Raw genomic sequence first — 72089 nt, 5'->3', positions numbered from 1 at the left:
GAAGCCAAGCAAAAGCTGCTGTTTAGTTTACTCTAGAGTTCCTTGATTGGAGACTCACTTCAACTCAGAACATGGCACCCTTTTGAGTTCAACTGTACTGAACTGCTGAATGAACCTTCAATGTTTTCAACATTTTTAAAATCCTTTAACCACATACAGCAACACATACAGGTAAAGGTGCTATCAAAATAAATAAAAAAATAGTTAAGCCATCAAATTTACAATTTATGATCATTTATTTAATTAATTTAAAGCCTGATTTAGGCAGCTGCTGCTCTGTAACTCTGTGTCATGCAATGATGTGCGTAACAGTTTTAAAGTTCTCCGTCTCTGGATTATGCTTTATTATGGAATCCTCAACTCCTCAACTAAGACTGAACTCGACGCTAGACTGCCTGATGTCTTAGCTTCACATTTGGCAAATATCCAATCAGTAGACAGTCTTGTGGATAGTTTAAACTCAGTGCTCAAAACTACACTCGACATGATTGTGCCACCTGTGTTAAAACCACCATTCGAGAACAGAAATGGTGTAGTTCAAAATTAGAAGTATTCCACCTTGCGTGGCGTGATGCTATCTTAGACTATAAGCATGCATTATTGGCTACAAAGTGGACCTACTACTCTGATTTGATCAACAAAAACAAGCATAACTCAAAGTTCTTGTTCGACATGGTGGCAACACTTATTCATGGACAACCACCTGGAGTTCACTCTCCTTTTACAGCACAAGATTTCCTGGATTACTTTGAGAAGACAATAGAAGACATTAGGTTAAACATATCCCAGCATGCCTCAACCCAGCCACTACACCCTGCTATTGAGGTGGGCACCATTACTGAGGTATTACCTAGATTTACAGAATTTGATAGTCTGTCACTAGGCATGCTGATGAAACTCATAATGTTAACAAAAAGCACAACCTGTTTATTTGAACCTATACCAACAAAACTGTTTAAGGACCTGTGGCCCACTTTTGGGCCGACTGTGCTGGAAATCATTATTCTTTCTTTAACTTCTGGATCTGTTCCTAAATGTTTCAAATCTGCAGTGATTAAACCATTACTTAAGAAACCTAATCTTTACCCTAGTGTATTGAAAAACTATCAGCTGATATCAAATCTATCATTTTGCTCTAAAATTATGGAAAAAGTGTTCTCACGGCAGCTCGTGGACTGTCTTACTGAGAATAATCTCTTTGAGCCACTGCAGTCTGCTTTTAGAAAATATCATTCCACGGAGACAGCTCTCACTAAAGTGGTGAATGATCTTCTGCTTGCAGTGGATTCAGACTAGGGCTGAAACGATTAGTCGAGTAACTTCAATAATTCTATTACAAAAAATGTTCGAGGCAAATTCTGTGCCTCGAAGCTTCGTTTAATGTTGTAGTACATATGCCAGGCCTGTGTGTGGCGCTGCAACATCCACAGAAAAAAAACAGAAGAAGACTGAAGCATAACAGCTAATCAAATTAGTAACGATAGCAACCGCTTTCCAACGTGACACATAGAGTAAAATAAAGCCTTTTAAGAGAAAGATGGTCCACGCTGATCATCTGAAATAGACTTACTGTGCATTTAAAGCGAAGCAGTGTGTTTGTGAATTTTTAAAAAACACACGGTCTGCTCTACCTGGGGAGGGACTATTGACCCGGTGGCCGGCTGCTGTCTCTCTCTGCCCAGTGTGAGGGGCTCTCAGACCGCGCAAGTCACAGCTCTGTCCCCGGCTACATTGACAAACAGCGGAAATCCACTCTTTCTTCTGTGTTTCCCTCAGACTCACACTGAGTGTTTGACTTTTTAATTTTTGCTTTTTTGGGCAACACACAACACTTCACAAACACAGTAACTTAAATAAAATTATAATAAAAAAAAAAACTGACTGCGAGGCTGCATGTTCAACCTGCAGCTGAAATACATCTGCTGAATTGCAGAGAAAGAGGGATAAAAAAAAAAATCACACAGGGACCCAGTCCATCAACCTTTATTAAAAAAAAAAAAACCAAAACTTAAAAATGGTTAAATTTTACAAGTTGGAGAAAACAAAACAGAAAGCTACATCCCATCGCCATTTCAGTAAAATGCCAACACTTTGGCGCAGTGACATTGTGCCCTTGCTTAGGGAGAGCCCTGGACTATTGATGTTGTTTAAAAATGCAAAAGTACTTTTTATCCGATTACTCGAATAATCGATAGAATACTCGATTACTAAAATAATCGATAGCTGCAGCCCTAATTCAAACACCACTACGGTTCTGGTGCTGTTGAATCTCAGTGCTGCATTTGATACCGTGGATCATCATATTCTACTTGATAGACTGGAAAATCATTTTGGGATTACTGGGAGTGCCCTTGCATGGTTGACGTCATACTTGACCAGTCGTTCTCACTGTGTTTTGTACAGTAACACTACCTCTAACCTTAGTGACATGAAATTTGGGGTTCCACAAGGGTCTGTCTTAGTCCCCCTCTTTTCTCCCTTTATATAGCACCTCTTGGCCACATGCAGCATTTTGGGATTACCTTTCACTGCTATGCTGATGATACTCAGTTATACATGCCGATAACTGCTGGTAATCTCGTTCACATAAAATCCTTAGAAGATTGTCTTGCAGCAGTGAGAAGTTGGATGTCTAGAAACTTCCTACTTTTAAACTCTGATAAGACTGAAATGATGGTTCTTGGTCCAGTGAGACATCGGCATCAATTTGACCAGTTAACACTTAGCCTAGGCTTGTGTGTCATACATCACACTGACAAAGTGAGGAACCTTGGGGTTGATCCTACATTGTCCTCTGACCTCCACATTAGAAATATTACGAGGACGGCTTTCTTCCACCTGCAAAATATAGCAAAGATTCATCCCATCCTGTCTATGGCTGATGCTGAGACCCTGATCCATGCGTTTATCTCTTCTAGATTGGACTACTGCAATGTTCTATTTTCTGGCTTACTGCAGTCCAGCATTAGGGCTCTCCAATTAGTTCAAAATGCTGCAACCAGACTTTTGACATGAAGCAGAAAGTTCGACCACATTACACCCATTTTAGCATCCCTTCACTGGCTTCCTGTCCCAGTGAGATCAGATTTTAAGGTTCTGCTACTTGTCTATAAAATTGTTCACGAACTGGCACCTCCCTACCTAGCTGACCTAAATAAACCTTACGTACCGGCCTGGGCTTTGCGTTCTCAGGGTGCAGGACTACTTTGTGTCCCTAGGGTGAATAAGAAGTCTGCAGGTCATAGAGCTTTCTCTTACCGTGCCCGTGTTCTATGGAATGATCTCCCTTGCCTCAATAAAACAGTCAGATTCTGTGGAGACTTTCAAGTCCAGACTGAAGACACACTTATTTTCCCTTTCGTATGGCTAGCATATTGGCATAGTATAGTTCTGCACTTTTTACTCTTTTAATTCATTTTATTAGGAAACAGAGCGTGCCGCAGCCTCAAGTATTAAAAGCAAAAAAATGTGAATTCACAGCCTTTTGTGTCTAATTTAACAGCTGCACGTCCAGGCTTCAGATCCCAGTCTGAACACAGTTTGAAAAAAAATAAACGGTCTGTTATTGTGCATGTCCAGACTGCTCTGGGTTTTTAATGGAAATTAAAGACGGGACATTTTATCCGATGTGAGGGAAAAATTTGCTGTTCAAAATCTGTTATATATGGTGTTTATTACATGGAAAACAATACAAAACTTTGGGACTTTTTTTGTCCAGTGAATGTGAATATCTGGTTTATACAACAATTGTTTAGGTGAGTTTTACTATGGGACTGAACAATAAATTTACCTCTCAAAACTTTGATGATGAAGTCTCTTCCATCCCACACGGCTGACTTTATTTTCCCAAATTTTCCTTCTGTTTGGCTCTGACGGGAATCTGTACATCTTGAAGCCCTTGCTCTGTCTATTTGTGCATCCAAATGCACAGCAACCCATCATTTTCAGCGAATAAATAAATAAAATAGCTGGATTTACATGCAAACACATCAACAGCGAACACTATTTTGAACCCAAAATGGCACCATGAGTCACGTGACCCATAATTTTGACTTGTCATGTCACCACTCTCTCTAATCAGATATAATATTTACTCATCTCAAGTGTAACTTCTCTTTGTAGACTGAGGTCTTGGTGATATGGTGAGGCTACCACGATTGAGATACATGGTGTGAGAGGCAGCCATAGACATATTTACTAATTGTGTAATTACTAACTTGTGGAAATAATGTATGTGGATGAGGTTTCATGCTGTGACAGCAGTGATGATTTCTTTTTGCAGTTTCCCTGTTCTACTACCAGATTATGCCAGAAAAATGCACATACGAGGTTTATTAGAAAACTAACCGGCAGTTTTATTAAAAAAAACAAACTATATGGATTTGAATCACGTGTGATTACACCAGACATGCTTGAACCCTCGTGCACATGCGTGAGTTTTTTCATGCATGTCGGTGACGTCATCCGCCTGTGGGCAGGCTTTGAGTGAGCACTGGTCCAGCCCTCTCGGCTGAAATCCTTTGTCTGAGAAGCCGCTGGAGACGGCGCGCATTGCTTTATCAAAATTTTTTCAGGACCTGTGAAGGATATCCGAGTGGACACTATTCGAGAAATTCAGCTGGTTCGGCTGATGAGAGATTGTGGAGTTTCTTTCGCTTTAAGGACAGCTCACAAAGCGGATCGGCGCGGCACGGTCGGAGGTGGCGTCCGTCTGGCTGTTTCGAGCTGAAAACATCCTAATTTAAGGCTCTGTTCACCCAGGTCATCGTCAGAGAACAGAGAAGTTTCAGAAGAAGTCGGCATGAGGAGTTTATGCGGACATTCCACTGTTAAAGGAGATTTTGTAATGAAAGAACGTGCGGGCAAATTCGCCGAGTCGGTTCCGTGACGACGACGCAAATCCGTCTGCGCCGCGACAGGAGAAACACTTCCGTGTTGAAAACCATTTGTAAAATTCAGGTGGCTTTTGATGGCTTTCAACAAGTGAGTATCTGAGAAATTGTTTAACAGCTGGGCATGTTCCAACTTGTCCGTTAAGGTTTCCAATGGAGGTGTTTTTCCTGTGGCAATCCCCAGCGGTCCGGTCCGGCCCGACATGCGAATCTGCCTGCACGTTCTTTCATTACAAAATCTCCTTTAACAGTGGAATGTCCCCATAAACTCCTCATGCCGACTTCTTCTGAAACTTTTCTGTTCTCTGACGACGACCTGGGTGAACAGAGCCTGAAATGTGGAAGTTTTCAGCTCGAAACAGCGAGACGACGCTGCCTTGAAGCGCAGATCGCCGTCAGGCGCCGTGGGCCGTCCTTAAAGCGACACTTACAGACCAAAATCTCTCATCAGCCGTTAAAATTTTTACCGAAAACCAGCTGAATTTATCGAATGGTGTCCACTCAGTTGTGCCTTACAGTTTTGAAAAAATTTTGATCAAACAAAGCAGCAGTCTCTGAGCCATTCCTAAACAATGAAAAAATCGACGAGAGGGTGGGCGACTCCTCACACAGGCGAATGACGTAACCGACAGGCGAGAAAAAACTGTTGCATGCCCACGAGGGTTCAAGCATGTCTGATGTAATCACACGTGATTCAAATCCATATGGTTTTTGAAAAAAATAATAAGGTCGGATACTTTTCTAATAGACCTCGTATTCCTGAGTACAATTACAAGTTGGTAAATTCCGCACTTTGCATGGGAATGTTCTTGTGCACTAAAGTGCACACATCTGTGTGTATGCATGGTTGATAAATGAGGGCCCTGAATTGGTCCAAGTCTTGGTCTTGGTCCAAGCCACTTTGATACACTGACACATACTCAGCCCATAATGCAAAATAAAAAATTAGAAGTGGTAATGAGTACTTTAGCACCCAGTCAATATATTTGTTATAGTGACAGACGATGCAAGTTAATTTTCCTGACACTCAGTGCCAACAGACGCACATGTACACAATAGTGTGCATTTGTATTTCTGTTTAATTATGATCTAGTGCTGAAAATAATTATTAGTTGCCATCCTACATTTAAGTGTGTATTAATTACACCTGAAGTACAATTATGGCATAAAATCCTACGCTGAGCTGGTTTTAGTGAGCTCTGCTCTGTCAGAAGGTAATGACACTAAAGCTTGTGTTTATTGACTTAATCATGCTGTAATTCACATGGTTTACTTAACACATTTCCTTTTAATGTTAGTGAAACAGAAGAGCTTGCAATGCCAAGTCTCACAATTTGGCTTTCAAAACCTGCTTTCAGGTCCCTCAGTGACACAGCAGGCCACAACAACCTGGTTTTGTCTCACATGGTATTGTTTAAATGTAAATGCGTCAGCTTTAACCACACACCTTACAGTGCAACGGCCAAAGCTTCAGCGTGCTTACATGTTCGACTGGGTGTGCAAACTGTCTGAGAGTGGTGCGAGAACTCTACGTAGCTACATTCCACACAGGACAGATTGTAAAGAGGCAGATATCGTCAGCTGTGGCGTGTTTGGATTGTACGGAATGTAGGCCGAGTCTACAGGAGGCCCCATCTTGCATAGTTTCCTCAGTCAGTGACAGGGTTACCTTGGCATTCTGGACATCGGATGATTGTTTTCTCACCATGATGGACTGTCTGCTGTGTTTCATGAGGACATATCGGAATAGTGCCCCCCCCCACAGTCGTAGAACCTTCATGAAACAAAGTTATCTTTATTGGTTGGGGACCCCAACATGTGAAAGAATTGGGATAAGGTCATACGTTGTGATCCTGCCTGAAAATTGTACAATTACCCATTTTATTGGTGACCTTAAGGTGCCTGTACTCTTGAAAATGAGTAGAACCTTCATTAAACAAAGTTAGCCTATCTTTATTGGTTGAATACCCCAACATGTGAAAGAATTGGGATTAAGTCATAGATCACGATCCTGCCTGAAAAACATTTTGATATATTTTTGCCATATTGGTCACCAGTAGGTGAGGATGGACCAGAGGTCTCCCTGGGTGGTGGTTGCATTTAGCTGTTGTTAAAGACTCTACTCCCATTATCTATTCATTGTCCGCTACTGAATACACAATGAAGAAAAGCACTTGGGCTGTTAGAATTGCTGCTGTTACATAATCTGACCAGCAGATGGCGGTCCCCAAAATAAACTTGGTGTATTTTCTGCAAATGCTGAGTGATGCGACATGGTTACTGCAGGTTTCCAGTGCAGGCATTGTGTTGATAGCATGATGTACATTGGTTGGTTGCTCGAACAAACTAATCCAAGATGGAAGAACACCTTCCCTGACAGCTGTATTTTTCTGTAAAGCTGATGTTTGCCATTTTCGCTTATATCTGTTAGCGAGATATACACTTTTGTATATCAACACACATATACAGTGAGGAAAATAAGTATTTGAACACCCTGCGATTTTGCAAGTTCTCCCACTTATAATTCATGGAGGGGTCTGAAATTTTCATCTTAGGTGCATGTCCACTGTGCGAGACATAATCTAAAAAAAATCCGGAAATCACAATGTATGATTTGTTTAAATAATTTATTTGTATGTTACTGCTGCAAGTAAGTATTTGAACACTAACCAGCAAGAATTCTGGCTCACACAGACCTGTTAATTTTTCTTTAAGAAGCCCTCTTATTCTGCACCCTTTACCTGTATTAATCGCACCTGTTTAAGCTTGTTACCTGTATAAAAGACACCTGTTCACACAATCAATCACACTCCAACCTGTCCACCATAGCCAAGACTAAAGAGCTGTCTAAGGACACCAGGGACAAAACTGTAGACCTGCACAAGGCTGGGATGAAGTACAGGACAACAGGCAAGCAGCTTGGTAGAAGACAACAACTGTTGTGATTATTTATTAGAAAGTGGAAGAAACACTGTGTGTGTGGATCAGGAGGTCTGGGCGGCTTTGCTTGAGCTGCTGCCCCCGCGACCCGACTCCGGATAAAGCGGAAGAAAATGGATGGATGGATGGATGGAAGAAACGCAGGATGACTGTCAATCTCCCTCAGTCTGGGATTCCATGCAAGATCTCACTTTGTGGGGTAAGGATGATTCTGAGAAAGCTCAGAACTACACAGGAGGACCTGGTCAATGGCCTGAAGAGAGCAGGGACCACAGTCACAAAGATTACATTAGTAACACATGATGCTGTCATGGTTTAAAATCCTGCAGGGCAGCAAGGTCCCCCTGCTCAAGCCAGCACATGTCCAGGCCCGTTTGAAGTTGAAGTGACCATCTGGATGATCCAGAGGAGGCATGGGAGAAGGTCACGTGGTCAGATGAGACCAGAATAGAGCTTTTCGGAATCAACTCCACTTACCATGTTTAGAGGATGAGAGCAACCCCAAGAAAACCACCCCAACTGTGAAGCATGGGGGTGGAAACATCATACTCTGGGGGTGCTGTTCTGCAAAGGGGACAGAATGACTGCACCGTATTGAAGGGAGGATGGATGGGGTTGTATATTGTGAGATTTTGGCAAACAACCTCCTTCCCTTAGTAAGAGCATTGAAGATGGGTCATGGCTGGGTATTCCAGCATGACAATGACCCCAAACACACAGCCAGGACAACTAAGGAGGGGCTCCGTAAGAAGCAGTTCAAGGTCCTGGAGTGGCCTGACCAGTCTCCAGACCTGAACTCAATAGAAAATCTGTGGAGGGAGCTGAAACTCCAAACCTGAAAGCTCTAGAGAAGATCTGTATGGAGGAGTGGAGCAAAATCCCTGCTGCAGTGTGTGCAAACCTGGTGAAAAACTACAGGAAAAGTTTGACCTCTGTAATTGCAAACAAAGGCTACTGTACCAAATATTAACATTGATTTTCACAGGTGTTCAAATACTTATTTGCAGCAGTAACATACAAATAAATTATTAAAAAATCATACATTGTGATTTCCGGAGTTTTTTTTTTTTTTTAGATTATGTTTCTCACAGTGGACATGCACCTAAGATGAAAATTTCAGACCCCTCCATGATTTCTAAGTGGGAGAACTTGTAAAATCGCAGGCTGTTCAAATACTTATTTTCCTCACGATATGTAAATTTTTTTTTTTTTTTTTTTTTGCTCCCTAGCATCAGTATCATATCTGCACTCCAAAAATCCATATCTGTTTGGTTTTTGTATTGAGCTAAGCAAAAATGATCAAGGTCATGTCCAAATATCGCACTACAGTATAAGTCAGTATCATGACAATTCGGGATGCACCGATCCCGATACCAGTATTGGGTATCGGCTCAATCCCGTATGTATGTACTTGTAATCATAAAACTGCTCCGATACCAGACACCCGATACTCCTTTACAGCAGTGTGATGTCAACCTCTCAATACATTGTGTTTGTATTGTGGGTCTCTCTTTCTGAGGATGACATAACATACAAAAATGCTGAAAAACGTCAAACAAATTCCCTACCTCTCAATCTGGTCATGCTTTTTCCATAAATACACGTTGTCAGTTCTTCCTGCCGGAAAACCAGGGGAGAATCCAAGTGGAAAGGGGGGGGTCTGCTTCCCCCCCACACCCTGAGATTAGAGGTCCACTTTTGAAGACAATTTTTCATACTACTACTAATACTATAATATTAATTTTAACATTTAAAATGTTGAGAAAGCATTTAAATGTTAAAAAAATGTTAGAAAGAATTTAATAAATACATTTATAAACAATGTAGATTATCAGTTGTAAGTTTTACTGTTACAGTGCTGTCAACATTTAAATTTGAGGTCAAGAAAGACTTAAGATTTATGTTCAAAAAAGTGAGTTTGGCAGAACGGGTTATCATTTTCATGTTGAGGTGGGGGGGGGGTGTGTTGTCGGCAGCTGCTTAAAGTAACTTGTAATAAGTAAGTCTAATTTAGTTACTTTTAACACTGAGTAATCAGTAAAGTGAGTTACTTTTTCAGAGTAACTGTGGTAACACTGGTGCTCACAGACATAAGTAAAGTTAGTGATGGACAATTTCAGTTCTGTTCCTGCTGCAGTATATTTTGTAGTGCTGAAGTCCACAGGTTACATTTCAGTAAGATGGCTGGCAGTGTCATGTTTGTTAAGAAACACACAATTAATGTTAAGGTACAATTTGTTGTAGTCAAAAAGTGAAGTAACATGATTTAATTGAAATGTTTGTAAATAAAAACAAAGCTAATAATATTGGCAGCAGTTACAGTCAAACAGTAAGACTGAATAAAAATTTTCAAAGTCATCATAAAACTGCAATGATGTCACTAAAATTAACATTGAATCGGTGTGTAACTTTGCAAAAACAATGTCGGACTCTGTAGTTTTCTCTGGGCCCCTCCCCAATCGGACCGGGAGTGACATGTTTAGCCGCATGTTCTGCTTGAATTGCTGGCTGTCTGAGTGGTGTCCAAAAAATGAGGTGGGCTTCATAGATAATTGGCAAAGCTTCTGGGGAAAACCTGGTCTTGTTAGGAGAGACTGCATCCATCCCACTTTGGATGGAGCAGCTCTCATTTCTAGAAACCTTTACACAAAAGGCTATACCAGCACCGCAGAGAGGGCGCCAGTGGACCTCAGTCTGCAGTTCATCTCCACCTTAAAGACACTAACCACACGTTTGAGGACAAGGAAGTTAAAATATTAGCCAGAGAGAAGAAATGGTTTGAGAGAGGGGTCAAGGAGGCATTCTTTGTGAAACGTTTGAAACCTAGCCTTAACCGGGGAGTGGGTCTGAGACACGCTTTATCCCCTGTTTACAGTGGGGTACTCAGGTCAAAGCAGTTTCAGTCTTTTGTTCATGGTAATGAGTCATTCACGTCATCAGCAGAGTCGTCAAGGGAGCCATCAGGAGAGGGACAGCTGCCCTGTCATTAGGAGGGTGCTAACTAGAGCACAATAGGTGCTCATTAGAGCTATTGTTTAGTCACCAGCCTATAGCAGTCTTCCTCTCGGTAGGAGGGGTCTGGTTAGATTTAAAACTCCAACTTTTGTGACTTCTTGATTATTCTTCTCTACAAGAGACAAGACAGAAGTCAGACCACCAGAGCAAAAATTTTAGCTGAGGAAGCTTCTGCGATTTGAAGCGAAACGTCCTCGCGTCAAGCAACCCAGTCCAGTTGAAGATTCAAGCTTCTCTACTATTCCCTTAGGCAGTATTATTAGACAGCATTGCTTAAATTTTCATTGTTACGCAGATGATACCCAGCTTTATCTATCCATGAAGCCAGAGGACACACGCCAATTAGCTAAACTGCAGGATTGTCTTACAGACATAAAGACATGGATGACCTCTAATTTCCTGCTTTTAAACTCAAATAAAACTGAAGTTATTGTACTTGGCCCCACAAATCTTAGAAGCATGGTGTCTAACCAGATCCTTACTCTGAATGGCATTACCCTGACCTCTAGTAATACTGTGAGAAATCTTCGAGTCATTTTTGATCAGGATATGTCCTTCAATGCGCATATTAAGCAAATATGTAGGACTGCTTTTTTGCACTTGCGCAATATCTCTAAAATTAGAAAGGTCTTGTCTCAGAGTGATGCTGAAAAACTAATTCATGCATTTATTTCCTCTAGGCTGGACTATTGTAATTCATTATTATCAGGTTGTCCTAAAAGTTCCCTGAAAAGCCTTCAGTTAATTCAAAATGCTGCAGCTAGAGTACTGACGGGGACTAGAAGGAGAGAGCATATTTCACCCATATTGGCCTCTCTTCATTGTCTTCCTGTTAACTTTAGAATAGAATTTAAAATTCTTCTTCTTACTTATAAGGTTTTGAATAATCAGGCCCCATCTTATCTTAGGGACCTCATAGTACCATATCACCCCAATAGAGCGCTTCGCTCTCAGATTGCAGGCTTACTTGTTGTTCCTAGGGTTTTTAAGAGTAGAATGGGAGGCAGAGCCTTCAGCTTTCAGGCTCCTCTCCTGTGGAACCAGCTCCCAATTCAGCTCAGGGAGACAGACACCCTCTCTACTTTTAAGATTAGGCTTAAAACTTTCCTTTTTGCTAAAGCTTATAGTTAGGGCTGGATCAGGTGACCCTGAACCATCCCTTAGTTATGCTGCTATAGACTTAGACTACTGGGGGGTTCCCATGATGCACTGAGTGTTTCTTTCTCTTTTTGCTCTGTATGCACCACTCTGCATTTAATCATTAGTGACTGATCTCTGCTCTCTTCCACAGCATGTCTTTTTCCTGGTTCTCTCCCTCAGCCCCAACCAGTCCCAGCATAAGACTGCCCCTCCCTGAGCCTGGTTCTGCTGGAGGTTTCTTCCTGTTAAATGGGAGTTTTTCCTTCCCACTGTCGCCAAGTGCTTGCTCACAGGGGGTTGTTTTGACCGTTGGGGTTTTTCCGTAATTATTGTATGGCTTTGCCTTACAATATAAAGCGCCTTGGGGGAACTGTTTGTTGTGATTTGGCGCAATATAAATAAAATTGATTTGATTTGATATCATTAAGTATTTGTATCGATACTCGGTATCGACGAGTACCCAAATGTCAGTACTCGTACTCCGTCTGGGAAAAAGTGGTATTGGTGCTTCCCTAATGACAATAATGAACATAACACCATCACGCTCCCCTTGTACAAAATCATGACTAGAATTTCCATTGTCTTGAAGATGGCAGCCTTTTGTTTCGCACCTTAACTTACTGTTTTAATACATAGCGGTTTAGCATAACGTCTGTACACCAACAGCAACCTCAATGCATGGCGCTGTGCTGACCCTCAAATTTTCACATTTACAGAGCGTTGCCGTCATGTGGAGTTTCACACATCGGCTGTAACGCTGAACAAAAGACTGATGTTCAGACATGTCTTTAATCTGCTGTAACTCTCTGGAGTTATGGTGCAACAGAGAAATTAAACCAACACGGGCACTTGAAAAAGCAACTTCTAGTGCTGCACTCTTGACGCTGCGGCAGCTGTGCTGGCGCTCTTTGAGCACTTGCTCTCAGCACTGTGTTGGCGTCGTTATATGGCGGCATTACAACAGTAGACTTATTCAGAGTAAAAATAGGATTGGAAATGGATCAGTGTTTTTGAAGCCTGTTATTGAGGACACCACTACTCAAAAGAGTTTTATTTATTTAATTTTGGGAATGGTGATAACACTTTTGTGAAAATACAGTTGAACTTGCTCATTTGAGAAGTGATGTTCATGTGTAATTGCAAAGCAAACTACTACAATTTACTTCATCCAGGAAAACACTTTTTTAAAAACGTTTAAAACGTTTTTTTTGTCAGTGCAGAATTTACTAATCACTGACAATGACATTTGTTTTTCTGGGTGATTATACTTCATCAAAGTTTGATGGTTTCAAGCCTTTCAGCATCACTTTTCCTCTGCACTATTCTTTGGTGAAATCTGTTGCATTGTCCACATCTCGTGATCTCTCCATAACTGTGAGACTCACATTTCCCTCTGATATTCATGTCTGTGCACGACACCAGCTTTCCATGACACTTCTGCCTTCATGTGAAAGCAACTTTATAGAACAGTGAACCGTTTTATGCACGCTCACATTTGCATAGCCAAACAGAAAAAAGTAGAGCTTAAATCTTTACTTGTTAACAGTAAGAAACCTCGCATCCAGATGTTGGGGCTGTGCAATATGTTGTTTCAGCGTTATCATTGTGACAGACATATGCACAATAGTCACATCAAAGGATGTGCAATGTTGGGTAACAATTCGCCCAACGGCTTTATTATTAATTTCAATTAATTTTCATTTATATAGCGTCAAATCTCAACAAAGTTGCTTCAAGGCACTTCACACAAGTAAGGTCTAACCTTACCAACTCCCAGAGCAACAGTGGTAAGGAAAAACTCCCTCTGAGGAAGAAACCTCAATCAGACCAGACTCACAGTGGTGACCCTCTGCTTAGGCCATGCTACAGACATAAATTACAGAACAATTCACAAAACGAACATACAGGAAATGTTGCCGTGCGCAGGACGTTTTCCGAAACCACACCCATCTCTGGATGGAGCCGCACCGCAAACAGAGAGAAAAGAAAAAAAGTAGAATCAGGCATCAGAAAGACAACAAATACAGTGTAATTTGTCAGCATTAAGTAACAAGAAAAACAGAAGAATTACTAAGGTGATTTCCAGCCATTAGCCCTAAGCGTCACTAAAAGTTGAAGCCACGGCACGCTCCGTTTCCTAATAAAATTAATTAAAAGAGTAAAAAACATAGAAACATACTATGCCAGTATGCTATCCATACGAAAGGGAAAATACGTGCGTCTTAAGTCTGGACTTGAAAGTCTCTACAGAAGTTGACTGTTTTATTTATGTAGGGAGATCATTCCCTGTGCCAAGGTCACATTACGGGATTATTATTTGATTTGTTAAAAAACAATAATCTAAGAAAGGTCTGTCTGACATAATGAAATTTAAGACAATTTCATGATTCTTGCATTAACAGAGGATTCCTCCCTCCCAAAAGATTAAGCAACAGGCAGAGGCTGCCTGTCAAGTCAACCTGTGCCTATTAGTACTGGAAATGTGGCCTTATGTTTAGCATTTTCATTGTGATATAACAGAATGGAAGAAACTTCTTTCCTTTGGCGTTGTATTTGACTGTGAAAGAAGCTCTTCCATGTGAACAGAAGAGCTCAACTTAGCTCTGTCGTTTTTGGGCAGATCTGTTCTAAATCTTAGCAAAAGGGGGGAAAACAGAATTGCCTGCAAAACAAAGTCCTCATTTACATTAAAATAGTTCAGATGCAGAGAGGATGATGTTGACCAAAAACTGGTAAATTATTGATGGTTCCTTTCAGAGTCTTTCAGTTTTATTTTTTGGTTTATCTACATTCATCTTCAGCATATTTGCCTACAAAGTCACCCAAATCATCGCACCAGGGTCAGCTGAAAAGTTGTGCCTCTAATGTGTTATTTCAAATAACAAGCAAGATATCAAAATTAAATTCCTATGAGAATAGTGCTTTAATTATTGACCATCGCTACACCAATTGTTTTTTGCAAACAGTTTCAGGCATGCAGAAAATCATGTTCAACATAACACGTGCACAGTAGTTGATAAAAAATGGTGACGCACATGGATGTGTTTTTGAGTTCCTCACCACCGTGCACAAGTGGACATTCATTGACTACACATTTTAAAAACATTCTGTTGTTCGTTTAACCATAGCCTAGCCACTATCCTCATTGCCCTCCAGCTGTCCCAAAGACTCCAAATAAGAGAATTGCTGAGTTGTATGTGGGTTATTCCTTCTCTTTATTCATGAGCAGGGTTTTTCAGTTTGAGAGCTTGACTTATTAACTTCACTTGTTCTCTAAGACCGAGCACATCCCCCACATTCAGACATTCTTCTTGTTTTATGATGGTTGGCATCTAACCTAATGGGGCTTTGCTGTCACTTTCTCCTCCCGAGTTAGAATTAAGGTGCCTTGACACTTGCACGCATTTTGGCTCTGCACTCCCGCGCAGTTCATTGTGACAATACAACCCGCTGTGTTCCCAGCTGGATGCCATGCTCCGTGCCGCTGGACACTGTGTATATAAAATAATTATTTTGCAGCGGACTTCTCTCTCTCTCTCTCTCTCTCTCTCTCTCTCTCTCTCTCTCTCTCTCTCTCTCTCTCTCTCTCTCTCTCTCTCTCTCTCTCTCTCTCTCTCTCTCTCCCTCCCCTGTGCTTCATGAGGTGGAGAATACATTTGGAATAGTGTAAAAGGTAATAATTATATTGTAATAGCTTGGTAAAACAGTTGCATGTTCATTCCTTCTTTTGAGTATCTGTAAAATTATGTTTATGATAAATTTAACATCTCTTTAGTCATTCAGATGTGCTGTGGTGTGGTGTGCTGACACAGTCACTCACACTCAGTGTTTTTTAATTATTTGTGCAATGTTCATTTGAAGTTCACATAATGCGTGACAGACATTTTGAATTTTTCTAAATTTTCTTTGCACAGTTGCTTGAAGCCACGCACAGTTTACAAAGGTTTACACAAGTTTACTCTCCTGCACGGCAGATTGCATACCAGTGCACGGATCAAATTTGTGCAAATTTTGAGCCACCTTTACAATACGTCCCTTAGCTCAGTTAACGGGAGCAATTTGTCACGTGTTGACTCTGCCACCTTACAGCCGTACATGATACGGCAGGGTTTATTGACATAAGTTGCTTTGTCATATGTCGCAGAACTAGCAAACAACTAGCAAATAATGTAGTCATACAATTATGTAATAGTTTATCTGGTTTTAAATGTTTCAAGCAGAAATGAGGTGATATGGGGTTCGAGGAATATTTGTGTTTTTTCTTACAGTGTTGTGTTGATTCTGTTAAGAGTGGCTTAACATGAACACAGTAACTGCTCTGTGCCGGAAAATGTGAAAGTAAAAGCAGCTGGCAGTAAGAAATACAAAGGCCATAGTTGTAAGTACAGTAATCACAGTACAAATGCAATTTGTCACTCGCACATTAGACTGATATGTCAGCATGGCCCATCAGAGGGTCACCCCTTTGAGTCTGGTCTGCTTGAGGTTTCCTCCTCAAATCATCAGAGGGAGTGTTTCCTTACCATTGTCAAATGTGTGCTTGCCCTAGGGGTTGGTAAGGTTAGACCTTACTTATGGCAGCTTCGTTATGATTTGGTGCTATATAAATGAAATAAATTAAAATTAGATTGAAAGTGTAAAGAACAAACAAACAAAAAATAAGCAAAAAACAAACTGGACGGTACACCATCGTCTCCCGCAGACGGACGGATGCCAGGAGGAGTTGTAAATGCAGTAGTTAGTGTAGTTGTAACTACCATATAAAGCGATCACATGCTGAAATAATAAATACATTTACAGATACAGAGGGTGGGCTGGAAGTTACATGCGACGATCATTTTAGAAAAGGGAAAGTGGTACAAATGGAACACAGCTATTGATTATTTTTAGGAATGTTTCATCTGTTGATTTGATGGTTGAGAGTGACCCATTCTTCACCAAATGCGAGAGAAGTGTCATCTTTCAGTCTTTGATCTTTTCTTGTAAAGACTGAGTGTGATGAGTGTTCTATTTTGATGCTTTCTCTTGGGACAGAAGTACGTCAACAAGCAGCTTGCCGCCAAAGTACTCTTCATGAAGTAGCTTTTGATTGCCTTGCAAAACTGGTTAGGAATGTTGTTCAGGCCCATGTGTAGAGGAAAGCAGTAGGTGTTGTACTGTTATGAGTAGATTGAAATTTGGTGTTTACACTGTGTCTTGAAGTTTAACAAAATTAGCAATATTTTTCTTTAATACAAAAAAATACCATGTACATGCTTCTTTTAACATTTGTTCCTCCTTTTCAAATTTGATATTTTTTTTCTTGGCATTATCAGGTTGATGAGAATACAAAGACCCGTGTTGTAGCTGGTCACCAGAGCTAGGATTTGGAAATAAAAGAAACAGACAATAATTTGAAGCTACAAGTAACCTCAACCACACCTGCGCCTAATTTCCATCATGCATGTGAAAAGATTATTTCCAGCAACTATCCCAGACATGTCCAACAGTATTCAGGAGATGGCACTCTGATCTATGTACACACAAGCTAACCAAACTTAGCTTTTGGATTGATCTTGTGCATTAACATTTATCAAATTTTAATTCATTTATTCTCATTATTTGCCCTTTTTGGAAATGTACAAATTTATAGCATGTCAAATTGTAGGAATGAGCTCATTTATTTATCTATTCTCTTTCTGGATTTTACAGGATACATACCTAGGGTGTTCCAAAGCTGAGGAAAATAATGTGCAATAGTAGAGGTGCACCGATCGATCGGCCACCGATCATTATCGGCTGATCACGCCTTGATCGGTTTGATCGGTGATCGGCAAAATGCGCCGATCAAAAGGACCGATCACAACAGTGCACAGTTGTTTTGGGGGGTGTTTGTCAGGAAAATGATAATTTCTCTACATTGATTACAGACCCTGCAGCGGGTCCGTGATCAACTTTTCTGCAGCTCAGCTTTGCTCTGAACCTTGAACCAATCGAAGCAGTGGTTCGCAGATTGAAGCAGTGCTTCGATCTGTTGCTTTGTTTATACTTTCTTTCTTTCGCTTAATTTTCCCCCGCTAAAACCCTAAAGAGCATACATCTGTGAGTATTATTTACCTTTTCTATGTTAAACCGACCTGTTATGGTCTTCTGAAACAGTTGATAGATGTATTTTATAACTTAAAAATGGGAGCGATGCTAACGCGTTAGCATGTCTATGGCTTTTTCAATGTTAAAAGTTAGCATTACGCATTTGAAGCTGTCATCATGTTCGGGTGCATTTGTTTTCAAATTGTAATATTTCTTAAATTTATTTTTGTTTATATATTAATAATCTAATGCTTATTATATACAATTTTAGAGAAAGAGACAAAAACAACCTGAATAGAAACACAACAGAAAATATCTAATAGCAACTAACAATGAACATACATAAATAAATAAATACATACATACAGAAATAAATAAGTGTTTCCTGTGAACACCTAGTGTCTCTTACACCTCCATTTCATCCCTGTCTTATTTAAGTTTAATGACAGTTTGTTTCGGTTAAACCATATTTTCAATGTGTTAATTTCTTCAGTGATTTCCTCCAGAACTATCTGCCAAACTAGAAAACTGCTGCATCCTAGTAAGAGCAGACTACTACTGGAATGAATTTGAATAAAGAAAGTTGTTTTGTTTTTTTTCACCTAAATGGATGCTGAACTCACTCCAGTTTATTGTCTGGAATAGTCCCAGATTGCATTTCAGAATGCCTCTAGAATTCTTCTAGAATTGAAACCTTTTCGTGTGGGTGGTGTTGGGGGAGTAATTTTGGGTTTCAGCTTTTTTTGTTTTTCACCACTTTCATCCCTGAATATGTCAATCGTGAGTCATGTTTGTGCGGATTAAAGTTACTAACTGGGACTCCTGTCTTGTTGTAAGAAAGAAACGAGAATCGTCCTCCGTTCTGTTCACACAGCTCCAAATGCTGCGTGGCTCTCTGATGGGTCAAGTTAGAATGATAGAGTCCAGTCTGAATTAATAACTTCAAAGTGAAACACCGTTTTGTTTATTTTTGTTTTTGCTTTCCTCTGTGACGTAATCTCTTTTTGACTTCTGATATGAGCTGGACGGACAAGGAGAGCAGTCGCCATCATCTAATGTAGTCCATGTCCGTCCAGCTCATATCAGAAGTCAAAATGAGTCAAATGGCTCTGAGAGATCTAAATAGACTGCTGTGTAATGAATGGAACCACACTGCCATCTAGTGGACATCCAGTGTGCGTGAGTGTGTATTTGTGAATCAGTAGGCATTTGTTTGTGGATCTGTGGATTTCACGAAAAGAATGTCTCAAAATTACGTCACAGAGGAAAGCGATGAATGCATGTAATTGATGATCCACAAATGCTGAAACTCAATTCACAAATACAGTTTTCAGTTTTACAAATGTAATTTTTTTTTTTTTTTTTTTTTTTTTTTTTTTTTACAAATTAAGTTTTAGATTTGGAAATACAACATTATTTGCAAAGACCAATTTACAAGTTACAAATATGAAATTTGCATTTGTGGATATCTGAACACATTTGCAAATCAATGATTATTTGTAGATCACCCTGTGTGCATTTACAAATATTAATGAGACAGTTTTAACCCCATAGAATGAGGGCTGTATTTTACATTCTCAACGTTCTGTAGGCTGTAACCTGAGCAACATGAAACATGGGAAAGAAAAGCTTGCTGGTAGAACAAAGTCAGTGTAATAAAACAAAAGTTGGCAGTTTATTCTAGTGGCTTTATTTGAATGCATGTTTTTTGTTTTCATCATTAAGTTTTAATGCAAAAATAGTCCTATACATTAGACCTATATTCTTATTTTGGGCATGATCCAAATATGTACTTGATCGGTATCGGCCGATCAAAATTTCAGTGATCGGAGATCGGTGATCGGCCTAAAAAATCCTGATCGGTGCACCTCTATGCAATAGATTTTAGACTCTTTCTGTTCACATTTCATAACTGTCACAAAAGGGGTGTTTGAGAATCATTGTTGTGTCTTTGGCAATGGGCAAGTAAAGCCTTGGTCCCACCAAATAATGAGGCCATGAATAATGAGCCACATATGGATTTGTCAGTGATTATTCAAATAAGGATCCACGTATAAATCTTTCACGTATCCGATACTAGGGTGCCTCTATGTGCCTCTAAGTACCTCGCATGTGCCAGGTATCAGCCTCTAGTGAGCCACAACTGACCTGTCATTTGAGCCCCATCCAGCCTCGAATGGCTCGTGGTGCTGCATATGATCCACGTCAAGCCACATATGATCCATGTAGTGCCATGTAAAGCGATGTTGGTGCACGTATAGGCATGGGTTTGGTCCAACCCTCCACCCTTGGTCCCTTTAAAATGCAGGTTTTCAATTCACAGCATCCATTCAAGATGTTGTCACATTTTTTAAACAGTCGAAAAAAAGATGCTCCTGTACTGTCCTGCTGGTGTGCGCATCCATGTGTCAGGCTGCAGTTCACCTGTGTTCCAGAGTCATTCAATGCAGCAGTTCTGTGTGTTTACCCAGCTCTCTGTGACCAAAAAAAAAAAAAGAGACACACCACAATGAGGTGGCCTCCTTAATTATATACACCCACAATGGTGTGGATCACTCCCACTCCCCTGAAAACAACAACAAAAAAACACATCCATTGACCCACTAGAACTGAACCACGGGTTCCTGGACAGTCGGCTCTGCACTTCATCTCTCTGGCTTTATTTCTTCTGTGGCTTATAGTCATTTTGAGACCGTGATCCAACTTTTAACTTTGTGTTTGTCCATTAATGTCTGCGGAATCGCTCTTTTGTGCGCTTGCGTTCTGCGTAACATGAGTGCGAGTCATTGCGTCAGTGTGCACAGAGTGCACCTCATCTGATCCATTATGACAAGATGTTAAATCTAGGGCTGACACAATTCATTGAGTAACTTCATTAATTCAATTACAAAAAAAATTCGAGGCAAATTCTGTGCCTCGAAGCGTCGTTTAACATTGTAGTACATATGCCAGGCCTGTGTGTGGCACTGTAATGTCCACAGCATGCCCATAAACCGTGTAAAGGCTAATCCATAAGCTACAGCTTTCTAACACGACACACAGAGAAAAATAAAGCCTTTTAAGAGAAAGAGGGTCCACACTGATCATCTGAAATAGATTGACTGCGCATTTAAAGCGAAGCAGTTTGTTTGTCTGTTTTTAAAAAACACACAGTCCGCTCTGTGTGGGGAGTGACTCGCCTGGCTGCTGTCTCTCTCTACCTGGTGTGAGGGGCTCTCAGCACTTCACGCACACCAGGCGGGTCACAGCTCCGTCCCTGGCCACACTGACAAACAGTTTCTGAAAGATCCTCTCAGCAAAAGCCCACTCTTTCTTCTGTGTTTTGCTGACTCTCATTGAGTGTTTAAGTTTTTAATTTTCGCTTTTTAGGGCAACACACAACGCTTCACAAACACTGTAACTTAAATTGTAATAATAATAATAAGAAGAAGAATCAAAACTGACTGCGAGGCTTGCATGTTCAACCTCCAGCTGAAATGCATCTGCTGAATTGCAGAGAAAGAGGGATTAAAAAAAATAATGCAGGACCCAGTCCACCAACCTTAAAAAAAAAAAAAGGTTAAATTTCACAAGTTGGGGAAAAAACAAAACAAAACGGAAACCACATCCCATTGCCATTTCAGCAAAATGTCAGCACTGGCTCAGCGACATTGTGCCATTGCTTAAGCCCCTTTCACACTGGCATATTCATAGAGCTGCTTATTGTGGCGTATCGTCTACGCCGAGTTGAGCAGTTCTCTGCCCACTTTTAGCAGCTCTACATTGAGTTTTTTTCCTCCCTACACAGCAGTATGTTGAGGGCTACAAGTGTAGGATGGAAGAAATGAAACATGTTTAATTTTCTTCGGCGTAGAGTGCTGGCCACAGTTTTAAGCAGGTTTGCGCAGCACAGCGTTACTGCATGCAAATCTGTGCACCATGACACTCCTGTACACAACCAAAAACTGACTGCGTGAATCCAGAGGATTCAGCTGAGAACATGAGCACACAGCCCACAGCACCTGTGTGTGTTCAGAACAGGGAAGTGAACCTCAACTCAGAAATCCAGAAACAGCAGGTCAGTCTCTCTCTCTCTCTCTCTCTCTCTCTCTCTCTCTCTCTCTCTCTCTCTCTCTCTCTCTCTCTCTGTGTCTGATCAAACCTGATTTAGTGCTGTAACTCTTTAAAATAAAAGCGCTGTCGCTGCATGTCAGTGCGCTCATCAGAAGCCCTGCTCGATCAGCTCTGATCAAATCAGCGGACCTGATCGGAGCAACCGGATGTTTAAAAGTTTAATGAGTCACAGCGCTTCATTCACAGCAGCCTTTACCACAGCCAAACTCAGCAGCATCTGGACACAATGAAAATGATTCACCAAGACAAAAAATAATAATAAAAATAATAATAATGTTAAATGACTGTTTCTGATGTGCACCACACTGTGCAGTAGAGAACAGAGCGCACTTTGACAGAGGCAGAAAATGGCAGCTTTGGCTACATACGTAGCAGTAATGAAACTGTAAAACCCTCATGATACAGTCCACTCTTTTTCAAGTGCAGTGATGTGTTCTGCACAGCCGGCAGAGTGAACTGGTTTTAAATAGCGGCAAGGGCTACACACGACTGTGTGCACACATTAAAAAGTGAACACACGCAGCTGCAAGCATATCCATGAACACGGAAAAAGGCTAAGTACGCTTACATTTTGGGCGTACTTAAATGAAACAACGCCGCAATACGCAGCTCTACAAATACACCAGTGTGAAAGGGGCTTTTAGGGAAGGCCCTGGACTATTGATGTTGTTTAAAAATGCAACAGGACTTCTTATCCGATTACTTGATTAATTGCCAGAATAATCGATAGAAAACCCGATTACTAAAATAATTGATAGCTGCAGCCCTAGTTAAATCTTTCATAAACATACTTATACAGCTGCTTATAAAGAAGGAATGAACATGCAACTGTTTTACCAAGCTATTACAACATTACAAATAATTACCCTTTAGGCTGTTCCAAATATGTTCTCCACATCAGCGCACAAGACAGAGAGAGGAAAAAAGCTCCAAATGTCCTTTGTGATTCAAGAAGCAGTTAGAGGTGTTTTCAGCATTCAAACTGATAGAAAATTATTAATCCGCTACAAAATAATTATTTTATATACAGTATCTGGCGCACAAAGCAGGTGAGATTGTAGTACGCAAGAGGGCGGCGCCAAAATATCCTATCCTGTCCTCGTAGCCGGCAAGTGCTCGGATAATGGGCTTTTAACAGCCTTGTCGTCACTACAGACATGCCTCTAAATCCTTGTTTGTCCTCGTAGTACCTCGTACACAAACTGCCCCACGCTGTTGTTGCTAAATTTTGAACTTCTTGAAATTAGTGCCACGCTCAGAGATGAGCCTCGTTAGCCGAATCTTCTGCCTCTAAGAGCCTCTCAAAGCCACTATTCTCCCAAAATAGTTGAATAACTGGACTCGTATAAAGAAAAAAATGCTATGTGGCTCATTATTCATCCTTCATTATTCAGTTTTCAGGCCTTGTTTTGATTCAGTCATTACTGGTTGTCAAAATGAGAGAAAAATGTAATGAAGCAAGAGAAGATGTTATGAGTTAGAGTGAACTGTATTCAAGACTGGGGACAATTTCAGCCTTTTTTAGATGATCTGTCATTGATAAGTGATTCCTTTCATCACATATCCCATAAAGCCAACAGAACAGGGAAAGAACACAGCACGTTGCCATTGAATGAGCAAGCATTTTTTTTATTTTTTTTATTTCCAGGATTATTAATTATATCAGTTGTAGCTTTCCTCATGGTTGTGTTTGTGTTTGTGACCTTTAGGTGCTGGAATAGTTGCCCTCACTGCCTCGTTAATAAAACATGCTGTTCGTGTAGGGGTGTTTCTGCTGAACACAGGTGATGTGGAGCTTTCAAATGACCTGGACTGAAAATCCCTCTGGGAATGGACAGTATTCAATAACAACAACCACAACAACAGTGACAGCAGTGCACATACACATGGGAACACAGCTGATGTGCTTTCCATTTTAGGGGCACACCTCACGCTTTGTGTTGCATTTTAACAGAAAAATGTCAATATCGAAACAAGGCTGTGTGATGCGCTGTGTGTTCAGATGAGTTAAGATTTTCAGGACTTCACTCTACGAATATTTCTGTTTGTCACTGTAACTAAATCTGTGACTGTTTATATGAATAGGGAACAAGGTGTATGATTCATGATTTCATGCAGATCTTTAGTGCACATTGCTGCAAAGATGGTCCGGCTTAATCAGTTCATTGCAGCAGATGAATGGATTTGGAGCTGTAATGGGGGTGACTCTCGATGTTAGATTTCATCTCCAATTCCAGACCAACCTATACATGGTAAAAGGGTGGAATGTGGGCAAGACTGGCACAACTTGAGCGTGAGGAATGACACAGGTTTGTTCCCATGTTTGATTAATGCATATTTTTTGCGGCCCTTGGTTCTTTTAACAAGTGGCCTTGTTGTGTGTCTTAAATCCAGAATCTGAATATTGCGTCAATAACCATGGCACTATCGCTGTAGCTAACATCACTAAGCTATTAAGCTAACATCACTAAGCTATTACTAACCTGTTATATAACGGCTGAGTGGACCCTTGTCATTTGATTGGTGCTTTGTATGTCATGTGACATAGATTTTCGTTCCATTTACGGTGCAATTTGGTTCTATACGTTTTGTACCATTGCACGCTGCGACCCCCGCCCACGCACGCACTAGTGGGGGTGGTATTTATCTAAACATGGCAGGGTTTGTTTTGCTGACGGACGACAATGTGAATGAGCTAATTGACGGTGCTAATTCTTCACACACACACACACACACACACACACACACACACACACACACACACACACACACACACACACACACACACACACACACACACACACACACACACACACACACACACACACACACAAAACAAATCCACTACATCGTAAGCTGTCTGGAGGCATGAAGAGCTGTTAAGAGGATAAAAGTTAGTATGAAAGTGAGGAAGTACACAAAGTCAGTGCAAGACATCACGGACTACATCGTCAGAATTATTTTTGGAGTCCTATTTAAAGTTTGTGTTGGGTTGTTGATGTCCAAGCACCAGTGATGCAGCAAAATGTAACTCCATTTTCTGTTGTTTATTATACAAATAATGAATGTTTATGAGTTCAGTGGTACGAATATGTCATGAGGTGAAAGCTGGAACATACCATTGAACGAGGCTAAGCCAAAAATCACGTCAGCTTTTCATCTGAACAGTTCTTAATGCATCCAGACGGCTTACAGTGGAGTGGTTTATTGTGTGTGTGTGTGTGTGTGTGTATGTATATGTGTGTTACAAGAATTAGCAGCATCAGTTAGCTCAATCAAATCATCATCTCTGTAGAGTCGTTGTCCCCCACATGAGCGCACAAACACGCAACCAGGTCGGCGCTTGTGCGTGCGTGTACTACCAAAAAAAGACTGTACATCCTTAGTGCAGCAAAAAAAAACCCGTTAAAAATTAGTCCAGCTTTTCATTCTTTCTTCCTGCTAACAGCCTCCAGACAGCGCAGTGGATTTGTTTTGTGTGTGAGTGCACACGCCGCGTTGTGTGTGTGTGCGCGCGCGTGCGTGCAGAGTGCAATGGTACCAAACGCATGGAACCAAATCTGCATTGTAAATGGAACCAAGGTGCACTGTAAATGCAATGCAACACAAATGGGACGAATTAATCCATGTCATGTGACATACAAAGCACCAATCATATGGCAAGGATCCACTCAGCTGTTATATAAAAATTTAATATAACACCAAATGACAAGGATCTATTTTAGCCGTTATATAAAACAAATAATGAATGTTTTTACATTCTTTCAATGGAACGAAGATTTAATTCTGTGAAAGCTGGAATGTTCCATTCAACGAGGCTTTCACCTCATGAAATATTCGTACCATTGAACTCATAAACATTCATTCAACATCAAATATTGTATATTAATTAGTGCTAACATACAAGTTAATAAACAGTAAAATACTCCTGGTGATCACCAGCTCTCCCTGCTCCACCTACTGCAGATTAAATAAGTCATGTGTGCTCAGCCTGTCAAGAGGTATGAAACACCAGATTTGGCTGATCTGCTTTTGTTGCAGCAAGTTGACATGGTAAACATGCAGGGCAGGGGATCTCCAGGAGCACTGTTGGTCACTTTTGGTGTAGAAGGTCTCTACATTATTCACCGTTAATTGTAGTACCACGTGATAGGGTGTCTGTTGGGAAAGTGTAGGAACACGGACCCACAACAGGGGGCGCAAATGAACGGACAATGGAGTAAGTCAAAATAACAACGCTTTACTGTTGTGAATGTGCACAACGAATACAACCAATTACAGAAATGGACAACAGTCAATTCACAAAAGTGTCGTGTGGGCAGGCTCGAAGATAGGAGACGCCTCTCCAAGGTAAGACCGGAACCACACGGCTTCCTCCGCCACAGGACCCCGGGAATACTGGAGCCGCCAAGTCCCGAACTCCCAGGTGGCCACTGCCTCCGCGTGTCGGACCTGGTACTGCTGGCGAGGAACAAAGAACAGTTAGATGGGGGCGCGTTTGCACCCAGAACTCCGAACGGCAGGAAAGGTACCTCCACCTCTCGTTGGAACAGTAATCCAATAAACTAGCTCAGTCAAAAAATATGTACTCTGTTTGCTTCGATATGTTACCTCTCCGGTAGAAACGATATCTCGGCGATGAGGTGGAGATGCCGTCCTGCTGATATACCCCACTGATGATTGCCGTCAGCTGTCTCAGGTGATGGGTGACAGCTGTTACCGAGGCTGCTCCTGTGAGGCGGCGGCGCCCTCTGGTGCCTGGAGCCCGCACTCCAGGCAGGGCTCCCTCTGGTGGTGGTGGGCCAGCAGTACCTCCTCTTCAGCGGCCCACACAACAGGACCCCCCCCTCAACGGGCGCCTCCTGGCGCCCGACCAGGCTTGTCCGGGTGGCGACGGTAGAAGTCGGCCAGGAGGGCCGGGTCCAGGATGAAGCTCTTCTTCACCCAGGAGCGTTCTTCGGGACCATACCCCTCCCAGTCCACCAGATATTGAAAGCCCCGGCCCATCCGTCGGACGTCCAACAACCGGCGCACTGTCCAAGCCGGCTCGCCATCGATGATCCGGGCAGGAGGTGGTGCCGGACCGGGTGTACAGAGGGGCGAGGTGTGATGGGGCTTGAGCTTCGACACATGAAATACTGGATGGATCCGCAGTGAGGCTGGAAGCTGAAGCCTCACTGCGGCGGGATTGATGACCTTGAGGATTTTAAACGGTCCTATGTACCTGTCCTGTAGTTTTGGGGAGGCCACTTGTAGCGGGATGTCCTTTGTGGACAACCACACTTCCTGCCCGGGGCGATACGTAGGGGCCGGGGTCCGCCGCCGGTCTGCATGGGTCTTCGCCCTCATCCGGGCCTTCAACAAAGCAGAACGGGCGGCACGCCACACCCGACGGCACTTCCGCAGGTGGGCCTGGACCGAGGGCACACCGACCTCTCCCTCAACCACCGGGAACAATGGGTGCTGATACCCCAAACACACCTCAAAGGGGGAGAGGCCGGTGGCTGATGACACTTGACTGTTGTGGGCGTACTCGATCCAGGCCAGATGAGTACTCCAGGCCGCCGGGTGCGCGGCTGTCACACAACGCAGTGTTTGCTCCATTTCTTGATTGGCCCGCTCTGCTTGCCCGTTGGTCTGGGGGTGATACCCGGACGAGAGACTGACCGTGGCCCCCAGTTCCCGGCAAAAGCTCCTCCAGACATGCGAGGAGAACTGGGGACCGCGATCGGAGACGATGTCTGATGGTATCCCATGCAGGCGGACGACATGGTGGACCAGGAGGTCCGCTGTCTCCTGGGCCGTTGGGAGCTTCGGGAGGGCCACGAAGTGGGCCGCCTTGGAGAATCGGTCCACTATCGTGAGGATCACGGTGTTTCTCTGGGACGGCGGGAGGCCCGTGACAAAATCCAGGCCGATGTGGGACCAGGGGCGATGAGGCACGGGCAGCGGCTGTAGCAGTCTCGGAGCCTTGCGATGGTCGGCCTTGCCCCTGGCGCAGGTGGTACAGGCCTGGATATAGTCCCGGACGTCGGCCTCCAGGGACGCCCACCAGAAGCGCTGCCGGACAACTGCCACGGTTCTTCGCACCCCTGGATGACAGGAGAGCTTAGAGCCGTGACAGAAGTCCAGGACTGCAGCCCTTGCCTCTGGTGGGACGTAAAGTCTGTTCTTTGGTCCAGTCCCGGGGTCCGGGTTTCGTGCCAGGGCCTCCCGGACGGTTCTCTCTACGTCCCAGGTGAGGGTGGCCACGATAGTGGACTCCGGGATGATGGGTTCCGGTGGATCCGACAACTCCGCTTTGACCTCGTCTTCGTGTACCCGGGACAAGGCATCCGATTTCTGGTTCTTGGTCCCGGGCCGGTAGGTGATGCGGAAGTCAAAACGGCCGAAGAACAGTGACCAGCGGGCTTGCCTGGGATTCAGCCGCTTGGCGGTCCTGATATATTCCAGGTTCCGGTGGTCAGTGAAAACCGTAAATGGCACGGACGTTCCCTCCAACAGGTGTCTCCACTCTTCAAGAGCCTCTTTCACCGCAAGGAGTTCTCGGTTGCCGACGTCATAGTTCTGTTCAGCCGGGGTCAACCTGCGGGAAAAATAGGCACACGGATGAAGGACCTTATCGGTCTTCCCACTCTGGGACAGCACAGCTCCTATCCTTGAGTCCGAGGCGTCCACTTCAACCACTAACTGGCGACTAGGATCGGGCTGCACCAGAACGGGTGCAGACGAGAAGCGCCGTTTCAACTCCTTGAACGCGGCCTCGCAACGATCCGACCAGGTGAAGGGGACTTTTGGTGAGGTCAGGGCTGTCAGTCGGGCTAACAACCTGACTGTAGCCCTTAATGAACCTCCTGTAGAAATTCGCAAAGCCGAGGAACTGTTGCAGCTTCCTACGGCTTGTGGGTTGGGGCCAGTCTCTCACCGCTGCAACCTTGGCCGGATCAGGAGCGACGGAGTTGGGGGAGATGATGAACCCCAGGAAGGACAAAGAGGTGCGGTGAAACTCACACTTCTCGCCCTTAACAAACAGCCGGTTCTCCAATAACCGCTGCAGGACCTGACGTACATGTCGGACATGGGTCTCAGGATCCGGAGAAAAGATGAGTATGTCATCTAAATATACGAAGACGAATCGGTGCAGGAAGTCCCGCAAGACATCATTAACCAATGCTTGGAACATCGCGGGAGCATTTGTAAGACCGAACGGCATGACCAGGTACTCAAAATGACCTAACGGGGTGTTAAATGCCGTCTTCCACTCGTCTCCCTTCCGGATCCGAACCAGGTGATACGCATTCCTAAGATCAAGCTTGGTGAATATCTTGGCTCCATGCAGGGGCGTGAACACCGAATCCAACAAGGGTAAGGGGTATCGGTTACGAACCGTGATTTCGTTCAGCCCCCTGTAATCGATGCATGGACGTAATCCGCCATCCTTTTTCCCCACAAAAAAGAAACCCGCACCCATCGGGGAGGTGGAATTCCGGATCAACCCGGCAGCCAAAGAGTCCCGGATGTAGGTCTCCATTGATTCGCGTTCAGGTCGTGAGAGGTTGTACAGCCTGCTGGACGGGAACTCAACGCCTGGAACCAAATCAATGGCACAATCATACGGGCGGTGCGGGGGAAGGGTGAGTGCCAGATCCTTGCTGAACACCTCCGCAAGGTCATGGTACTGCACCGGCACCGTCCCTAGATTGGGCGGGGCTCTGACCTCCTCCCTGGCCTGGGAACCGGGAGGAACCGAGGAACCTAAACATACCCGATGGCAGGTCTTGCTCCACTGAACCACTACCCCGGACGGCCAATCGATCCGGGGATTGTGTTTCAACATCCAGGGAAAACCTAAAATCACACGGGAGGTGGCCGGAGTCACAAAAAACTCGATCTCCTCCCGGTGATTCCCCGACACCACCAGAGTTACTGGTGGTGTCTTGTGAGTGATTGGCGGGAGTAGGGAGCCATCTAGCGCCCGTACCTGCACAGGCGAGGTAAGCGCCACCAGAGGGAACCCTATCTCCCTGGCCCATTTGCTGTCTAGCAAATTCCCTTCTGAGCCCGTGTCCACCAGTGCTGGGGCCTTCAGGGTTAAATCCTCATAAAGGATTGTAACTGGGAGTCGTGTGGCGATGTGGGTGTGTCCCACGTGAACGTCTCGGCCCCCCCCTAGCCCAGTTTCTAGGGGCGGGCGTTGGTGTTTAACCGCTCGGGGCAGTCTCTTACCTGATGCTCAATCGAGCCACAAACAAAACACGCTCCGCGGGCCAGCCTCCTTTGTGTGACCGGTGCCCTAAATGTTGCCCTACTCGTGTCCATAGCTTCGTCAGCAGGGGGGGCTGTGATCGCACGGAGCGCAGGGGCCGTGGAGCGTGGGGAGGGCGGAACGCGGTCGGAACCGGAAGGGAGAGGGATGACGCGTGCCTGGCCACGCCCTTCGTCTCGTTCCCGACGGCGCTCATTTAACCGATTGTCTAATCGTATGACAAGATCGATAAGCCCATCTAAATCCCGCGGTTCGTCCTTAGCCACCAGGTGCTCCTTGAGGACCAGCGACAGTCCGTTTACGAAGGCGGCGCGGAGGGCAGTGCTATTCCAGCCGGACCTCGCAGCCGCGATGCGGAAGTCGACTGCATAGGCAGCTGCGCTTCGGCGCCCCTGTCTCATTGACAGCAGCCCGGCTGAAGCGGTCTCTCCTCTATTAGGGTGATCGAACACCGTTCTGAGCTCCCTCACAAACCCATCATATGTCAGAAGGAGCCGTGAACTTTGCTCCCAGAGCGCTGTAGCCCAAGCGCGTGCCTCACCACGAAGCAGATTTATCACATAAGCTACTTTGCTAGCGTCGGTCGCGTACATGACGGGACGCTGTGCGAAGACGAGCGAACACTGCATAAGGAAATCCGCGCACGTCTCCACACAGCCTCCGTACGGCTCTGGGGGGCTTATGTATGCTTCAGGGGAAGGTGGGAGGGGTTGTTGGACAACCAGTGGAACGTCGCTGTCACGCACAGGGTCTACGGGAGGGAGAGCCGCAGCGGCGCCCGGAGGGCGCGCTTCCACCTGCGCGGCGAGAGCCTCCACCCTGCGGTTCAGGAGGGCGTTCTGCTCGGCCATCAAGTCCAACCGAGTCGTGAAAGCGGTGAGGATCCGCTGCAACTCACCGATTACCCCTCCTGCGGACGCCTGTGCGCCTTGTTCTTCCATTGGCCGTTCAACAGCCGGTTGACGCCCCTCGGGATCCATGACGATGGCCGAGATATCCTGTTGGGAAAGTGTAGGAACACGGACCCACAACAGGGGGCGCAAATGAACGGACAATGGAGTAAGTCAAAATAACAACGCTTTACTGTTGTGAATGTGCACAACGAATACAACCAATTACAGAAATGGACAACAGTCAATTCACAAAAGTGTCGTGTGGGCAGGCTCGAAGATAGGAGACGCCTCTCCAAGGTAAGACCGGAACCACACGGCTTCCTCCGCCACAGGACCCCGGGAATACTGGAGCCGCCAAGTCCCGAACTCCCAGGTGGCCACTGCCTCCGCGTGTCGGACCTGGTACTGCTGGCGAGGAACAAAGAACAGTTAGATGGGGGCGCGTTTGCACCCAGAACTCCGAACGGCAGGAAAGGTACCTCCACCTCTCGTTGGAACAGTAATCCAATAAACTAGCTCAGTCAAAAAATATGTACTCTGTTTGCTTCGATATGTTACCTCTCCGGTAGAAACGATATCTCGGCGATGAGGTGGAGATGCCGTCCTGCTGATATACCCCACTGATGATTGCCGTCAGCTGTCTCAGGTGATGGGTGACAGCTGTTACCGAGGCTGCTCCTGTGAGGCGGCGGCGCCCTCTGGTGCCTGGAGCCCGCACTCCAGGCAGGGCTCCCTCTGGTGGTGGTGGGCCAGCAGTACCTCCTCTTCAGCGGCCCACACAACAGTGTCAACTAGAAGAGTGTCACAGAATATGGCAATTTAGCACACCAGATAACTGAAACAGTCTTTCAAATGGTGATGCAAGCATCAGATTTGGTACAAATACTCCTTAGACATTACTATTTTGAAAAAGCAGATGGGCCACTTGAATTTTCAATAGGCAGCCAGGTAGGGGTCAATGAAGAATTACACAGTTATCATCACTTTAACCAAAATTGGAGCAACTTTAAATTTCCAAATTGTGTAATTTTTCATTGACCCCCTACATGGTCACTTTTTCTTTGATTTTTCTGTAAATATTCTGTCATCTAATTGTGAACTTCTGTCTGAACCTTGATAAATTTGTGGTCTTTGTTTTTGTCCTTTTTTACATCAAATGTGTATCCTCGCATATTGCTCACATCTGCTGATAGTTTGTTGTACCAAGGACAGACGCTGACAAATAATGTGTTATCCTTCCACAGCACATCTGATCTTGTGATCAAATCACTTGAAGACACTCACACAGTATGTTCGATCTCCATGTGTGTGTCAGGAAATGACTAGTCTGCAGAAAACACAACAAAACTGACAAATGGGCAAATTATTTTCATATAACAATCTCTTTAACTGTCTCCTTTAGCATGATACTGGGGTAGTCAGAATTCTCAACTGTGCATGTGATTGGGGGGAAATATTGGGTTTGAGAGTCTTTTAAATTTATTGAGTCAGTATTTCAGTATGAAATATTTCTTTGAAAGTCACATTATAGTTTTTGGAGCAGTCTACTTTGGATCAGTCTTTAAAGCGTTAGCTTTTATTCAACTTAGCTCACCTTTAATCTAAAGAAATTACTAGAAGTTATTTTGATTTATACATGTTGGCCAGATATCATAGTAGCCATGCTTTTATTTTTTTTTCCTGACCACGATCCATCATTGAACAGCTTGTATGGATCAGATTATATCTTTGTGGGGCCCAGAAGCCTTGTGTCTGCAATATCAAAAAGTCTTTGTTAGCAGGTCAAGTGTAAATAGTGCTGCTTTGCAGAAAACTGGATCACAGTTTGATCTTGCTTCTTCTGCACCCCTTCAAATGCAACATCTTTACATATTAGACATCAGTGAGCTATGATGGCAGTCGAGACATTTTTGCAAAATCAGTGTTCTGTGGAATAATTCTTGTTCATTTGTCTGGGTTGATGTCCAAATTTGAAATCTCTCTCAGCTTACAGGAAGATAATTAAGTGTTCTTATGTTGTTATCTGCCAGGTTGGACAGATACCCAGGAAAACATGCTTTGTAGGAAAGGTAGACACACATTTGAATGCCAGTGTTTCTGGGTGGTTGTTGATGCTAAATCTGTCTACTATACCCACTGTTTTGGCAGAGTCTGTGCCGTCATCTGGAATTGTATTTTTTCCATTTCTAAAACTGTAACTTGCTCATCGGTTGCTGGACGTGTGTGCTGACGATAAAAATCCTTCAGCCACTATGGTCTTGGATCTCTCTCTGTCTCTCTGTCTCGCAAACAAACAACTTCCTACCCTCTGTTAGCAGCTGTAACCAGTTGACATTTTGAAAGTGTGCATCAGCTGTCATCACATCCATTTTAAAGCAACACGCTGCCAGATGTTTTTATTGAGTGCGACTGAGTCCACAGCACTGACAGAAGTAGTGGTTTTGGAGTCCTTGTTTGGCAGATCCACTGTGGAAACACTGAGTCACTGCTGACAGCATCACAGTGCCGTCTGCCCTCCTCTTCCTTTTAGTTCTCTACTCCAGTGCCGCTTCTGTTTGTAAATAAAAACAAAAACCTGTGGAGAAGTTGACCATAGGGCAGCAAGTTTTGTCTTGCACCGCCACTGACAGCTTCATGCAGGAGTAGAACAGAAAATGCTTTTTCGTACCTCAAACCCAATCAAATCTAGGCTCAAACCTCCCATGTGCCTTCTGGCAAACTGCAGACAAAATTCATGAATTTTTTTTGAAGAAAATCCTTTTACTATCTACTCCAACATGAAGCTGTGACTGGTGATGCTACAGGCAGAAGTAGTTTCTCTGATCAGAGCCACAAAGGCCTAGAACTCCTTCAGAGTTGCTGTAGTTGTTGTAGTAGTCTGTGGTTTTCCTCACTTGTGTCCTTCTTGCTCAGTCACTCAGTTTTCCAGAAGTGTACACTCCAGAAACAGATCGGCCACATGGTACCCAGGCTTCTCACCAGCATTATAACAGCGTAACGGCCCATTACGCTGCTACATGAAAAAATTATACTGCAGTTGGTCCGTTAGGCTGTTTCCAAGGGCGTGTAATGGGAAAATGATCATTTCTGGACCCGCAGCTGGTCCAAAATCATCCGACAGAAATGATCTCTTTTTTTTTGTTTTTTGTCATCAACCTCAGTCAAACTCATTTGTAGATGTCAGTCGTGGCTCACTTTTCTGCTGATTGCAGTCGCTACCGGACTATCATCTGTTATTGCGGGCAAGAAAAGAAAATCGTCCACCGTTTCACACCTCAGTTTTTTTTCCGTTCCTCATGACGTGGATTTTCCATGGGACAGTGCACAAAGGTTCTCTGGTGTGGATCATTGGGCGTATGGGAAATGCTCTTGAGGGAAAAGTGCTCGTACAGCCACTAAATTTCTGACTCCTGCAGTGTGCCGCGCACCGAGCGCTAGGGGGAAAGTTCTCTTACAGCCGCTAAAGTTCTCCTCGCCCAGCGCTGCAGGATAGGGGAGACTGGGGCCAGCTTCCCCTGCTAGTTTTTTCAGTTTTTAATGCTCTGAAATGCTTTTGCCTGCATTTTGAATGCCAAATTGTGTGAAGTAAAGCCATAGTTTTTTTTTTTGTTTTTTTTTAACGTCTTTGTTACATCCTTACTTTAAAGCCAAAAGTAACAAGGCATCAGGCCAAAACACAGAACGGTGTAGATGTGTGTCATGGAAATCAGAACTGCTAATTTATACACAGCAGTTTATTCAAGAAAATCCTTATGTGTTTTTTTTCTTACATTAAATAACTTGTAATTAAAATAGTTTTAAGTTAAACAAAAAAAAAAGAAGATGCTTTAGAAATCTTTGATGTTTGTCTGTAAATTAAAACCATGATGACTGTTCCTTCATCTAATGTTAAAATAAGGAAAAGGTTTTATTGAGATAATAAAATAGTTGCTGTTTGAAGAGGCTTTGTTTTATTTAGAAGCATAGCAGCAGGTGTGAGTTTGCAGACATGAGAGGTGAGCTGGACTTTCAACACATTTAACCAGATGAAGGTTCTCCTCTGCAGCATCAGCTTCAAATTGGTGGCTTTTTGGAAACATTTTCCTCACATTTTGAAACACAGAAATGTTTTTCTTCTTTTCTTCTGTCTGGACATCAGATTTTTTTGGTATATTTATATAGACTAACAAAGAAGGCCCGTTATAAGCCCATAATGCAAAAGCTCTGAGGGGGGAGCCTAAGCATCCCCTGAACCTCTTTTTAAGTCCTAGTCTTAGTTTTTTTGGTCAAATGCCCTTTTTAGTTTTAGTCATATTTAGTCATTCAAGTACCATTTTTATTTAGTCATTTCTTAGTCAACTAAAAATCTGTTAATTTTAGTTGTTTTAGTCAAAAGAGAACTGAATGTATTTTAGTCTTGTTTCAGTTGAGACATTTTAGTCTTGTTTGATAAAAACACATTAGATTATTTCTGATTACTATTTTAGTTAATATAATGTTTCACACATCTTAAATGAGTGTTATAACCTGACAGAATACACTTGTTGATTTATTGAAGGTTTGTGGTGTTTTCCCCCAATATTTTAAATCTGCAAAGCATCCCATCAGATACAATTACACATTTGGTTTTCTTGTAAATCTGCAATGCTGTTGGGGCGCAGGTCTTTTGAAATTAAACATTTGTTGGATCTAGTTGTTCTATTTACATGTTCAAAATTGGCTGGAAATTTGTTAAAGCAAAGCAGAATGAAATGTTTTTATCTATTGTAAGAGCCATAACTTGAGCCAGTTTAATTTATATATGATGCACACTTAATATTTCATTACATTTTATGTCATTTGTTATATAGTAATTCCTTCGGCTGCTCCCTTGTTTTTTCAGTCGGGCTTGTCACAACAGATCCAGTGAGGATCTGCATGTTGATTTTGGCACAGGTTTTACACCGGATGCCCTTCCTGACAAAACTCAACATTATATGGAAAAAGTGGCAGTGCAACCAACACTTATCACTAGGGATGTCCTGATCCGATCACGTGATCAGAAATCGGGCCCGATCATGTGGTTTCAGATTTGATGGAAATCGGACGTTGCATCCCGAACAGGAATCCGATATAGATTTTATCCTCATTATGTTGATCAGCGCTATTTCAAGGTCATTATTGCAGATTAATGGGGCTTTCATGCGTCGGAAGCATCAGAGACGTGAGACGTGTTGCTTTTTAGAGGCGTCAGAAGCGTCGCCTTAGCTCGGCATTTGACGCGATGCTTCTGACGGGAGCGCGCATTGCCGCTTGTCGGCAGGCTGACGTGGTCAAAGTTCAACCCAATCTTTTTTTTTTTTTAAATGAACAAAAGAAAAAACACAAGTTCAACCGGACATTCTTGCACACGCGTGTGACTGAAACCGATTCCAGAGGAGAAAAGGCAACAAGAGTTGCGCAGTGAATTTGGGAAGAAGAGATGGAATTGTAACCTGGACAGAGGTGGGGGGAGTTACGCGCGCAAAGTTTCTTTCGCAGAACTGCTGTTTGTGTGTTTACGTGCTCAGCCTGACACCTCGATGGAATGACAAGAGGATGATGGACACTTTCCCACTGAAACTCTTGCTCAGTCATTCTTCCGTGCGCAACAGGACCCGGTGCTGACCAAGTCCTCAGGACGATGATCTGTCATCTGATTAACAAAAAAACAAACAAACAAATTGTCCTGTGATCGTTTGTCTGCAAAACGGAGCGAGAGATGGTGTGCGCACGAGCGACGTGCGCACTCATCACATTTAGGAACGCGTCTTAAAGAGCTTCCGTCTTCACTGCACTGCTCTGAACTTGTTGAACACTGATAAAGCATCAGAGCGGTACACTGAGGACTGTCAGGATGCAAATGTAAGTTATTGTTTTTTTTTTTCCCTTTTACTTTCCAAGTTGACTTTTGAACTTTCGGCGCTCTGAGCTGTGACGTAGCTTCGCGCTGTCCAATAGGAACGACGCGTCGGGCCAAAACACGGAAGACTAGTGGCAGAAACCACTGATCTCTACAAATGGTAAATGGACTGCATTTATATAGCGCTTTTCCATCTGCATCAGACACTCAAAGCGCTTTACAATTATGCCTCACATTCACCCCGATGTCAGGGTACTGCTATACAAGGCGCTCACTACACACTGGCAGCAATAGGGGATTAAAGACCTTGCCCAAGGGCCCTTAGTGATTTTCCAGTCAGGCTGGGATTTGAACCACAGATCAGTGCAGAAACCACGTGTCTGAAGAAAAATCCTTGGAAATATTTTTTGTTGTTGTTGTTTGTTACCTCAAAATTTCTGATTACTGTTTTAAAAAGTTTAGAACCCTTGTAATTAAAATAGCTAAATCAATAAATGGTTCTTTAGAAACCTTTCATCTATAAATTAAAACCACCTGTTATTTCAGATTAGATCATTTCTTGTTTAACATAAGGAACCTTGGACATTTATTTTTAGACAAATAAAATAACATGGAAACTTGTACATTTTTTAAGTCTAGTAGATTGTTACTTGATTGTTCAAGCTACCTCAAGTAGAAGTGCACTGTTTAAGTGATAAATGATAAAATAAGGTGATTAAAATGAAATTATTATATATTTAGCATTTGTTCATTGTTCATTCAGTTTTTTGAAGTATCGGATCGGAACTTTGTATCGGCAGATACTCAAAGTCATATGACTCGGAATCAGATCGGGGCCAAAAAAACCTGATCAGGACATCCCTACTTATCACTACAACCAAGCACACTTATCACTTGGCCACCACCCCTGCCCCAATTAATTTCATTTGTTATATATCAGTTTATGAGTTCAATGGTATGAATATTTCGCCTCGTTGAATGGTATGTTCCAGCTTTCACCGAATTAAATATTCGTACCATTGAAAGAATGTAAAAACATTCATTATTTGTTTTATATAACGGCTAAAATAGATCGTCATTTGATATTTTATTAATTTATAAACAACAGAAAAGGGACTTGCATTTTGGTGTTCCACTGTGACGTGTAGTCCAGTGATGCTGTGCACTGACTTCAGACTTCCATAAAAAAAGACTTTGTGTAGTTCCTCAGTCCAGCCAAAAACCACATCAGCGTTTCATGTAAACAGCTCTTCATGCATCCAGACGGCTTACAGCAGAGTAGATTTTGTGTGTGTGTGTGTGTGTGTGTGTGGCAACGTCAGTTAACATAATCAAGTCATCATGTCGCTCTCCCGCGCGCGCGTGCACACGCTACCGGCTTGGTCGAGCTGTGTACCTCCTCAGTGCAGCAAAAAAAAAATTCACGTCAGAAATGAGTCCAGGTTTTCTTTCTCTTCTTGCTAACAGACAGCACAGTGGATTGGTTTTGTGTGTGTGTGTGTGTGTGTGTGTGTGTGTGTGTGTGTGTGTGTGTATCTTACAAGAATTAGCAGTGTCAGTTAGCTCAAATTATGTCTCAGGAGAGTCGTGTCCCCGCTGTGCACGCACACACAGGCAACCTGGTCGGTGCTTGTGCGTGCGTGAACAACAAAAATAAGACTGTGTACGCCCTCAGTGCAGTGAAAAAAAAAAATTGTCAGAAATGAGTCCAGCTTTTGTTTTTTCTTCCTGCTAACAACCTCCAGGCAGCACAGTGGATTGGTTTTGTGTGTGCGTGCACATGCATGCACATGCATGCGCATGCATGAGCATGCGTGGGCGCGCACGTACTCGTGCGCAAACGTGTGTGCGCGTGCACGAGTATGCACACGTGTACTTGTGCGCGTGTACGAGTATGCACACGTGTACTTGTGCGCGCGATGCGTGCACGTGAGAGTGCAATGATACCAAACATATGGAACCAAATTTGCACTCTAAATGGAACCAAGCTGCACTCTGAATGTAATGCAACACAAATGAGATGAATTAATCCATGTCATGTGACATACAAAGCAACAATCCAATGACAAGAATCCACTCAGCCGTTATATAATATGCAAATAATGAATGTTTGAGTTCAATGATAAGAATATTTCATGAGATGAAAGATGGAACGTACCATTCAACTCGGTTTTGCCTCGTTGTCTGGTACGTTCCATCTTTCACTGAATTAAATAGTCATTCTATTGAAAGACTGGAAAAACATTCATTGCTTTTTTGTAATGGCGAAAATAGATCCTTGTCATTTAATAGTAACACAAAATCAAAACTGTTAGTAATCAGAAAACAGTACTAATCTGATCTCTTGTGTTTGCATGCTCTTCAGTAATCTGATAATTGGAGAAACTGGGTTTACATGATTTGAGTTCATTAGTTGTATTTCTTTGGAAGTGAGGAAAGAAGAAAGGGCAGCTCCTGAAGAAAAAGCATATACTGAAAAAACAGCATACTCTCTCACTGTCTCTCGCTCTGTCTGTCATGCTCTTGCTTTCTGCCTCTTTCTGTCTCTTTCTGTCTGTCTGTCTGTCTCTCTCTATCCTGTGGAGTGGATGTCCTCGCGTTCAAAATATGATGTCATGGTTTTAGGAAACTCTGCTCAACTTTAATTTGCCTATAAATTGCATAGATTGCCAGGAAATTTGCTTTTCAGAATTCTGAAACAACACACAGGGCTGCTTTTTAAAATACAGGGCAATTTTTCAAAATTCTTAGTTTGGACACACAACAAGTTCCTTGAACGTTGTGATCTGATGAAGGACATTACGAGGCACAACGAGACAGCAGGTTGTCCTGCTGCACCTCTGGAAATGTGAGTGACAACTGCTTTTACACATGAGCGGATGCAAAACAACAAAATAAATCGGATTAATGGTATACTTGTACCAAAGAAAGTATTGGGAACAAATCCAGGTGTGTTAGTCCAATTTCTCATTATCAGATAACGGTCATTATCGGATAAAGCATATTGGATTTTGTGGTTTACATAACCACTTAATAATCAGATAACAGCCAATAATCAGATGGAAACCGGATTTTTATGTGCATGTAAACGGGGCCATTGATGGGATGTCCCAAATATATTTAGTGACTTGTAATTTTTCAAAGTATCATCCCTCGACTGGTCTGGCTGTAAAAGTGATGATTTGTATTCACAACAATAATAATAATAATATTTGGTTTGTGTCAATATTAATGGCCTCTGAAAATTTCTAGCCTTTTTGTTAAACCCCTTGAGTTAAAGCTAAAGGTCAACACTGTAATATCATCTTCATTTTTCCACATTTTAACATGATTGTTGTAGCAACATTCCAAAAACGGTCACAGTCCAAATACTTATGAACTTCACCGTATTTAGACTTCACTGTACTTTGTAGTAATCTATGTCTACCATCAAAACTGTGCCATGCGCTGTTTGCCTGATCATGCTTTCCATAGCAGTTGTAGTTCAACGACTTTATCTTTAAGGTAGAGCCACCTGCTGGACTGAAGTAGTACAGCACACAGCTCGCACATGCAGAAATTCACTAAGGGAAACATTAAGAGTTAAAAATTTTAATATTGAGGTTAACTGAGGATTGTTCGTCTATAATTGCGGATTAATCATAAAGTTGTTAAATCCTCACTCGATGGCTTTTCCTGGCTTCAAAGGAGGCTGTCATCTTGTTTGTAGCACAGGTACATACGCATTTAGGATCTTATTTTTGGAGATTACTTAAGAAGAAAACAAACGAGAAATTATCACAAAGCAGTTTCTGTCAAAATGTAGGGTTCCTTGTACAATAAATAAAGGTAAAGCCTACAGCTGTTCATGAAACTAAGTTCTTGTTGACTAAGTTGTCTAAGTTGTTGTTGTTCTATATCTACTCAGTAATCACGAGAATATTACTTGTTGGAGAGTTGTTGGCGTTTCTTCTGATTTGATTCCTGGGAAAGCCCTGTATGAATACTTATTACTGCATGAATTTTCAGTGTATATGTTGCAGGCCCTCCCAAACTACTACTACTAATAATAATAATAATAAATAATGATAATAATACTAAAACAAAACTGCAGCTTATATTCTGCAAAATTTATACATTTTGTGGGGGATGTCTGAGGTTAGTACAGATGGAAAGTATAATTTCTGATTGTATCAAAGGTTGATGTAATAATCTTCAGTTTTGACCTGTCTTTCCATTTATTTAACAAACAATAAATAAATGCATAAATACGTGTGCTGCTGCATGCACAACTAACAAAGAGGCATTTGAGGGATGTTATTAAATAAGCTTTACAAAGTTAAAAATAAAACACTTGCTGGATTACTCCCAGAGTTTGTACTGGCAGCTTTCCTGCCTGAGCGATCTGTGCCAAAACAGTCTGCCTTCACTTTGTCAGAATTACAAAAATGAAACCAGGCAGGAACTGACAGATACACATTTCTCTTTGTTCGTGTTCTGTGCTTTTCATTCACTTTTGAAGTGTTCGACATACACTATGGACAATGATTGTGTAAGAATGTTGTAGTTTTGAGCATATGTGGGAACTTTGTACGTAGACCTTTAGCGTTTAGACTAAATTCGGTTGAGCTGGAAGTAGCAGTCGAGCAGTGTAAATGAGCAATATAGAATTAATGTGTGTGTGTGTGTGTGTGTGTGTGTGTGTGTGTGTGTGTAAGAACGACTGAAAAGCGTAGTCATAGAGAACATGCAGTACTATATGTAACGCCCTGGAGATGTTTATTGTAGAACGACTCTTGAGTAGCGGAAGTTGTGTAAGCATCACAAGATGATAAAATGTAACTGCACCTCTGTGTGTGCACATAATGACGTATCCACATTGCGTAAGAAACACAAGCCTGTAGCGGCAGCAGTGGAAATACAGTCAGTTGAACTGTGCACCAGGTTGGGTATTGGGGCCTGTGAGTCAATCCGTTACAAGCCCGAGCAGTAATTTTACTCAACTATTGGCACTTACTCACTTAATGACTCACTCATTTGTTCACTAACCTAGTAACTCACTTATTACGTCCATAGTCACCCTGTCCAGTGTTTTCCCAAGAATTTCTTTGCAGACACTCTCACATTCTCACAACCGCCCAAATTGTGAGGTGCATTGTGCAGAAAAATGTGAGGTGCTGAGAAATGTAAAAGCTAAAGTCGTCATGTACCCATTACGGCCGTCACAATGTTTGCACCCCAGTTTGTTTGTTTTATGTGAAGAGCTTGGTGTCCACAGTTTTTCATATATCGTTATGATTTTTTTTTTTTTTTTTAACAGAGGATTTATATTCTGATGGGCAAGAACTGATTCAGTTTTCAGTGTCATAGGTGAAAGGTCAAAGTCAGTAAAAATCTTGGAAAATTGGAAAAATCCCTCTTTAACATTAAACCATTCAGAAGATTCAGACGGCTTTCGATGGCTTTCAGTCGAGTGAGTATCCGAGAAATTGTGTAACAGCTGGACATGCCCCGACATGTCCTGTGAGACTTCCAAGACGGAGGTGTTTTTTTTGCTGCGCGTCCTGAGCTGCTTCGTGCCGACGTGCGAAATCCTCCGCACGTCTTTCATTACAAAATCTCCTGTAACAGTGGAATGTGCCGCAAAAGTGCTATGTCCAGCTCTGTTGCCATTTCTGTGGTAGTCACATGATGTCCCGGATCACCACAGCATTCAGTTTAGAAATGATCTGGTTGATCCAGCCTGTCGAATGGCCGCTCGGCGCGCCGCGCGCCCTCCGCCGCTGTGGGCCGTCTTTAAAAAGGTTTTAACAGTCCATAATCCGCGTGATGCCGACAGAATCTTCACCGATATCCAACTGAATTTATCAAATGGTTTCCAACTGCCTGTCTCTAACAGTTTCTGAAAAAAATTTCATGGAGCAAAGCGGCAGTCTCTCAGCAAGTTCTCAGACAAAAGAAATCCGATGGGAGGGGTAGACCAGTGCTCACTCAAAGCCTGCCCACAGGTGAATGACGCAACCGACAGGCGTGGAAAAACTCACGCATGCGCACGAAGGTTCAAGCTTGGCTGATGTAATCACACGTGATTCAAATCCATATAGTTTTTGAAAAAAATAAAAAGGTACGATACTTTTTGGATAGACCTCGTAAAATAATTATTTTGTAGCGGATTAATCATTTTCTGCCAAACCTTGGATGCTGAAAACACCTCTAATCACTTCTGGAATCACAGAGGACTGGTTCATCTGGACACTTTTTTTCCTCTCTTTCCTGTGTTTAAAGCCAGGGAAAAAATAAAGCCAGCAAGCCTTGGATGGATTTTAAGCCAGTGAGACTGAGCACAGAGGCAGCTGTCCAGGAATGGAACAGCGGCGCGCGCGCAAAAGAGCGATTTAGCAGAAATAAACGGACGAACACAAAGTTTATTGTGCGATTATGGTGTGTGTGTTTAAGCCACAGAAGAAGTAAAGCCAGCGAGGAGCACAGAGGCGGCTCTCCGGGAACCTGTGGTTCGGTTCTAGCTGGTCTGGTGCATTACAGGTGGACAGCACCCTGGCGCACAGCGCACAATCACGGGACTGTACTAGAGCATCTATTTTTGGACTGCATTTACAAAAATGTGACAGCTTTTAAATGCTGCTGTGAATCTGTGAATTGAAAACCCACACTTTAAAGGGACCAGGTGTGGGAGGGCTGGAGGTTTGGACCAAACCCATGTCTAAACATGCACCAACATGGCGCTATCATGGCACTACGTGGTTTAGTGTGGCTGATGTGAGCCATTTGAGGCTCTAATGACAGGTCGGTCGTGGCTCACTAGAGGCTACTACGTGGCACATGCGGGGTACAGAGAGACACATAGAGGCACCTTCATAGCGGATACGTGATAGATGAAAATGTGGGTCATTCTTCGAATAATCGCTGACACGCCCATGTGTGGCTCCTTCTTCATCCTTCATTATTCTGTGGGACCCAGGCTTAATCCCCGTCGGAGTGTGGGAGTGTCAGCACAAACCATTCGGAGGATGGGGGCTTCAGCTGAAACCATTTTAAAGTGGCACGTCTTAAACCGGCACGACTGTTAGGTGACGGCGAGTATTCCTTTAAGTTTACTGAGCCGGGCTGAATGGTTTGTGCTGAAACTCCTGCACTCTGCCCAGGGAGTCTGTGCCATATTCGTGCCGGCTGTCCCCAGATGTGGTCAAATCCCGCGATATCAGGGGTTCGAATGAGACTGCGCTGCCCTATTGGTGTACATGTTACATTATATCTCAATCAAAAGTGCTTCAATCACTCTCATTTTTCTGTTATGGATTTACCTACACCACCAAAATTGGATGGAGGTTCCAATTTTATGCCTTTTTGTCTGTCTTCCAGTTATCAGTCGGAAACCAAGTGCCAAAAAGTCATGACAAATTGTGCATCACAGAGATAACAATGTTCTGTGAAAATTATCTGAAAAAGAATTCAGAAACTGAAAAAAGTTGGGGAAAAAAATAAACCTGACAACACCACAAAAAAACTAAATCCATATTTGATCACATCTAATTTAGCTTATGAAAAGTCACTTCTACTGGGACTTTGACCTTGAAAACATTTTCCAAGGTAAAAATTTGTGGAATTGCAAACAAGTGTTGGCGGAGGTTTGCACTCTACGAGTGCGGTGCGCAAGTTATTTATGTATTCCTGCCACACTCCTGCAAACCTTGATCATTGGTGGTTATGAAAACAAAGAATTCACAGAAAAATACCTGTGTTTTTTAAATTCTTATCTTTTCATCTCTCCCTTTTTCCTTCCCCATTAAAGATGAATCACAATCCTTTTTGTGTCTCACTGTAGCAGGCAGTAAATGTTGAAAATATTTCCCTTTTGATGGAAAATGCCATTGCTTGCTGCTGGTAAAAATATCATGTCACAAATGCAGGTTTTAATCCGGATTCTGGAGATGATTTGGACAAATACAAATTGAGTGAGTATTCTGTTTTCCGAGGGTGCCAAGTCAGGGGAGTATGGTGGGTGATCTACAACCCCTGGCAAAAATTATGGAATCACCGGCCTCGGAGGATGTTCCTTCAGTTGTTTAATTTTGTAGAAAAAAAGCAGATCACAGACATGACACAAAACTAAAGTCATTTCAAATGGCAACTTTCTGGCTTTAAGAAACACTATAAGAAATCAAGAAAAACATATTATGGCAGTCAGTAACGGTTACTTTTTTAGACCAAGCAGAGGAAAAAAATATGGAATCACTCAATTCTGAGGAAAAAATTATGGAATCACCCTGTAAATTTTCATCCTCAAAACTAACACCTGCATCAAATCACATCTGCTCGTTGACATTGACCCTGTGCCATGACATTGACCCTACGTGTCTTCTTGCAAGGAATGTTTTCGCAGTTTTTGCTCTATGGCAAGATGCATTATCATCTTGAAAAATGATTTCATCATCCCCAAACATCCTTTCAATTGTCCAAAATATCAACGTAAACTTGTGCATTTATTGATGATGTAATGACAGCCATCTCCCCAGTGCCTTTACCTGACATGCAACCCCATATCATCAATGGCTGTGGAAATTTACATGTTCTCTTCAGGCAGTCATCTTTATAAATCTCATTGGAATGGCACCAAACAAAAGTTCCAGCGTCATCACCTTGCCCAATGCAGATTCGAGATTCATCACTGAATATGACTTTCATCCAGTCATCCACAGTCCACGATTGCTTTTCCTTAGCCCATTGTAACCTTGTTTTTTTCTGTTTAGGTGTTAATGATGGCTTTTGTTTAGCTTTTCTGTATGTAAATCCCATTTCCATTAGGCAGTTTCTTACAGTTCGGTCACAGACGTTGACTCCAGTTTCCTCCCATTCGTTCCTCATTTGTTTTGTTGTGCATTTTTCGATTTTTGAGACATATTGCGTTAAGTTTTCTGTCTTGACGCTTTGATGTCTTCCTTGGTCTACCATTATGTTTGCCTTTAACAACCTTCTCATGTTGTTTGTATTTGGTCCAGAGTTTAGACACAGCTGACTGTGAACAACCAACATCTTTTGCAGCATTGCATGATGATTTACTCTCTTTTAAGAGTTTGATAATCCTCTCCTTTGTTTCAATTGACATAACTCGTGTTGGAGCCATGATTCATGTCAGTCCAATTGGTGCAACAGCTCTCCAAGGTGTGTTCACTCCTTTTTAGATGCAGACTAATGAGCAGATCTGATATGATGCAGGTGTTAGTTTTGGGGATGAAAATTTACAGGGTGATTCCATAATTTTTTCCTCAGAATTGAGTGATTCCATATTTTTTTCCTCTGCTTGGTCTAAAAAAGTAACCATTACTGACTGCCACAATCTTTTTTCTTGATTTCTTATAGTGTTTCTTAAAGCCAGAAAGTTGCCATTTGAAATGACTTTAGTTTTGTGTCATGTCTGTGATCTGCTTTGTTTCTACAAAATTAAACAACTGAATGAACATCCTCCGAGACTGGTGATTCCATAATTTTTGCCAGGGGTTGTACCAGTTCGAATCCACACTCGTGGATAGTGGCCATGGCCACTCTTGACTTGTGAGCTGGGACATTGTCTTGATGGAACAGCACCCCTTTCGTCAGCTTTCCTGGTCGCTTCTTTTTGATAGCCTCGCGTAACTGTCTCAGTAGGTTAGAATAGTACTGTCCATTTATGGTTTGTCCCTTTTCAAGGTAGTCCACAAACACAGTGCCCTTGGTATCCCAGAAAACTGAAACCATGACCTTCCCCGCAGACGAAACGACCTTGGCCTTCTTTGGAGGTGGTGACCTTGGGTGTTTGCACTGCATTGATTGTTTTTTTGTCTCTGGTTCAAAGTGGTGAACCCAACACTCATGCTGGGTAAGAAAACGTTCCATGTAATTGGCTGGATCCTCTTCAAATTGCACCAAGTTTGCCTTCGACATGACTAGCCTGGTGCGATTCTGATCAGGCGTCAGAAGACGTGGCGCCCACCGAGCTGACACCTTTGACATTCCAAGTTCTTCATGCAGAATGTGTTCAATTCTCTCACGGGATATTCCCACAGCATCTGCTAGTTGATTAATCGTCGATCATCTGTCGACCATCACCATTTCATGAACAAGGTCAATGTTTTTCTGGGTTGTGGCTGTTGCAGGCCGCCCAGACCTTCAAGGTCGTCTTCAAGGCTCTCTCTGCCCCTCTTAAATTCAGCTGCCCACTTCTGCACTGTAGATATAGAGGGAGCTTCATCCCCTAATGTAGCAACCATATCCGCATGAATGTCCTTGGGCTTTAACCCCTTCTTATGCAGGTACTTGCCGTTTCCCTCTACCACGAACTTTCAAACTTGGCTATGAACCACAAACTACCTCACAACCTGGAAGAAAATAACACAGTTAGTCATCAGAAGAGTTGAACTTAATGCATGCCAAGTTTGATTGAAATGGCATTTCTCCTTCTTGGTGTGCCTTAGAACTTTTCAGCCTACCCTCGTAAGTCCTGAGACAGGACATGTCAACATCAGACATCTCCACATGTGCTTGACGGTTTGCTCGCGCGTGCACGTGCGCGCGTATCTCGCAGTCAAAGGAGGAAACAAAAGAAAAAAAAATTGTCTGCAGGCAGTTAGTTCCTTTCTCTCCAGACTCTCTCATCACAGTTAAAAAAGGACATAAGTCCAGGACATGTCAACATCAAGTAGAACTCCAGACATCTCCACATTTGCTTAGGATGGTTTGTGCGCACGCGTGTGTGCATCTCGCGCATCTCGCGGTCAAGGGAGGAAAGATAAACTATAACAGAACTTAGAGCGCAACCCTGCAGCTCAGCACAACAAGAAGTAGAAGAGAAGTCAGAGTGCACAGTCTGTCTGCAGCCAAACTGTGCACTCTGACTTCTCTGTGCAGAGAACCTGCAGGCTGCGTTCTCACCTCCTTTCTGCCCCCTGCTGCGCGCACCTGATGCAGAAATTCCTGCGTCGTCATGACGCCACAGGGAGCAACTGGGAGCAGCCCCGGTGTGAAAGGGGCTTAAGTCACTCATTTGTTTGGGCAACTCCTTTGCTGGCATGTTTGAAAAGAATGCAGAGCGCTTGCCTCTGGAATGCCGGGAATGCGACAGCTAAATTCTCAGAACTTCTTGCCTCCCTTTGTTACACAAATTAGGCAAACAAACATTACGCACTGGAGGAAGAGTCCAGTCATGTTGAGTGAGCAGCGGTTATGGTACATAGGCTGAAAATGCCCCCACACTCCCTGAGCGCTTCTAAGCACCTGCTCATTTGTGTAAGTCAAGTCGGGTCAAGCAGCCATGTGCTGCCGCCACGTGTTGCCACATTTACCACCCCACAGAACCGCGCCAGGTTCTGGATGGCAACCACCCAGGCAGGTAGATCAGTCACCGCCTCTCAAAATTTATCTTCTGTCTGCAGCGGTCAGGTGAAGTGTGGGCAGCCCCTTGGCCTTCTCCAGAAGCCGATGTGCTCAGTGCCTTCATTTGTGCCTAATCTGACCATAGCTTTGTCGTTTGTCCTCATCTGTGATAGACTGTGGTCAGCTCCACTCTGATGACACACAACTGCTGCCAATGGTTGTAGGTCACTGGGGCCACTTACCTCGTATTTGGAATATGGATGTCAGTTGGGGCTGAAAATTACTTACATGCACATAGTTTGACTGACAGACAGACAGATAGCATGCCTCACTGCAATATGCAAATAATGCATATTTCATGGAAACTACATTGAACCTTTTCATACTTGTAATAGCTGTGGATCCAGCAAGCCTCTGACACGAGGGATCTGATGGATCTTCTTATTTTTTTCCCCCTCTACAAACAGAGGTGACCAACTTCTTCCCTATAAATTAATTAATCTGAATGGAAGGACACGAGCCAAAAATATTTATCTTCTCTGAATTACATACAGTTTTAACTAAGTGCTTTGTATTTTATTGAAAATGTACATTTTCACAAAATGTATTGCGCTTTTAGCAATGTCAAATTGAACCCAATGATGCAGGCAGAGAATGAGTAGATGGTAGGTAAAAAACAAGGTGATTTATTATAATCTGAAAAAACCCCTGTAGTTTCAAAACGGGAATCAATGTGGACGAGTTGTGAAAAGCAAAAATCCAGAGAGCCATCAACAAGGAAATCTAACAGAAAGGGCCACAGCAAAAATGATCAAACACCAAAAACCAAATGGAAAAAAAAAAACAACAGGTAAAGACAGAGGACCATAATTACTCAGGACATACTCACAGGAGAACCTACATGAAGGAACTGGCAACAAGCAGGAAAAAAGGTGAGGGCTTAAAAGCTAAATGGCATGACGTGTGTGAAATGAGAACAGGAAACAAAAACACGTGCAAATAAACAACACAAGGTGACAAAAAATTAATCAAAGGGCGAATGAAAAATAATCACAATAGCTTATAACTTATAACGAACATACACACACACATGCACTCTTGTATTTATCAGTAATATTACAATTCTTTTTATACCACAGCAACTTTGACAACTGTCTTTTACACAAAATATCACATTATATCAAACTCTGTCAGGTGATTGTTTTCTCTGCTGTTCCTGACGTGGTAATTTACGAGTTATACAATATTTTCATGTAACTGGTCTGTTCTTTTATTACTTGAGGTCATCGAGTTTTACGAAAGCTTTGCATCCGTTCATCCGTCTGTCTGTCTGTGCTCAGCATAAGTCCAGTCCTATTACTGCCAGAGTCTTCAAATTCACAGGGAACATTCTTGGAACACAGACCCAAGAATATATATTGTTTATGATTGATTGATTGATTGATTGAGTTTATTCTGCAACATCAATATAAATATATAGAGGTGAATGTTTCAATGATACATGGATAACACAATAAAGTATAAACGCTTATTTCCATTATGCTTCTTGTAAAATCAGCACGTGACAAGGGCTTGATTGTACATAAGACAATAGGATCTGAATAATTAATATAAATGTCAATAAATGTATAATTTTATATATATATATATATATATATATATATATATATATATATATATATATATATATATATACGAGGTCTGTCAATAAAGTATAGGTCCTTTTTATTTTTTTCAAAAACTATATGGATTTCATTCATATGTTTTTACGTCAGACATGCTTGAACCCTCGTGGCATGCGTGAGTTTTTCCACGCCTGTCGGTGACATCATTCACCTGTGAGCACTCCTTGTGGGAGGAGTCGTCCAGCCCCTCGTCGGAATTCCTTTGTCTGAGAAGTTGCTGAGAGACTGGCGCTTTGTTTGATCAAAATGTTTTCTAAACCTGTGAGACACATCGAAGTGGACACGGTTCGAAAAATTAAGCTGGTTTTCGGTGAAAATTTTAACGGCTGATGAGAGATTTTGAGGTGATACTGTCGCTTTAAGGACTTCCCACTGAGCGAGACGTCGTGCAGCGCTCTCAGGCGCCGTCGTCAGCCTGTTTCAAGCTGAAAACCTCCACATTTCAGGCTCTATTGATCCAGGACGTCGTGAGAGAACAGAGAAGTTTCAGAAGAAGTCAATTTCAGCATTTTATCCGGATATTCCACTGTTAAAGGAGATTTTTTTAATGAAAGACGTGCGGGCGGATTGCAACGTCGGCTCGCAGCCGCCGAGACGCTCCGCCACAGGAAAAACACCTCTGTTGGAAGCCTTAAGGACAAGTTGGAACATGTCCAGCTGTTAAACAATTTCTCATATACTCACTCCACTGAAAGCCATCAAAAGCCGCCTGGATTTTACAAATGGTTATCAACACGGAGGTGTTTTTCCTGTGCCGCCGCACCGCGCCGGCTGCATCCCAACGCGCGGACCCGTCCGCACGTCTTTCATTAAAAAAATCTCCTTTAACAGTGGAATATCCGGATAAAATGCTGAAACTGACTTCTTGGATCAATAGAGCCTGAAATGTGGAGGTTTTCAGCTTGAAACAGGCTGACGACGGCGCCTGAGAGCGCTGCACGACGTCTCGCACCGTGGGAAGTCCTTAAAGCGACAGTATCACCTCAAAATCTCTCATCAGCCGTTAAAATTTTCACAGAAAACCAGCTTAATTTTTCGAACCGTGTCCACTTCAATGTGTCTCACAGGTTTAGAAAAAATTTTGATCAAACAAAGCGCCAGTCTCTCAGCAACTTCTCAGACAAAGGAATTCCGACGAGGGGCTGGACGACTCCTCCCACAAGGAGTGCTCACAGGCGAATGACGTCACCGACAGGCGTGGAAAAACTCACGCATGCGCACGAGGGTTCAAGCATGTCTGACGTAAAAACATATGAATGAAATCCATATAGTTTTTGAAAAAAATAAAAAGGACCTATACTTTGACAGCCCTCGTATATATATATATATGTATATATATATATATATATATATATATATGTATATATATACTTCTTTTTTCCCAGCTAAGGTGTGTAGTCCTTCAGGTTGTACTACATACTGCCGTTATCTCCACACTCGTTGACCTACCCTGTAACACAGTTCACATTTAGCACATACCTTTTTCAGGGAAATACAAAGTCTCACTTCATTCTTATCAAGCGTATCAGGTGTGGATACAGTCGTGATACCCGCTTTGTATACATGTAACTTGTGCACCTGTGTTTGTCTGCATTAGAAAAAACAAAATGTTGCAACATATTTTGTTTTCTTTAAATATAATTGCGACTTTGAAAATTTAAGCTTGATTTCTTTGGCTTCTCGTGCATGTCTGTAACTTGTATTGTTCCACTCTGCCACTGCTCTGTACTATAGACCTGTCAGGTGCCAGGCCAACAAACACCCCCTCCAGGCCAGAAGTACATTCGAATAACACCAACAAAATTTAATGGTGACAAAATAATAAAAAATAACAACAAATATCCAGTAATTTGGGAGTCGGTAATCATTTTCAGCAGTGTTGTGATTATGACTTTCTCTCTCTCTCACACACACACACACACACACACACACACACACACACACACACACACACACACACACACACACACACACACACACACACACACACACACACACACAGTCTTCTTTGGAGTAACCGGTTTGTTTTTTGAAACTGATTTGACAGGACAGTTTTATTACAAAGCGGCGATCCAACAGCAGTGTGATGATTAAAAATAGCTGCTGCCCAGCGTCAATTGAAGTTACCAGTCTGAGCTTTTAATAGAATGCATCAGACTTTCAGATTTGAACTTCTGTCGACATGAGAAAAGTTGGACATTGCTCTCCGCCTCCTTCCTCCTAAGATATATTTTCGCACTGCAGACATTCATGAAACGCACCCTCACTGATCCAGTGATTTTTAAGGAGTCTCTGACAGGCCTTCTCAGTAACATCTTGTTTCACCAGTTATGTCGCTGAAGGCAAAGTGTCATTTTTTTTTTTTATCGTGTAAATCTCTTATTCTTCAATATGGTGCATGTGATGGTTTTGTTGCAGTGATCACGCATTGGCTTGTTAAGTTGAGAAACGTGAGAGTACATGTACCCTGAGATCTGTCTGTGATGACTGGGGGAACATTATGAGAATAAATATGCATAGTAAATTTTGCTTGTACCCAAATATATTGGTTGCATCCATGCATTTGGCAGTTTGGCTATTCTTTATTATGCTCATGTGATTTTTTTTTTTTTTTTTTTTCTTTTCTGCAATGTACCCACCCACTGGTAATAGTGATGTATTTCAGAGACACATATACAGTGGTGCTTGAAGATTTGTGAACCCTTGATTTGTTACACCTTTAATTTTGTAATCACATAAAAAAAAAACCCTAATTCAGGCTTTTTTATGTTACAGTTTCTCAAATGATGCCCTTTAAACTCACAGTGAAAACTAATCTCTACAACATGATAAAACAAACAAAAAAACTAAATTGTCAGTTTTCCCGCTAGTTTTCTTTTGACAAGTCAGGGGATGGATACATGAACATTTTCAAGTTACTGAATATCTTTTGGAGATCAATCATTAATTAATATATAAAGTGAAAAATAAGCACCTACCCTTTAGAATTCAAGAATTTTTCACAGAGAGAAAGGGAAAATATAATCTAAGGGGCTTGTATTATTTTAAAATTGCAGAAGCTCGGATGACCAGGAAAGGCTTCTGTGTCTCCATTTGTGGCCCTAAAATATGGAATAAACTGACAGAGGAACTCAAGCGATGTCCAAATATTATTCAGTTTAAATATCAATGTAAAGAAATAATGTTCTCTAGATATGTGACTGATGAAGAAAATGAGTTTGTGCTCTGAGTTGTTGTATTGTGAATGTAGTTTGTTTGGTAACATTGGGATTGTGTCCTATGAGTTGCAGTGATTGAGCGGTTGAAATAGGGAGTGGGAATAAATGGGTTTTATTCCCGCATGGGTGCGCTGTTGGACTATTTTCTGTTTTTCGTTCTTTGTATGTTTCGTTAATCGCTTGGATCCATGTGTGCTGAAATAAATTCAATTCAATCAAAAAATGCAAACAGTATGGTACTATATCGGAAATCTGTCTGGAGGAGGCAGTTCTCAAAAACTGAGTGACCGTGCCATAAAGAGAAAACCCCCAAGTCACCCATGACAACTCTGTAGGAGTATTGCCTTCTCCGATTGTGATTGTAGAAATGACTAGCACAAAGGATTGTCTTAACCTCTTAAACCCTCGAGTCCCCAGATTTGGGGACTTGCCCTGTTTTGGAACATTTGAACACTCATAACTAACTAATGGTGACACCAACATACACTTATACATCAAAATGTCAAGCAAAGTCTCCTCTACAGAAGTATCCACTTCAGTCACATATCAACTAACCACAGCTGAAACGCCAAGCAAATAAAGACATAAATCTGAATTCATTTTTTGGGGAAAAAACCTAATTTATGCCTACCAAGTATTATTTACTTTCAATTTTTTTTTTCATCCACAACATCCTCTAGGACCTGTCTTTTAGCTGATCCAGAGTTTAGCATTTTTGACCTTGTACAAGCTGAGAAATAAATCATAATGTATGGGTATGTGATTTTGGTGAAATGGCTGTAGGGCTTAAGGGGTTAAACAAATGGTGTAAGATTTCAGCTACAGTTTGTTAGAAAGCACAAGAGAGAAGCCAGCCTAGATTTGATGTGTTTTGTTGGCCATGTGGCACATTTCTCTGTGCATGATCTGGCACACAGGTAGCCCGACAACCTTCCCTGAATTGGGCCAGATGCTGGCCTCTCTCTCGTAGCCTGTGAGTGGTTGGCGGCCGAGACGCTGATGTCAGCCTCACGTTGATGAGGCGTGAGTGCTGTCATTGATCGTTGAGGAGTGGGAAATCTCACTCCTAAATGGAGGCCAGTATCTGGCCCAATTCATAGTTGGGCTGGTTGTCGGCTAGCACACAGGCCCCTGAGTGTTGACTGGTGTCACCTTGGTGACAACCAACTGACTGTGAGAGATACATGGTTTCTCTTGAGCCTTTTTTCCACATGGCATGTTCTATGTGGCAACCTCACAAACTGGAACCCTTGAGAACGTCTTCTTCTTCACACCCAATGGACAGACAAGAAACGTGGTGTACCACGAAGTGCTGCAAATGAGATGTCTCTTCTTGAGAAAATGAACTGTCTCTTCTTGAGGAAGCTTTAGGCACACCCTAACAGTTCACTGGAATCCAGGATAGGTGGGAGGTGATAGTTTTGTTGGTGAAGATGATGTTTTCATTTCAGTCTCTAATCAAATACGCCCTGGGACCAATAATTGCTTAGTTGGCTCTGTTTGGAAAGCATAAATCATTTTTAATTGATTAGGTCATTTTGTAGGGGAAGACTTCTGCACAAAAAAAAAAAAAAAAATTTAAAAAACCTGATCAATGCTTCTTTTTTTTTATACTCTGCATGGTACTTCAACACAAAGTACCCCTTTTTGGCCACCATCATCCTTTCTGCCACTGAAATAATTCCATACTATTGGAACCTTGTTTTTATAATAATTTGGAAGGTTTTTCACTCATTTATACATTTTCATGTTGTAGACCTTCTTTCACACTCAAATATAATGCAAAGAAAATATGAGCTCCTTCCATTCTGAACTTCCACAATACAAGTCCTAAACACACACTGGTCCTGTGGGAACTTACATCAACTCAGAGCATTTGACTACGAGACCAAATCATGCTTTTGTGGTCAGTTTTTGTCACACAACGTCCACACAGCACTAACTACAGAGGCAAAATCAAGGGTTTTCTTTTCATGTTGTTGTTGTCTTTTGGCCGCTAACGAGGTTACCACATCGGATCCAGTACAGATCTGCATTGGAATTTGGCACAAATTTCATGCCGGATGCCCTTCCTGAGGCAACCCCAGTCATACACCGAGAAACACATACAGCTCTGGTCTTCCAAGCGGTGAACCAGCCAGGTACTAATCAGGACCTGCTCTGCTTCACTTCTGGGGTCTCACAGGATCCGTTGGAAACAAAGTACCACGGCTGTGCTCCAGTTTTCTTTTTATACCAGCCAAAAAGAAAAAAAAAATCCTTATTAATGTATTTTTATCGAGACAAACCAACTAGTTTAGCTCACACATGGCACAATAGTGCCCACTCTCCTGTTATTTTTCTCATCAAAAGTGACATCATGTTTTATGATAACAGCTAAATAAGTGTTTAAAAATTATGTGTCAGAATTATTCATGAAACTAAGTTTTATTATTTGACTGTGGACAACAGAAGCTGTTGATTAGCTCTGTGTTTCAACAGAAGAAACGCTTTTAAAGATTTCAAAAATAAAATAGAAAATATCATTAAGGTAGCAGCTGGAACCAGTGGTTTGTGTTTTCTATGAGTAAATGGCCTTAGTAAATATGAAAACAGGTTATTTTGTGATCGCCTGTTTGTTTCGATGTTTTGATGTCTTTAGTGGGCAGCCACTGTCATAAATAAACATGAGAGCTGCTCTGAATCCACTTAATCCTCCACTTTGCTAAAAGTAGGAGTGAGTTGCTTGTCAAATGTTTAGACTCCTAAGTTAGCTCTTGAGAACATATAACCTTCCTTTCTCATCTTATATCAGTGGCAGATCTCTATTATTCACCCACTCCTATTCTAGAATCGCGGTCATTTTGGAACAGAGTGTTTTCTCCCTGATGCCATGACAACCAGGACAGAGGTTTTGACGTGGGAAGTGAATGCCTCATTTTAATGGTTTGAGTTGGCGATGCCCACCTGCTCTGGGTTTCAGCTGCAAGTTAGAACAGTGGCCTGCTTCAGTGCACCGTATGTGTTCAGGCGGATGATGAGTGGGCTGTGCTTCATGAGGCGAGGTCCGTTGACTCAGCACTCTGAACAGACAGAGTGGTTAAGTAGGCAGGTCTGAGGAACACATGGGGTCAGATGGATCCATGTAGAAACTACTTCTACAAAGACTTCCTCTCAGACAGTGCACGTCAGGTTATGCTTTAGGCAAACTTGCAGTGTTTGCTTTTAACAAAATCTTGGTGACCAGGCATAGTGGGAAATGTCTGCTGGTTTAGTGCACTTTTAATTTGGAAAAACAGCTCTTCACTTTAAAATGCGCTAAGATAACATATCAAGAATATGTAGTGCTCAATAAAGCCTCCGTCACACAAAGGAAACACATGACGAACTAATTCTATACGTTTGTGTTCCTTCTTGTCTGACAAAAGTAATTTTTCCATCTACAAAATGCACACCTTGCCACCCAAGTCCATCTGAAAGTTTTGGCGTGGTCAAAACTTTGAGCGGATATCAAGTGGAGAACTTTACCTCCTGCTTGCGCATCTTTTTTTTTTTTTTTTTGCCATTTTGTCCTCTGCATGTTATTTATTTTTCCTGCTGTTGGTTGACTGTTAATTCTGGCATTCTGATTGGTCAAAAGTCCAGCAAGCGGAGAAAGAACCAACGCAGTACATGCAACTCCGTGTCTGGAAGAAATAGATTCTTTCTCTCTCTCTCTCTCTCTCTCTCTCTCTCTCTCTCTCTCTCTCTCTCTCTCTCTCTCTCTCTCTCTCTCTCTCTCTCTCTCTCTTTCTGAGAGGAGAAGCAGCGGAGTTGTTCGAGTGAGGAAACGACTTCATGTTTTCAGAGCGCCAAACTCTGCTCAAATGCAGCATATTCGTCTGTAAACCAGGAAAATATTTCTGCTCAGTGCTGAACTCCATGGAAATGCGACTTCATCTGTCCATTAGCACCCCAACTCCACAGGAGACTGACATATTTGCCACAGACAGAATATTTAAATATGTAACTAATCCTTTTGCTCTTTCCATCATAGTGTGGCTGGGTCATAAGGGTGTAACGATGTCGTCAACTCGTACACAATACTCACAATAATATTTGTGACAACTTATTTGAAAGGTAATCAAGAGACGCCTGAACTCTTTACAGCTTTTTTTTTTTTAGAGAGCTGTACCCATTTTGAAGCCTATGAGTGTTCTAATCACCTTTGACCATGGTTTTGTTTGTGAGAAATGCTTGAAATAATTGAACCATGAAGTTCATCCATTAGTCAGTAAGGCAGAAGCCCCAGGACTTGAAACTCTAGTGCAGCAGTTAGAAAGTCTTGCCACCCAGGAAAAGATGCAGGGTTCACACTGCCCCCCCCAATCCCCCAGTCTCCTAGTCTGCAGTTTTGTCAGGAAGGGCATCTGGCATAAAGATTTTGCCAACAGAGCATGTCTACTGAACATTTTGTGGAAACACAGAGTAAATTGGAAAAGCCAAAAGAACTTAAGTGCAGCAAATATTGGCCACCAGGACTCTGCAGTTAGCAACAAAGCTTCACAAGTAGCTTCATAAGGCTGTCTGCAGGGTTTTTCCTGCATAGAGAAATATGAGGTGGACGCCTCAGTCAAATTTCTTGTCACCTTGGTCTCAGCTGGCAGCAACACTGGGCTTTCCCCAAAATAAAGGTTTATGCAGAAATATTTTAATGATGTTTGACTGATCAGGCAGCAAATAATTCATAGTCAGCTTGTTGTTCAGTGACATTTTTTATTGTTTCTCCTAACATGGCTTTAACATTATAGCAGGTGTGCATGCACATTTATTTGATCAGCATACACATTGACAAAATGTTTTGGAATGTGTTGGATTCTGCTGCCAGCTGAACACCAAGAGCAAAATGTTCTACAGAAATACATTTACCAGTTCACCCAGTGAATTTTTCCTCTGTAAAAATGTACATGTTCTTTTGTATCTCACAGTGTCACATGATTGTATTTAATGGTACCCCTGTATTAAAACAAACAAACAAAAAAAAAACCCCCACAATGATTTGTTAAAAAAACAAACAATGATTTCACATACTCGTACCGTCCTAAGACGTGGAATCTCTTCACACATACGAGGGTAGGCTGAAAAGTTCTAAGGCTCACTATAATGCAGTTAATGCATTACTCCTTCATGGGGAGCCTTAGAACTTTTCAGCCTACCCTCGTATGTGCGGGTTATCAGCAAAGCCAATACACATCCCCTGACATGAATACCGACTTTATCTTCTTAAGACAATGTAGCTTACACTCAGTGAGTCCAAGCCATGAAGCAGCTCTTCATACCACCTTGCTAGGACATTTAGTGGAGTCAAATTAATAACTAGCCGTGATGCAACATTTTCTTTGATAATAAAAATAAAAGCCGGTCAAAGGAAAAGTCATAGAATTAGATATAATGAGATTAAGCTCTTTCATTTAAGTGCCGAAATGAAGTTGTTGGGTGAAAGCTTCTATACTTGCATACCAATGCAGTCTTCCTCTGGCACCTCCGTGTGGTGTAGCTCATAGTCACACTGACATCTCCATGTCTCCATCCATTTTCTAAAGCTACTTACTCCAGTTAAAGGACGTGGCACAGAAATCATAACAACAACTTAGATTTAAACTGTTCGTGACCATCCAATGACACACCGGGATTATTTTGTACACTTCTGTGACTGGTTTCATACTGCACAGCATTCACAACAAGCAGCTAAAGAGACTGCCGAAAACAAAGTACTCATGAGTACTCGTTTGTCCAACTGTTTCCAGCAGCATTTATGTAAATTATGTAGTTGACCCGACTAGTCAACTAATGATTTTCATTAGTGGTCTCAACCATAGTAAATATGTATGTGCATGTGCCATAAACAAGCATGTGTTTTGAAATATAAAAGTTAGACAGATTGGAATGTTTGTGTAAATAATGCTGCATTTCTGGTCTGATACGTGGTGGCCACGGGGGGGCACCTACATGGGATATCTCTCAGTCAAAGAGCATCATTTTGTGGCCATGGGCCACTGGGTCATGGTTAATCATCCATACAGTATAAAATTGAGGGACTTAATACATGGCATAAATAATGTGTGTGTGTGTGTGTGTGTGTGTGTGTGTGTGTGTGTGTGTGTGTGTGTGTGTGTGTGTGTGTGTGTGTGTGTGTGTGTGCTCTTGTAAAATTAGACCAGATTTTTTTTTTTCTTCTTGTGGATGTACATATCATTGAGGATTTTGTGTTGCCAATGTACATGGGTAAGTCAGAGGTGCAGTGTCTTTGTCTATAGCACAGCTTTGTGTGTGTGTGTGTGTGTGTGTGTGTGTGTGTGTGTGTGTGTGTGTCTTAACTGGTCCAAAGCTCAAGCTTGGTTGGATTTATATTTTTACAAGGATGGCCTGGATGGCATTGGCCCTTTTTTTTGCCCCTGATTTTCCATTCCACAGATTAGATTCGTCCAACAGTTGAGAACATTTTGATGATAGTCCAGTCACTGTGTTCTCATCTCCAGTTAGTGATCTCAGTCAAAGTGCTTTCTAGCCAGTCCACTGCTAACTGAAATGACGCCATATTAAAACTACATAAAGAGGCAGGTTTTTTTTTTTTTTTGTATATATTCATCTGCTGTAAGTGTATCATTGTAAAGTACATTTGCCTTTGGTGATAACACTGGTTTCTGATCACATGATTCAGCACGACACGATGTGTTATTTTCTGTGCAAACATTCAAACTGTGTGTGTTTGAACATGCCCTTGCGTTCGTGCACAGGTTTGTGCACATCCAGAACATCTGGCTTTGGATACACGTGTCATCTAAATGTCACAAATATGAACCAACTTGTCATCAAAATACACAGACGGAAACAACATGCAAACACTTGATTTTATTTATTTATTTATTTTTGTTTTGCAGTGCTCAATTCTGTGGAAGAAATGGTTTTTATGTTGCTTCATCAACATATAAAAAAAGTGCAGTGTTTATTGGCTTTAATTTATTATTATTAATTACCTGCTAACCATCTGTATTACAACCACTGATGACCTCCATGTGCCGCTCCCTCACAAAAATGCATTATTGCCATTTTTACATGTAACCATTCATAAGAAGGAACACAGAAGCCCGTGTGCGCACACACACACACACACACACACACACACACACACACACACACACACACACACACACACACACACACACACACACACACACACACACACAGTAATGGCCCAGTCACACGGCACACGATTCCTGAACGAAGGGAAAAAATAAAATAAGTCACAATTCCTTGAGAAAAGGTGGACGAAAGAGTTTTATCACCGAATAGTTTTATCGCAAGAGCGCAAAAGGGACGAAAGAGGAACTTAAAAAAACCGAAGCTAACGATCTCGACGCTTTAAATGAAACACGCCTGGAGCCACAGCTGGAGCAGTATGTGTGTCTGCATCTCTGAGTTCCAGGACTTGGCACTGGGACGGAGCTCATAGCGCCTGAGTCCTGGAGAAACTGCAAACAGAAGCTGTGGAGATCTGTGTGCATGTCAGTGGACCACCTGCTCTGGTTCCTCGCCCAGAACAAAAAAGGGATCATCTCCTTCATCATCAGAATCCTCACTGTCTGCTTTGTGCTCCGTTTTGCTCCAATTAAAAAAAAAAAAACTCTGGTGTGCCGTGGTCACTGCTGTATCACTGTATTACGTTACTGAGCCATATATATTGATTTATAACAGAAAACTGTCAAAACAGGGAATAAATATAAGTGTAAAGATGATTGAATATATCAGAGCAGTAAATTGATCAGTGCATGTGAATGTGCGGTTATTCCACCAGCTGCAGCTGATCCACAACGTGAATTCTGCCTTCCAGAGCAACTCTTTATACATATATTTTTTAATTATCTACCTGTTGCCACATGTACATAAGGGCTGGATTGTCATTCCTACACTCATATATTTATATTTAATAAAAAATAATAAGCGCACGCAGGAGCTGCTGCTCTTGCTACCGCTGTGTTCATGTACCGTTGGAAAATACACAACTTTTTTGTTGTTTCAAATTCAGCAGTTGCTTGTGGCAAAATAATTAATTGTATCTACACAAAAGATTAATTATTCCCTATATATAATGTGCCTGAGCCCATTGAACCTGACTCCCCACCCAGATAAAAAAAATCCAAGCAAGCAGGCTGAGTTGGCTCTGTAATTTCCGACGGTACATGAACACAGCAGCAGAAGCAGTGCTCACAAACCGGCTTCTGCACTGTGTGAAAACATTCAGCTGTTCCAACGAAGTCAGATTAAACAGTAACGTGACAAAAACTAAACAAATGTTTAAAAAACATCAAGAACGACAGCAAAACGAAACACGGACGAATTGAGGTTTTCGTTGCCCTTCGTTCAAATTTTTCAACAGTTTAAAAATCCTGATGAAGCTCCAGCTGCAGGAATGAAGCTGCGTGAAGGTTAAACGATGCCAGCGAAAGTCAATGAAAGTCCAGGTTTCTTGTTTCGTCAGGGCTTCATCACCCTTCGTTAAGTGCCGTGTGACTAAAGCATTGGAGATCATTGTAGGTGAACAGCCTATTATTTTTTACACCTGCGTATACGTTTTCCCCTCTCCAATCAACTTTTAAATCAAACTACGCTGTTCTTCTGAACAATATCTTGAACGTCCCATTTTCCTCAGGCTTTCAAAGAGAAAAGCATGTTCAACAGGTGCTGGCTTCATCCTTAAATAGGGGACATTACATAATGATGCAGTACAAATGTGCACTGTGACAAGATCGTACAGAAACACATGCAGTATTGCAGCCTGTGTGCAACAGCTACGATTTGAATGTGTGCCTTCATGAGATCACAACACAACATTTTGAGCATGTTAAAAACTTTTATTCAAAGGTTTTGCTATGCAACCAAAGCCATATTTCCCATATTACATCATATTGTGCATTGTGTTTTGTTGCACAGATGTTATAACAAGCAGAGAGAAATGTACAGGGTCGTACACATTCACATGCACCTGAGTCAAACATGAGCAGCCGCCAGAAACAAACATAATTATATAACTTGCCAATGGCCAAAGACTGCCAGACTTCCACAATGACTTTGTGCGAGGTGGACACACATGCTAGCATTGTTAAAATCCAAAATAAGAGCCACCGAAAACAATAAAGACTTTTGAGTGCTGTGCACCTTTCAAAGATCTAAATTCTAAGGTGAAGAAGCAAAAAGAGAGCTGAGCGTGTCCTCGTAAAGTTTGTATTGCTGGAGCAGCTGTAACATGCACTGTGCTGCAGTCTCCTTGCACTCTGCATGCTGCTTGGTTGTGTTTTTGATGTATGGTACTGCAGTAACTGTAAGGAACCCAGCAGAGATACCTTTCTGAAACAAAATGGTGAAAGTGATCAGCAGCCTGTGGCTATAAGGTCACGCACAGTTATAGAAGAGCACGGTCAGTCTTTGCCCCAGCTACGTAAATTCAACTGAAGGATTCATTTGTATGACTCATTTTTGTACACAGTTGTGTTTGGACTACTGTTTAAATTTAGCCGCCCTCCCTGGCAGATACCCTACGCTGTATCTGCCAGAGAGCTGCTTTAAGAGTTTAGCTCAGAAAGGAGTGTTTTGTCTCAAATGTCTGCTGTGTTGAGAAGATGTTAGTCTGCTGGGTTCCTCCAAGTGTGAGGGCTGATTGGAGGGCTGTTTAAAGCTTGTATAATTAAGATTAACTGTGGAATAATGTGAGCTGAATGAATGAGAGCTTATAAAAAGTACAGACTGCACTCATGTCAAGCAAGTGGAAATGATGGATGAGAAGAAAATGAGTTGGTAATGAGAGAGCAAGAGGGAGCTTAAAATGCTTATGAAGTGGTTTAGGGTGCCTTACAAATTTGTCAAACCTAACAGCCAGTTTGTGTGAGGGGTTCATTGGATGAGGCAGTAAAATTAGCTCAAAGACTGCAGCATTTATTTTATATCCATGGAACATTGTAGGTGACCAAAATGGCAAATTATAATTTCTGTTAAATACCCATAGAGAGGATGAGATTCACGGTGGGCTCCAACAATGAGTTTGAGAAGTGATAGCGTTCTTTTTCCCCTTCAGGCAAACATTTTGACAGTGCAATTTTTCACTGCAGCCGTTTATCAGTGAAGCTTCGAGAACCAGGGTTGGGGGTCACCATTATAGCTCTGACTCTAATTTGATGCACCTTGTATCCTCTGGTAACACTGAGCTGATTAGCTAAGATGAAGGATGCTTCAACTTGTCTGTTTGCTTTCGATAGTTGCAGCACGGTGGCTTAGTGGTTAGCACTGTTAGCTCACAACAAGAAGGTCATGGGATCGGTTCCCACCTGTAGCCTTTCTGTGTGGGGTTTCCATGTTGTCCCAGTGTTTGCGCGGGTTCCCTTTGGGTGTGCTGGCTTCCTCCCTCATCCAAAAGACATGCAGGTTAGGTAACTTTAAATTGTCTGTAGGTGTGCATGCTGGGGTCAGTGTGTTTGTTTGTCTATATCTGGCTCTGTGACAGACAGACTGGTGTCCTGTCCAGGGTGTAACCCCTCACACCCTAGGACTGCTGGGATAGGCTCCATCCCCCATGACCCTTAATTGGAGTGAGCGGTAGTAGTAAGCAGTTGAAGATGAGTGAGATTCTGTTAGTTTTAGAGTAGGGCGTGAAACTAAACTAGTAGACAATGAGGCCAACGCAGCACCAACGCTGTGGTGGCATTCATATTGCAGCAATGTGTCGGAAACATTGGTGGTTTCTGGGGAAATCTGAGAACAATGTTTATTTCACTGTTTATTGTTATCAATATTAACACATAAAAGTAGCATCTGGCCTCATCAAATACGGGAAGCAGTTAATTGTGCAAATAAATTATATCTTGTGCACACACATTATCATTTTGAGTGCTTTGTATCATAAAACCTGGCCTCATTATGTGTATTTTCCTTTCTGTCACTTCAGAGCTCTGTACGGGCCACACCTGTGCAGCTGCCATCCTCTCCCTGCACTGCATGGAGCCAGTAACTCAAACAAACCGCATTTCTTCCTATACATTTCCCATATGTATTTCAGCTAATCACTGTCTGTTTTGTCTGTCATGTGTCTTGAAAATTATGACAATGCCACTGATGCAACTAGGCGTAAAAGGAGAAGCAAAAATATCCTGCATTCAGTTTTATTGTGTCACCTTATTGAACACTTTCAGTGGCAGAAATGTTCAAGTCTGTAGATGACAGCAATGGTAGTTTACAGAAAACTCATCAAGGTAGATTTATTCAATGTTCTTAATCTCCAAGTGGCTCCTGGGGTGCTGCAGAGGGCCAGTATTTTCAGCTTTTATACTGTAAAAGCAAATGCTGGAAAGACAAGTGGAGTAATTCTTAGACTGAGCGTGCAGTCGGCCTTCTTCGCTATTTGACATGGAATATCTCATTATTTAATTTAATTTATTTATTCTATATGCTGGTAATAGTGTTGTGCTTGGGCTGCAAAAAATAGAGGTGAGTGAGTTAGTACATCCCAGCCAGCTTGTGTAGACCAGAACAAAACAAATACTGTCATCTTCGAACTAACTTATAATGGCAACAAATCCTATTGCATCTGGTGAATTTTGTGTCAGAGCTGTTGGAAAAGGCACGTCATTTTACATGTGTAATATCCCATATAAGTGCCTGCCAACTGTAGAATCGTTAGTGTGTGCTACATAGTGTATAGTTTGTCTACCTCCTGATCACTGGGCATGTGTGTGCCGCACTGTGGTCCACCCAGCTAGCAGTTTACGATGACAACCTACATGGGAAAATGTAGAATGTATAGAATGTAGAGCTGGGGATAGTACCAGACTTTTCATTTGAACTGTAGTGTTCCAATAGTGGGGAAAACTTAAAACATCGACCCAGTGAGTGCTGGAGGTCACTGGTCGATGAAGCCAACAGGACTACAACATCTGCAAAAAGCAGTGATGAGACCCTGAACCCGCCAAACTGAAGACCCTCCTCCCCCGACTACACCTCGATATCCTCATCATGAATAGCAGCCCTGGCGGAGGCCAACCTCCACTGGAAACGAGTCTGACCCGAACACAGCTCTCGCTTTGTGAGTACAGAGATTGGATGGCCCTGAGAAGGGAAACCATCACTCTAGACTCCTGCAGCACCTTCCACAGTATCTCCCGGGGTACCTGATCATACACCTTCTCCAAATCCACAAAACACATGTAGACTGCATGGACATACTCCCAGGCACCCTCCAGAATCCTTGTGAGAGTGAAGAGCTGGTTGGATGTTCTACAGCCAGGACGGAACCTGCATTGTTACTCTTCAATCCGAGGTTCTGCTATCGGCCGAACCCTCCTTTCCAGCACTCTGGAATCCTCCTTTCCAGCACTCTGGAGTAGACTTTACCAGGCAGGCTGAGTAGTGTGATGCCCCTGTATTTGCCACACACTCTTTTATATTTTACATTACTTGTATATCTTAATTATTATACCTTAATCAAACGTGCCCTAATCACTCTCAAATTTGAAAGTGAGGTGCAGACTGCACCCACTATCGCCTGACAAAGTTTGATCCGGATTGTGGATTTTGTGGACATTTGAATTTAATATTGAAAAGCCCATGTGGTAGATATTTTCTCAATCAAAAGTGCATCAGTCACTGTCATTTTTCTGTTATGGATTTATCTACACCACCAGCATTGAATGGAAGTTCCAATTTTATGCCTGTTTGTCTGTCTTCCAGTTATCAGTCAGAAACTAAGTGTGAAAAAGCAATGACAAATGATGCATAGCAAAGATAACCAATGTTCTGTGAAAAATGATCTGAAAATGAATTCAGAAGCCGTTGAAAAAGAAAAGAAATTTGACAACACCACAAAAAAACCTTCATTTCAAGTACATGAACTAAATACATACTCCTGACATTTGATCACATCTAATGCATCTTATGAAAAGCCACTTCTAACAAGACTTTGACCTTGAAATTTTTTTCCAAGGTAAAAAATTGTGGAATTTGAAAGTAGTGTTACTCTACGAGCACAGTAGTCTAGTTGTTAACCGAGTTGCCATTGCAGCTCTATATTTAGTGTTGCACCCCTACTGTGCAACAACTGTGCCTTCTTGTCACATTGGGGTTTGTACATGCATTAACATGTACATTGCTTGTTTGCAGTGCGAGTCAAAATTGTGTGGTGTCCCTTCATATTTATTTACAGATTGTGCAGTAAACACTTTCGCCTCATTGTTTGTCAACCATGAAGGATTGTATTGTAGTTTTTGAAAAGATAAACTGTGTATTCAAACAACCCAGGTTATTGGATAAGAGTCTAAAAAATGACAAATGTAAGAGGGAAATGACAAGGCAGAGTATGCGTCATACTGTGCAGTACCAGTTTTTCCAAGTCCACAAAGGGTTCAGTGGGGTGAGGGTTGGGGATGTGGGAGGGGGGCTCACTTCCTATGTCTCCAAGTTATGATCATTTCAACAAAAAAAACCCAAAATTGCATAGATGGTCATATTTTCCATCACTCTGTGTTGCCAGTGTTTTTGCGTGTCTGTGGCTGTTTGGTTTGGCTGGCAAAAAGATGTCAGCCGCTGTGGGGTATTCTGGGCCTGTTTTTCTTCTCACCCTCAGCTTGTAAAAGGAAATAAATAAATAAATAAATAAAGGCGAGCATCTTTCTGCCACAATGTCAGGAATTATCTTACATCACTTGGCTGGAAAGGGACATTGCATCATGATAGTCTTTCCCCCCCTTTCCCTTGTAGCAAACGGAAAAAATACACTCTACACTACAAAGTTGGCGTCCTCCCCAGAGCAGGCTTTATATTTCTAGAAGTCAGAATAACATTATTTCAAGCATATTTGTCGTCAAGTTTCCTATAAAGAACATGGCATCAGTAAACCTGTAATTTGACACTTTGTTTTCACCGTTGACGTCCATTCAGGAGTATTTGCAATGTTTTATCTTGGGCTGTTTTGATGGTTGTTTTCTAAATAGCCTACAGGCATTTTGGACAAACATCCAATTCAGGTTTCTCATTTCACATTTGAGTCTTGATCAAATTCAGGTTTCGATTTTCTGCTCATGACTGATGTCGTCATTTCTGTCATCCCTCCATTCATCCCCATTTCCATAACCCACCCCTCCACCAACACTGTGTGTGTGTGTGTGTGTGTCATCACTGAGGATTTACTTGCTTTCACCCCATCTTTGACTCCTTCAGTCTTTAGTAACAGTTTCTTTTCTTTTCCTTACCCAGCAGTAATTGTTGTCACTCTTCACTTTAATGGAATTGTTGAATGACTGAATGTAATTCCAGTTTGTTTAATTCTGCAGGCTTGCTTTGCATTGGAGGCATTTTTAGTGAGGAGTTGCAAGCCATTCTTGCTCATCTCATCATGGCTCTGCATGGAGTTGTGCTGTTTAACAGCAACAGATTTAAAAGGCAAAAAGATGGAATATATTTGAAACTTCCCACTGACACTGGCGATGACAAGAACAATCCAAATTTGTGCAAGCCTGTCTTTTTTCCATAAGCCATGAGCAGCACCTTTAAAAAATATGGTGTGAAAATGTTTTTGTTGTTGTTGTTTCGCCTGCCTGCCTGGAAACTATGGAAATATGGATGAATTCTATGTGTAAAAGTAAATAAATAAAAATGCAGAATCTGAAAATCAATATGGCCACTTCTGTTGGGAAGGTGTCGTAGCACGGACCCACAACAGGGGGCGCAAAAGAACGGACAATGAATAAGCCAAAAAGTAACAATTTAATGTTGTGACAACACACAACTAAGCACACAAAATTTGTAAAGTCAATTAACACCAGGTGACGTGTGGGCAGGCTCGAAGATAGAAGACCCCCGACGAGAGAGGAGCTGCGTCCCACACGGCTTCCACCACCAACGGCCTGAAGAACACCGGAGCTGCCAAGTCCCGAGTCCCCAGGTGGCCTCTGTCTTCGGCTGTCGACCCTGGTACTGCTGGCAGAAAGCAAAGACAAGATGAATGAGTGTGAATCTGCACACTCAGTAATCCACAGTCTGCACTCAGTTAGGAGGGAGCACCTCCACCTCCAATCACACTCGTGCAGCTCCTGTTTAAACCACTTATCTGGTTTGGGGTGTGAGGCGAAGCCGTCGCTGTCACACCAAACGCCAATCCCACAGATAAGGAAGAACACCACAGGAGAACGGCTGCAAAAGAAGTTCAGATTATCACTCAACGATATGAGTCAGCAGAGAAAGTTACCTCTTCGGTAGTTGATTTCTCGGCGAGGAGGTGGAGTTGCAGTCCGGCCTTTATGGTGATGGTGATGATGAGGAATGAGTGACAGCTGGAGCTGAGGATGAGTGACAGCTGTCACTTCTTCTGGGTCTGGCGCCCTCTCGTGCTTGGAGCCCGCACTCCAAGCAGGGCGCCCTCTGGTGGTGGTGGGCCAGCAGTACCTCCTCTTCAGCGGCCCACATAACAACTTCCAAGGCAGCAATAACAAGAATACATTTATTTATATAACACTTTAATTCAGAAACATTTACAAGCTGCATAAAGGTATAGTGCCACTGGGTTATTTATAAGGTTCAATTGATGTTAAGGGCCCTGTCCCACTGGCGTTTAGAAGGATTTGCGTATGGATTGCGCACAAAATTGGCCCATATTCGCCAAACATCCACAATATCCATGTAACATGCTTGTATGAGTTGGCTGTCATCCGAACACGCCCGTGATCATCTGCAGAGGCACGCGTCCGCAGCCAGGATTTTTGAGCTGTTCAAAAATCTGAATGCGGATAACATCCACCTTACATACTCCATATATGCTCAATTCATACACAATACATACTCACTCTATGCGCTGTATATCTGCCGTTAACCGCTGATATCCGCAACTGACGGGGATTTGCGGCTTGGCAGCGGACCGGGACAGTGTGTAAAACAGATATATATATATCGCGCCCATCGTGTCCACATCACAAACTAAAATAAGTTGTAGCGACTGCATACAGATTGGCCACGAATAAAGCGTTTTTATTACATCTGCTTTGCAGCTGATTTGCGGACAATCTGTGAATGCATAACAAACACGTCACGTAAACCCAAAGTACTATATGTGGCAGAAAGCGACATACCTGCCAGTCAGTGCCGGTCCGGCTGTGTAGATCCACAAAGACGTAATAGCTGCTGCAATCCAGGACTTTTCTTTAACACCAACAAAATGAAGATTTGCTGTTTATAGCCACAACTCATGCTGAAGCCTGTTTTCTGTGACCCTCTCAAAAAAACCCCCCCAAAAAAAACACTCTCACACCCCAAGCAGCTTCCCCCCTCCCGCTCCCCAAACTCATGAACAGTTAACCCTTGCATGACAACAAGAACATTAACTCTGTGATCAACTTGTCCAAGTCCAGCAAATACTCCAGAGGCTGTATTGTTGGTGTGAATAGTGATGCCGAAAGGAGCAAGTGCGCTTCTTTTATGACCGCAATGCACGATGCATTCATAATACACCCGTAATGCTGCCGTGATAATCTCAATGTGTCGGATCAGTTTCCTCACTAGATGCGTTATATAACCGTGATTGTTCATCATATATTCGCTATATATTATTAATATATCCGTAATTCATAGTGGGACATTTGTCATTTTTGGCCATTTTTGTTGTGGACAACAACGAACGCCCGCAATTTGTATACTCAATTCATGCGCAATTAATCCTCTCTCCAGTGGGACAGGGCCCTAAGTACGGTGGCTCAGTAGTAGCACTGTGTCCTCACAGCAGGAAGGTTGTGGGGTTGCTTCCCTCCTGGTCCTTTCTGTGTGGAGTTTGTATGGCTTCCCTCCGGGTGCTTATGCTTTCTTGCACTTGACTTGATGACTCTAAATTGATGTAATTGTGTGTGCAATACACTGGCATCCCATACAGGGTGTTTCCCCAACTCATGACCTATGACGGCTGGGATTGGCTCCAACCCCCTGTGACCTTTGATTGGAGTAAGCAGGTATAGAAAATGACTGAATGAATGAGTGAAGTTAACTATATAATATCCAGGCAAACTGTTTCACAGTGTTTGAGCAGGGTAAGCTGTGTAAACAAAACAAAACAAAAAAAAATCACAAAATTAGCTCATTAGCCTAATTTAACTAGAGATGGCTTATCTGTTTTTTTTTTTTTCTCCAGTCACTTTTTTTTAAACCGTGAACTCATTTTCATTGCACCTGCAAGTACTGCATCTCTATGGAATCGGCACAATCATGGCTAGAAATATGATGAAATCAAACATGTCATTTGTGTTGTGTAACACAGTTATAATGTCATAAATCTCAAAAGAAGAGAAAAAACAGTTTGAATTTTTTTGTTTATGATTTATTTGATCAAATTGGAAAATGGCTACAAGTGCTACCAATGTGTGTGTGTGTGTGTGTGTGTGTGGGGGGGGGGGGGGGGGGGTGGATTGTATTATTGATTGCGATGAAAGTTTTTCGGTGCACAGGCTTAATTTACGGAAACATGAAAACTTTTTTACAGTTGCCCCCCCCATTTTTTTCTTTGCAAGAAAAATGGGTTTAAAATCCTTCTTGAGAATGTGGAAATATTGGAGAGATAATATATGTAGTTGCTTGTCATCTTGTTACAACAGAGAGTTTGCATTTAGATTTCCAGATGCATAATTTACTTTTTTCTTTTGAAAGCTCACACATTCCTAATGTTTTAGTGCATTCTGAAGATAAATTTGGAGTCTAGTCCGTGATTGATAGTACTATTGTGCTCGTTGTTTTGACACAGATTCTTTGACAGTGTGTAGTCTGTGTAATTCTGGAGAAACGGGCAGGATGTTAACCAAGCTATTTGTGCTGCTGACTTGAATGAACATGTTGTATTGTTTCTGTACAATATCCTTTCTCTGCTGGTGACAGACCTGCCTGGTGTACTGTACATGCTGCTGTAGGTGGGTGTATGCTATGGGACAAGTGACCCCTGGACAAAGACCCACTCTACTGGAGACAGATGTGCTTTTTACACAATGGATGGTTTTTCACCAAGTTTCACTAAAAATAGGGGTTTTAACTTACTATTGCTACCACAGAGAAAGGAACTACATGCACCCTATATAGAGGAATGTCCCAGTAGTTCAGTTTAGAAAATGGTGTTTGAGGGAAGAAACAACTTAATAACCATATGTGAAACATTCATAATATCCATGCAGCTTTTAAATTCTTCAAAGCAGACAAAGGTTTATTTCTGGTCAAATTGCATGATTTACAAAGGAGATCCAGCAGGACAGTGGGGAGTGTTGTGTGGGCCGCCAGAAGAGGAGGTACTGCTGGCCCACCACCAGAGGGGGCCCTGCCTGAAGTGCGGGCTTCAGGCACGAGAGGGCGCTGCCGCCACGGACACAGCCGGGGGTGACAGCTGTCACTCATTATCTCCTGACAGCTGTCACTCATTCATGCTTCATCATCTCACTCCATAAAACCCGGACGTCATCTCCACCTCATCGCCGAGATATCGTCAAACCGTTCATGTAGTATTCTCAGCCTTGAAAGGGAACTGTGTATCAGTCTGAACTCTTTTTTGCAGCCGCTTTCCTGTGGTGTTCCGTGTCTGTGTGACCGGCGTTCGGTGTGTCCAGCAACGGCTCCGCTGCACACCTCTACCAGA

This window comes from Thalassophryne amazonica, chromosome 9 (genome assembly GCF_902500255.1).
Source record: "Thalassophryne amazonica chromosome 9, fThaAma1.1, whole genome shotgun sequence".
NCBI lineage: Eukaryota > Metazoa > Chordata > Actinopteri > Batrachoidiformes > Batrachoididae > Thalassophryne > Thalassophryne amazonica.
This window is presented reverse-complemented; position numbering follows the sequence as displayed.